This window comes from Sorex fumeus, unplaced genomic scaffold, assembly GCF_029834395.1.
Source record: "Sorex fumeus unplaced genomic scaffold, SorFum_2.1 ptg000063l, whole genome shotgun sequence".
Taxonomy (NCBI): domain Eukaryota; kingdom Metazoa; phylum Chordata; class Mammalia; order Eulipotyphla; family Soricidae; genus Sorex; species Sorex fumeus.
In genome coordinates this window covers 4,986,825-5,058,913 of record NW_026606120.1, presented here as the reverse complement: position 1 = coordinate 5,058,913, position 72,089 = coordinate 4,986,825, and the positions used below count along the sequence as shown (strand labels likewise).

The 72,089-nt window shown below is 46.2% G+C and overlaps 1 protein-coding gene and 2 pseudogenes across 1 annotated transcript; all 3 read left to right on the top strand.

The window, feature by feature from the left end:
* Window positions 1-20,068: 20,068 nt before the first annotated feature.
* On the top strand, window positions 20,069-23,239 carry LOC130035465 (class I histocompatibility antigen, Gogo-B*0102 alpha chain-like; annotated as a pseudogene).
* Window positions 23,240-34,939: 11,700 nt separating this feature from the next.
* On the top strand, window positions 34,940-37,828 carry LOC130035469 (patr class I histocompatibility antigen, A-126 alpha chain-like; annotated as a pseudogene).
* A 17,893-nt stretch (window positions 37,829-55,721) lies between these two features.
* LOC130035467 (patr class I histocompatibility antigen, A-108 alpha chain-like) lies at window positions 55,722-67,792 on the top strand. Its single transcript, XM_056127190.1, has 8 exons — window positions 55,722-55,788; window positions 56,051-56,320; window positions 56,499-56,777; window positions 66,382-66,657; window positions 66,778-66,894; window positions 67,330-67,362; window positions 67,496-67,543; window positions 67,689-67,792. The coding sequence occupies exons 1-8, from the start codon at window positions 55,722-55,724 to the stop codon at window positions 67,691-67,693; spliced, it is 1,095 nt and encodes a 364-aa protein (XP_055983165.1). The 3' UTR covers window positions 67,694-67,792.
* Window positions 67,793-72,089: the final 4,297 nt, after the last annotated feature.

Sequence of the window (72,089 nt, the reverse complement as noted above, 5' to 3'; positions counted from 1 at the left end):
GAAAGTTATCTTGCAATTTCTAGGTTTGTCATCTAGAGGTTCTGGGAACATGATGAAATCTCAGACACAACGCCCCAGAAGTTTTCTTTCCTCCACCTTCACCCGACTCCTGAGCCTGAATCCAGGACTGCTTTGAAGGCAGGTCAGCATCTCAGCCTGAGTCAGACCACAGCCCCGCCCCTTGCAAAATGGAGCAGGCAGAGAAGCAGAGCCCCTGTGTGGCCACGGGTCAGAAAGACAGCTCAATCTTAATTCGTCTCCTTAGCAGGGAGCTCTTCAGACTCTCTTTCCTAACCCTCACTGTTTTCTTCAGTGCTCACTTGTGACGCTGATGCTTTGACCATTTCTTTGTTTCTTCCCTTTATCTCTCCCAGCCCCACTTGGCCCCCGTTTTGATCTGATCAGTCAATGTGAAACCCACTTATTCTGTCCTGGGATGTGCTCTTTCTTTTCCCTAGAGGCCAGGTTGCTTTCTATTTAATACCCATTTTACTGTCACAGACCCTCTGAAATGAGAGACCAGAGTCACTCACTACAGCTGGGGTCACCATGATTAATTTCAGATTAACTTCCTTGGGACCTCTAATATGCCAGGCATTGGGCTAGAGAGTTGGTACAGAGGGAGGGCTTGCATGTAGCTGACACAGTTCTATCTCCCATGCCCAATTTGTTCCCCAGAGCCTTGCCCTGTGTCTAGAGAAGTGATTCCTAAGCACAGAGCCACGTCGAAGGCCTAAGAACAGCCAAATTTCACCCCAAAACAAGCAAACTGATGAAATAAACTCATCGCCTAAGTGTGGGACTGGACCGATTGGCACAGGGAGGAAGAAGTGGGGCAGCCCACAGTCGGTGAGAAAGTGAACTGTCTGGGAAATGACCTCTGGGGGAACAGGGCTGGACTCTGCTGAGCTTACAGGCCCACATGGGGCAGCAGGAGAGAACATGGAACAGACCATTGGGAAGTGCAAGGAAGTCGTCACAGATGTGAGTTACAGAAACTTAGCAAGGAAACACAGACCTTCCCTCCATGTCTTATAACCTAGGTGGAGATGAAATTCAATCCCTCTCTTCCTTCATGACTGTTCATTGGGGGGTTGAAGGGGTACCTATATCTGCTGCGATCGTGGACTAGTCCAGGCTTTGTGCATGGGGGCTGCTCCTAAGGGATCTTAGGGAGACCACGCAGTGTCTGGGTGAACGTGGGTTTCCCACATACACAGCCTGACTCGAGTCCTTTCAGCTAATGCATCGCCTCAGTCCCTGCTCAGTTTTTCACTATCTTTTGTTTAAGTTTGGTTTCCTTTTTGTTTGTTATGTTTTGCTTGTTGTTTTTGTTTGGGGACCACACATGGAAGTGCTCTGGGTTTACTCCTGACTTTGCTCCCAGGGATCATTCCTGCTGGTGCTCAGGAAACATATAGGTTCCCTAAATCAAATCTGGGTCAGCCTTGTGCAAGATACTGTACTATTGCTCCAGCCTTGTAAGTTTGTAAGTTACAAACTTATGAAAGCTATTTTGAAGTATCTTGTTACTATTGCAAACTATCCTGTATATATTGTAAAATCTCTTGTAAGTTTGGATGATTTTTAAAAGATGGTTTAAAATATTCTTTATTGTTGATTTTATTTCCTTCATTTTCTTGCCTGAAGTAGGATAACATTGGTTTGTCCTTTCTCCTCTGCCTCAAGGAGCTTAGGTTTATTGGGTTATAACCATCATAATGCTCCAGAAGCACTCCTGTTTCCTTGATATTTATCTTAACTTCTTTGTGCTCTGCTTTCTCTGTTAACCACTCATTTCCCCTAATCAGAACCTTGTAAAGTCAGATTCTTCAGAGATCTCTGGATTTGTATTTATAAGTGAAATGTTTCTTTGCTCTTTCCTTTATGTTCTTACCAATTTACTTTAGAGCATTGCCATTTTTGTATAGATGCAGGAAGACAGCTAATGCTATACTTTTGTAACTTGAGGGTTAACTGACTCAGAATAATATTTACTCCTGGGCATATGTCAAATTTACTTTACTTAAGTCTTAGTTACTCTTAGTTACTAGCACCCCAAAATGAAGGTACTGATGAAGGGACTTGGATGGACCCAGGGTAAGCAGTAAGCTACCCTGGCATTAAAATGAGACAAACCAAGTGCCATAACATTTGTAATTAGTTAAGAGTATGGTCACGGACAAACCATGTCATGACCAGAAAAGAAGTAACTGGACAGATACTGTTGCTGGGGTTAGGAAAAACTGAGGACTATAGTCTGGGATCTACAGCATGACGTCCTCAGGAGAGACATTAAGCTTAATATATCTCTTACTGTATCCATACAAAAAGACTATATCTATTATTAGGAAGTAAGTTTAAGGTGATTGTTTAAATGGATATGGACAAGCAAAGGTGAAATCCATTTTTACATGAAATTCTGCCCTGACCAGATCTCCTAGCAGGATAAGATCTTTGTCTTACATTAGCTTCCCCAAAGGAAGTACTTCACATGTGTTGATCTATCTCACCTATGTGTAATTGCTACTCCCAACCTAGGAGCTTGGGCTCTTAACTAATACTGGGAGACAGGAATGGGGGCAAAGTAAGACTGGAACAGGACAGAGTGAAACTGGATGGAGAGAGTGAAACTGGATGGGCAGTGTGAGACTGGGAGGAGAGGAGTGTGAGCCTATATGGAGATGGAGATTGGGAAAAACAGCATTTGATCACCAATCAGCCTGGTAGCCCTGCTCCTTCCTTCATGCATTCATCAGTAGCAATGGGCCTGGGTGGGGAAGGAGCTCATAGCCACCAAACACATGCAGCAAGCACACTTACACTTTTGTGAACACAAAATACATAGCCTTTCCTGCCACCCATGTGGGTCTCTAAGCTCAGAGTCCAGACCTGTTCTTCCACATGCCATTTCCAAGTTAGTTCGGTCTCTCCTCTACTGAGGGTGGAGTTCCACATTCTCCTCCTTGTGCCAACCAGTAAGGTACCTACTCACTACCCCCACTCAGGTGATGAGCTTGTTTTATTTTCTATTTTCTTTTTTGGTTTTGGGGCCAACTTTGCTGTGCTCAGAGATTATTTCTGGTTTTCTGTTATGCATGGGAATCACTCCTGGTGGGGCTCAGGTGACCTGTAGTGTTAGGGATAGAATTCTGGTTACTGGTATGTGTAATGACCAAAAAAAGCTGTATGTAATGAGAATTCTGAAACTGTAGTGAAAATTAAGAAAATGGAATGGGGACTGGGAAACTGAAACTGACCTTCTAAGTTAAATAAGAGAAATGAGGGAGGAGCATTCCTCTTAGGACCCCAATCAACTGAATTAAGGATCTACCAGCCCACAAGATTGATAAGAGCACAGTGGGCCCTACAGATTTATGGTAGTGCACAGGAGATGGTACCTGAAGGCCACACCAAAAATGGCAAGATATACTGACACTATTTTCCTTTTGAGCACCTGAAGGCCGTATAATGTGAGGATGATGCATTGATTGGTTTTTCTTTTACTTGTTACCTCTGTATCCCCTGTTTCACTGATAAGACTGTACTTAGATTGCAGCCCAATCTTAGAGGATATAAAAGAGATCCTCTTGGCGAATGGAGCTCCAAGTCTCTCTCTCTTCTGACTTGGGGTCTTCAGTGCTGAGTCTCTAATAAACTCACTATCCTATTGTCAGCCATCTCTCTCTGTTCGTTCGCAGCTCAAGCCAGCACAACAGTATGCAAGGCCAGGCTCTTACCCACTTTTCATTCTGTCTGATTCCTATATCACTAACATCCAGAATAAATAGAGTCTCAGGAGAGAACAGCTCCATCATCTGCCCACTCCCCACATCAGAACCTGGATGTTCTCTCCCCAGTGATGAGGCAGGACCTCCATGAACCTGCCTGTTTAAGCCTCCACCCACCCCCAAGCTTGGGACAGGATTGGGGCCTCAATAAGATACTCAATAAGTCAAAATCTTTCAAGATACCTCACTGTCAGTCCCATGTCTTCCTCCACCTGCTGTCTCATGTCTCTCATACTGATTGTCCGGATAGTACCCAAGGCTCACCTATGGGAGCCTGGATCCCCTCTTACCACATCCACCCTATGATTCTCCTTCACACAACCAGTTTTGAATCCACATTTCACTTATTACATTAACTGCTTTTTACCAAATGGATATAAACATGTGGTTTTAAAAGCCTAAAACTTTTATTTATTTAGTTTTTTGCTTTTTTTGGGTCACACCTGGAGATGCACAGGGGTTACTCCTGGCTCTGCACTCAGGAATTACTCCTAGTGGTGCTCAGGGGACCATATGGGATCCTGGGAATTGAACCCGGGTTGGCTGCATGCAAGGCAAATGCCCTACCTGCTGTGCTATCGCTCCAGCCCCAATCATGATCATGATCACGATCATCCTGTTGTTTGTCGATTGCCTTGAGCAGGCCCCAGTAATGTCTCCTTCGTCCTAGCCCTGAGATTTTAAACAGTGCCGTATTCAAGGATTAGGAGAATGAGACCCATCATTGTTACTGGTATTTGGCATATTGGATACACCACGGGGAGTTTGCCAGACTCTGCCGTGTGGGCAGGTTACATTCGGTAGCCTGCCAGGTTGTCCAAAGTAAGAGTGAGATAATAAGATGACTCCAGCCCCAAAGCCTAAAACTTTTATAGTACTCAAGATCCCCAATATTCATGTACGCCCATTTTTGATTTTTTCATCATCTCACTATCTTTCAATCAGTCCCACTTTATCGTTCTCAAAGGTAGATATGAATGGGGGCTGGATCAGCACAGCAGGCAGGGTGTTTGCCTTGCATGCGGCCAACCCTGGTTCGATTCCTCTGCCCCTCTCAAAGAGCCCGGCAAGCTACCAAGAGTATCCCACCCACACAGCAGAGTCTGGCAAGCTGCCCGTGGTGTATCTGATATGCCAAAAACAGTAACAACAAGTCTTACAATTGAGACATTACTGGTGCCCACTCAAGCAAATCGATGAAGAACAGGAGGACAGTGCTACTTTTATTCCACAATATTACACTTATTAAGAAAAAAATATCACGATCACGATCATCCTGTTGTTCGTCGATTTCCTCGAGTAGGCACCAGTGACGTCTCCTTCTTCCTAGCACTGAGATTTTAAAAGAGCCATTTCAATGCTCTTTCAGGATTAGGAGAATGAGACCCATCATTGTTACTGGTATTTGGCATTTTGAGTCCGACACGGGAAGTTTGCCAGACTCTGCCGTGTGGGCAGGATACTTTTGGTAGCCTGCCAGGTTCTCCAAAGGAAAAATAAGATAATAAGATGTCGTTTCTGGGAGCTGGGTTTTATAGTATCTGTGTCTTGGCCGTTGATGGGACCAACCTGGCGCTGGTGGCAGCTGGTGGGTGTGACGCCTACCTACTGGAAGATGGGGGGTCTGGGTAGAGAAGGCCCAGTCCTAATCTGAGTAGGCTTGGAGACCTCAGCCCTGGGACCTGCATGCTTGGGTTCCTCTGCCAGTTCTTTCATGCATGAGGCCCATCCGGACATGTGGACGGGGTCCCAGCATGGCCGTGGCTGGCTCCGGAGGTCCTCAGCTGCTGGGGCTCTGCTCGGGAAAAAAAAATATGGTTTAACAAATGTAAAAATCACCTTACAGAAAATTGTCAACACCTCAAGTCTCTTTGTGCTCCTCTCCAGTTATACTATTCTTTCTCTTTCAAGGTAATTTTTTGACTTTTGTAGTATTTATATTATTTCAACTTGTGTAAATGTACATTATTTTAACTTTTTATTTTGAAATAACCTTAAGTTTAAAGAAGAGTGTGGAAACAGCAAAGTTTTTATATACCCTTTGGCAAGTTTCTTCTATGCTAATATCTCATAAAATCATGGTATGTATTTTAAAATAATAAATTATTTTAAATATAACTATAAACTACAGGCTGGAGCGATAGCACAGTGGGTAGGGCGTCTGCCTTGCACGCGGCCAACATGGCCGACCCGAGTTCGATTCCTCCACCCCTCTCGGAGAGCCCGGCAAGCTACCGAGAGTATTCGATATGCCAGACACAGTAACAACAAAGTCTCCAATGGAGACGTTACTGGGCCCGCTCAAGCAAATCGACGATCAACGGAAGGGCCTTTACCTTTACCTTATAAACTACAGGCTTTGTTTGGACATCATCAGTTTTTCCACTAGTATTCTACTTCTAGAATATCATGTTGCACTTAGGATAAGCAAGACTGTAATACTTAGTGTCAGAAAATGCTGTACTTGGTTCCCAGGAACCAGACCCTGGGACCCTGAAAAGCCCCTTTCCCACCGAGGTCCCCTTGGAGCACCTGACCAAAGGGAAGCCCGGCAAGCCTTAGGAGCATCATTAGTGAACTTAAGCCCTGCACAAGCACAGAAGTGGACCCTCTCCCACAGGTACAGCAGTGTGATGGGTGTGGCCTCCAGGGCGCAGTTATTTTTCTCTTTCCCAGCACTTTGGACTCACAACTTAGCCTCCATTACCTAATTCTGAAGAGGACATTCTGACTATTCCAAACACATTAGGTCAATAGTCCACTAATCTATTCAAAATAATAGTGAACGCAAGAATCTGAATAAGACTAATGTAAAAGAACACATCCCCTGAAGCTGCACTAGTGGCCCCACATAAGGCACAGAGGAGCACCAAAGAGGTAGTATTCTTAAAGGGGAAATAGGAGACCACCATCGACCAAGCTAATCTAGAATAATCCCTTGCAGTGAGAGGGGGTCACTGATAGTGAACTGGAGGGACCCACCTCTATACTACACATGAAGAAACAGCATATATCTTCACTAAGAGGAGTGGACGAAGAAAAGCCCTGAAGCTTCAACAGGGAATTCCCACAAAAATAATCTATCCGACAAAGAATTCAGAGATGAAATGTTGAGGATGTTCAATGAGCTCAAAGAAATGGTGGAACAGGTATCCAGTAAATTAAAGGAAGACATGAAAGAAACAGCAGAATGGACAGCCAACAAAATATAGGAAGGAATGAGAACAGAAATAAGAAAGCTACAAACAGAAGTGTCACCAATAAAAGATTTGGTAGATGAAATTAAAAGCTCATTGGGGGGCTAGAGCGATAGTACAGTGGGTAGGGCATTTACCTTGCACGTAACCGACCCAGGTTTGATTCCCAGCATCCCATATGATTCCCCGAGCACTGCCAGGAGTAATTCCTGAGTGAAAAGCCAAGAGAAACCCCTGAGCATCGCTAGATGTGACCCCCCCCAAAAAAGCTCAGCGGATGCCCTCAACAGTAGAATGACAACAGCTGAAGATAGAATCAGTGAGTTTGAAGATGAGCTGCAGAAAGCATACAGGAAACAAAATATAATGGGAAAAGACCTCAAAATAGCACTTGAGTGATTAAGAGACCTAGGGGATGAATTCAAGAGGAACAACATAAGAATCATAGGAATATCAGAAGAACAGGGAGGCAACCCCAATGAATTAGAAACAGTAAAGATATCATTGCTGAGAAGTTCCCAGGGCTAACGAATTCAGGCATCCGGATTAAGGAGCTTGAAGGGTACCAGCTAAAAGGGACCCTAATAAAAGGACTCCAAGACATATTATAATCAGAGTGACGAGTACCACAGATAGAGACACAGTACTGTAAGCAATAAGGTCAAAGAAGGAAATCACATAGAAAGGAGGACCCCTTAGATTTACAGTAGACTGTATCAGAGGAAACGATCTGAGCCTGAAGACAATGGTGGGATATAGTGGAAAAAATTCAATGAAATGAACGACTTAGCAAGAATACTTTATCCAACTACACTCTCACTCAAACTTGAAGGAGCAATACACTATTTCATGGATAAACAACAGCTCAGGAACTTCATACACTCAAAACCAACCTTAAAAGAAGTACTAATGGGGCTACTGAAGATAAGACAAACTTCTACAAACACAACAAACCTCTACAGAAAGATGGCACAAAACCAGATGACAAAAATCTCTTTCAATGTCAGTGTTCTAAATGCACTAATTAAGAGAAATAGAGTAGCAAAATGGATTAGAAAACTGAACCAACATTCTGCTGCCTACAAGAAACACATCTGAACAGTCAGAGCAAACACAGACTCAAAGTAAAAGAATGGGAAACAATCCTTAAAACAAACAATTCCCTAAAAAAAGCCTGCGTGGACATACTAGTATCTTTCAACATAGATTTCACGCTGAAAAAGATTAGAAGGGACAGCGAAGGCCATGTTTTAATAATAAAGGGATATGTACATCAGAAGAAATCACACTCCTAAACATATATGCACCGAATAAGGGTGGGGGCCAGCAAAAATCTTTAAAACTGCTAATAGGCTTCAAGGAGGACATTGGTAACAACACAATAGTTTGAGATTTCAACACCACCTTATCTACTCTTGATGATCAACAAGACTAAAACCCAGCAAGGAAGTACTGGTTCTGAAGGAAGAAAATGAAAGAGAGAGGGCTAATGGATGAATACAGGGTTTTTTATTCCCGCAAAAACAGAATAAACATTCTTTTCCAGTGCACATAGAGCATTCTCCAAGATAGACCACATGCTGGGCCACAAAACATATCTCAATAGAATCAGAAAGATAGAAATTGTATCAATTATCTTTTCAGACCATGATGCACTGAAGATAAAAATGGAGAATCAAGTCAATCACCTGGAAATTAAACAACTCAATGATGAACAACGAGTGGGTCAGAGAGGAAATCAAGGAAGAAATCAAAAGATACCTGGAAACAAATGAGAACAAAGACACGAGCTACCAGAACTAGTGGGATGCAGCAAAAGCAGTGTTGAGAGGGAAATTTATAGCTCTGCAAGCATTGCTCATGAAGGAAGAAAGGGCCCACATAAATAAACTGACTTCATAACTCAAGACCATAGAAAAAGACTAACAAAAGGAACCCAAATTAGGCAGGAAGAACGAGATAATAAAACTTAGAGCAGAAATTAATGACATGGAAACCCCCCAAACAATCTTAAACTTCAATGAAACCAAGAGCTAGTTCTTTGAAAAAAATTAACAAGATTGATAAAACCCTAGCAAGATTCACAAGGATAGAGAGAGAGAACCCCAATAAACCGAATAAGAAATGAAAAGGGGGCCACCACAACAGAAACCAAAGAAATCCAAAAGATCATCAGAAATTGCTTTTAAAGACTGTATGCCATGAAACAAGAGAACCTAGAAGAAATGGGTAAATTCCAGGATTCTTATAACTTCCCAAGACTGAGCCAAGAAGATTTGGAATATCGGAATAGACCTATTACTATCAAGGAAATTGAAACAGTAATCAAAAGTCTTCCCAACAACAAAAGCCCAGGTCCAGATGGATTCACTAGCGAAATCTTCCAAACATTTAAAAAGGGCCCATTGCCAGTCCTTTTCAAGATTTTCTAGGAAATTGAAGAAACAGAAACTCTCCCGAACATTTTCTATGAGGCATATATTTCCCTAATACCAAAACAAGCAGAGACACCACAAAAAATAAAATTACAAGCCGATATCCCTTATGAACATGATGCAAAGATCCTCAACAAAATATTAGCAAATAGAATCCAGTAATTCATGAAAAAGATAATACACCAAGACCAAGTGGGATTCATCCTGGGAATGCAAGGATGGTTTAACATTCACAAGTCAATTAATATAATCCATCATATCAATAAAAGGAAAGATAAAAACCATATGATCATATCAGTAGATGCAGAGAAAACATTTCTAACTCCCATTTATCATGAAAACTCCCCCAAAAATGGGATTTGAAAGAACTTTCCTCCATATTGTCAAAACCATTTACCACAAGCCTACAGCAAGCATTATCCCCAATGGGGAAAAATAAGAGCCTTCCCTCTAAGATCAGAGACAAGACAAGGATGTCCACTCTCACCACTACTATTCAATATAGTACTGAAAGTACTTGCCATAGCAATTAGGCAAGAAAAATATATTAAGGTCATACAACTAGGAAAAGAAGAAATCAAGCTCATTATTTGCAGATTATAGATACTATATTTAGAGAACCCTAAAGCCTCTACCAAGAATCTCACAATAGACTTGTATAGTAAATTTGAAGGCTATAAATCAATACTCAAAAGTCCATGGCATTCCTATATGCAAATAATGAGAGAGAAGAAAATGATATAAAAAAGGCAATCCCGTTCACAATCATGCCTCAGAAAATCAAGTACCTCGGAATCAGCTTACTTAAGGAGGTAAAGGATCTATAAAAGAAAATGACAAAACGCTACTTCAAGAAATAAAAGAGGACAAGAGGATGTAGAAACACATCACCTGCTCATGAATTGAGAGAAGTAAAATTGTCAAAATGACAATACTCCCAAAAACATTATATAGATTCAATGTGATCCCTGTAAGGATATCCATGACATTCTTCAAATAAATTGATCAAACACTTCTGAAATTCATATGGAACAACAAACCACCATGAATAGCTAAAGCAATTCTTGAGGGGAAGAAGATAGGGGGCTTCACCTTTCTCAACTTCAACTGTTCTATAACGCGGTAGTAATTAAAATAGTATGGTATTGAAACAAAAGCAAATCCACAGACCAGTGGAATAGGGTTGAACATGCTTATCCACACCCTCAAATATATGAGCATATATTCTTTGATAAGAAAGCAAAAATTGTGAAGGGGAGAAAGGAAAATCTCTTTAACAAATGGTGCTGGCAAAACTGGACAGCTACATGCAAAAAGAAAATGGGCTCAGACCTCAACCTAACACCATGCACAAAGTAAGATCAAAGTGGATTAAAGACCTCAACATCAGACCAGAATCCATAAGATACATTGAAGAAAAGGTCTGCAAAACCCTCCATGACATTGATGCTAAAGGTATCTTCAAGGACGAAATTCCGTTGACCAAACAAATGGAAACAGAGATAAACAAATGGGACTATCTTTTTTTTAAATTTTTGTGAAACACCATGAAGTACAGTTGTACACTTACAAATTTTTGTGCTTGGATTTCAATTATACAATGATCAAATACCCATCCTTCCACCAGTGCCCATTTTCCACTAGCATGGATCCCAGTATCCCTCCCAACCCCCATCTCCCCTATCCCACCCTGCCTCTGTGGCAGGGCATTTCCTTTTGTTCTCTCTCTCCTTTTGGGTGTTGTGGTTTATAAAAGAGGCATTGAGTGGCAATCATGTTTGGTCTATAGTCTACTTTCAGCATGCATCTCCCATCCTGGGAAGATCCTCCCAACACCCTTTATTTGGTGCTCCCTTCTCTAACTCAGCTGTCTTTTCCCCTAGCATGTGTGGCTGGCCTCTAAGCTATGGAGCAAACTTCCTGGTACTAATCTCAGTTGCTCTTGGGTGTTAGTCTCATATTTTTTTACTTTACATTCCCCAGATGAATGCTATCTTTCTATGTCTGTCCCTCTCTTTCTGACTCATTTCGCGTAACATGATACTTTCCATGTAGTACCACTTGTATGTAAATTTCATGACTTCATCTTTTCTAACAGCTACATGGTACTCCATTGTGTAGATGTACCAAAGTTTCTTCAACCAGTCATCTGTTCTTGGGCACTCAGGTTTTTTCCAGATTCTGGCTATTGTAAAGAGTGCTGCAATGAATAAACAAGTGCAGATGTCACTTCGACTATACTTTTTATGCCTCTCTGGGATATATTCCCAGGCGTGGTATTGCTGGGTCAAATGGAAGCTCAATTTCTAATTTTTTGAGAATCGCAAATGGGACTATCTTAAACTAAGAAGCTTCTGCACCTCAAAAGAAACAGTGACCAGAATACAAAGACAGTCTACAGAATAGAAAAGGATATTCACACAATGCCCCTCCGATAATGGGTTAATATCAAGAATATACAAGGCATTGGTTGAACTCTACAAGAAGAAAACATCCAATCCCATCAGAAAATGGGGCGATGAAATGAACAGAAACTTTCTCAAAGAAGAAATCTGAATGGCCAAAAGGTACATGAAAAAAAAATCTTCATCGCTAATCAGGGAGATGCATATCAAAACAACAATGTGATATCATCTCACACCACAGAGACTGGCCCACATCCAAAAGAACAAAAGCAACCAGTGTTGACGTGGATGTGGGGAGAAGGGGACTCTTCTTCACTGCTGGTGGGAATGCCGACTGGTCCAGCCTTTTTGGAAAACAATATCGACATTTCTCAAAAAACTAGAAATTGAACTTCCATTTGACCCAGCAATACCACTTCTCGGAATATGTTCAGGAGATGTAAAAAAGGTAGAGTAGAAATGACATATGCACTTGTCTGTTTATAGGCAGCACATTTACAATAGCCAGAATCTGGAAAAAACCCTATTGCCTGAGAACAATTGACCGGTTAAAGAAACTTTGGTATATCTACACAGTGGAATACTATGCAGCTTTTAGAAGAGATGAAATAATGAAATTTGCATAAAAGTGGATGGACATGGAGAGTATCATGCTAAGTGAAATAAGTCAGAAGGAGAGAGACAGACAGAGAATGACTGCACTCATTTTTGAAATATAAAGTAACAGAATGGGAGACTAACACCTTAGGATAGTAGAGATAAGGGTCAGGAGGGTCACTCCACTGCTTGGAAGTTGATCTTAAATGCTGTGGAAAAGGCAGCTGGAATAGATAAAGGACCACTAAGTAAATGACCACTAAATTGGAGGGATCGCTTGGGATGGTAGATGCATGCTGAAAGTAGGCTATGGACCAAACATGATGGCTGCTTAGTACCTGTATTGCAAACCATAACACCCAAAAGGAGAGAGAGAGTAAGAGGGAATGTGCCTGCCACAGAGGCAGGGGGTGGGAAGAGGTGGGGTGGGGGGAGAGATACTGGGAACATTAGTGGTGGAGAATGGGCACTGATGCAGGGATGGGTACTCAAACATTGTTTGACTGAAATGTAATCATGCAAGTTTGTAAGTCTGTAATTGTATCTCACAGTGATTCATTTAGATAAGAAATAAATAAAGAATAAAACATATAAAAAAGAAAATGCTAAACTTTGGGATTTTCTTTTTATTTTATGTAGGAATACTGCTATTTATTCAGCCATTGATTAAGGTGATTGAATTTGCCATGAACTTCACATTCTTTTTTTTTCTCGAGTTTTTTAAATTGGATATCTGTGCAAAAGACCATTACAAATCTGTTCAAAATTGGGTTTCAATCATACAATGATCCAGCACCCATCCCTTCTCCAGTGTACATTTTCCATAACTAACATCACCCATTTCCCTACCACCATTCCCCACTCCCCACTCCCCACCCCAGGCTCCCTCTATGGGAAGCAGTTTCCTTCTTGCTCTCTCTCTCTCTCTCTCTCTCTCTCTCTCTCTCTCTTTCTCTCTCCTCTCCTTTCCCTTTTGAGCTTTATGGTTTACAATACAGGTGCTAAGAGGTCATGGTATTTGTTCAGGGCATTCGATATTTTTGTTGGAATGGTAAGGCTGGAGTAGCTTTTCAGTTGGGAGGCTGCTTTGGGGTGTGAATGTGACTGCCAAGGCTTCCAGAATCACAGAGAAGAGGGGAGAGGTAGCCCATTTCAACCCCGAGAAAGCGTGGAGTTTTCAGTCACAAAACCCGCATACCAGAATTTTCAGCAGATTATATCTTGGTGAAGTCTATCTTGAAATGGTGGAGTGAGACTCCTACATTATTTCTTTAGAACAAATCCCTCTGTAACGCTCACACTAAGAACTATTCTTCAGTTTGTATGAAACATTCAATTTTGTTTTTTTTGGGTCTCAGCCGGCAGTGCTCAGGGGTTACTCCTATGGGGTCTCAGTGGACCATATCTGGTGCCAAGAATTGAACCCAAGTCAGCTGCATGCCAGGTGAACACCCTACCTGCTGTACTCTGCTTCTTTCCTTGAGAATATTTTTTTCTCATTTCTAATATGTACATAATACTTTATTTTATTTTTATTAGTGAAACACCATGAGGTACAGTTATAGACTTACAAATTTTTGTGCTTGGGTTTTAGTTATACAATGATCATGTCCTTGAGAATATTTTTAATCCTTTCAGATGTGAATAGTTTTTAAACATTACTTTAAATACTTTAAACCTTATGACATATATAAAATAACTTGTTTGATCATACTCAAAATATAAAATTCTATTCTAGTCTATGACTAGTATTTTCTCACTGGTTTATTCTCACTCAAGTAAACTATTATTTGCTTTCACATATCCAGGATGGAAGGCCTGTGCCTTACCACTGAGCCTTATCCCCGACCTCATGGGACTAGCTTAGATTTCCTGTCTAGAAGAGGAGGCTAGATTGAATGCCTGAAATATTGCTTAGTGTAGACATTTTGGGGCCTGGGAATGTTGCTCAGTGTAGGCTGCCTTCTCTGCAAGTACGCGGGCATAAGTTTCATCCCTGACCCCACAACAAAAAATATCCCTGTCTTTGACATCACAACCAAGTGTACAGGAGCTCCACAACTAAATGATGTTACCTAAATGATGTTACAACTGAACAGTGTGTGAGCACTGTGAGCAAGCGTGTGACCCCGGCAAGCACCACAACCAAGTGTGTAAGCACCAGTGAAGGCACCAACAGCAGTGACACCAAAGGCAAGGAAAGGGACAGAAATAAATCAGCAATAAAAGAATATTTTAAACCACCTTCTTAAAAAATCAGACCTTACAAGATAGTGAACCATGCCCAGAGGCCCGTGAGATAACTTACCTCAAAGGCTGGGGCACAGGCTGTGTGTGCAGCAAGGCTAGGTTCATCCAGACACAGCAAGTCCCCCTTGATCCCTGAGAGCAGCCCCAAAGGACAGAACCTGGAGTGACCTTGAACACAGGCGGGTGTAGTTCTCCCACCCTGTCCCAAATGAGCAGATAGCAAGAAAGGGAGAGATCTTGCAGGAGCTCCACAGATAGCAGCGTCCTGAGACATGGGGGCAAGGTCTGTGTGCCTGTGGTGACAGTAACTGTATCCTCACCGCTCTGTGATACATAAGGAATTGTTCTGAGAATGCTTTTAAATCGTTCAGACTTCTTATTGTAAGGGAAAAGACTTTTTGAATGTATGAGATGATGAATGCTAACTTAATTGTAATATGTACTCATTTCACAAGAGTTGTGGCGTACCCCTTGAACTTAATAGTGATATTTGTCAAATTATATCCTAATAAAACTGGCAAGAAAATGTATGTTTCCTGATAGCAGAAATATTGAATAGCAGAAAATCAGTCTGGTATACACAAAACCATAATGGTAGCATTTGTAAAGGAATATGATCTTGTGTGTGTGTGTGTGTGTGTGTGTGTGTGTGTGTGTGAGAGAGAGAGAGAGAGAGAGAGAGTTAATATGTAATTAAAAGTAATTGTCACGGTGTGGTTCATAAAACCACATCCCCGCCTCATCTTTCCTGTTCATTCTTGACATGTTAGTGTTTTGGATACAGAACTAGGGTCACTGGCATGCTCTCAAGCCAGTCACGTGATTCCTGCGTGTTTGCACAACCCTGTCCTTCTCTTTGTTTCTGTTTGTAAGTGGTCTCTAGGAAGAATTCATTCTTACTTTCATAATAAGACTAAAGTTATTTCACCTAGTTTCTCTTCCTCAGAGAGAATGTTGGCTGTCCAGTCGATCGTCGGTTAATCAGGGCGCAGCTCTCAGGACCCCGCTCCACCTCCTGCGTGGTTGGGAGTCTGTGTAGCTTCTGAAAGTTGGCTCTGATGCACTGGAAGCCTGCGTCCAGAGTCTGGGGGGACGTGCATGGTATTAGGCACACAGTGCAAATTTGTGTACGGGTCCACAGTTTAAAGTACCAAGTGGGTTTCCGTGCTCCAGATGGCTTCAATGCCTTGTGCTCTCTCAGAGTCTTCTAATGGGGGTCTTAACCTGTTCTGTGGACAGTTCTTATTTCCAAGGGGCTTATTTCACTTGGACTGGACCAATACCTACGTGCACAGCAGGTAGGGCACGCAGCTGACCGTGGTTCAATTCCTCCGTGCCTCTCGGAGCGTCGGGCAAGCTACTGAGAGCATCCCACCCGCACTGCAGAGCCTGGCAAGCTCTCCATGGCATATTCAATATGCCAAAAAAACAACAAGTCTCACAATGGAAACGTTGCTGGTGCTGCAGGAGGACAGTGCTACAGAGCTACTTTGTTGCACTTTCCACCAATCTATTGAACACCCTCTCCTGCTGTCCCATGTGGGTCTCTAAGCCCAGCAGAGTCCAGCCCTGCTCTCCCACAGGCCATTTCCCAGTCAGGTCTCTCTCTCACCTCCTGAGCACTGCCCCACTTCTCCTCCCTCTGCCAACCAGTCAGGTCCCTCCCCATCACCATGCTCAGATGATGAGTTTATCTAATATTCTATGCACTTTTTGGTTTTTGGGTCACACCTGACTCTACTCAGGAATTACTCCAGGTGAGCATATGGGCTTTCAGGGATAGAACCCTGATCAGTGATGAATAAGACAATCAATCACCTTATTCAGTTTCCAATCTGTCTGGTCCCTATATCACTTTCACCCCTTATAAACAGAGTCTGAGAGAACAGCTCCATCATCTCTCCACTCTCTCATCAGGTCCTGGGTGCTCTTTCCCCCCAGGGAGGGGCAGGACAGCAATGGTCTTGCCCTGTCTAAGGCCCACTCATCTTGGGACAGGATTAGGGACTGAAAAAGATGCTAAACAAACAAACAAACAAACAAAGCGCTTCCAAGTTATCCCAGGGTCAGCCCCATATACTCTCCCACCTGCTGTCTCATGTTTCCCAAACTGGGTGCCCAAATGGAGCCCAGGGCTTTCCCATGGGAGCCTGGTTCCCCGCTGACCTCATACACCTATGATCTTCATTAACACAACCAGATTTGAGTCCATATATCACCTACCAAATTGATATTTTATTCTTACCAAATGATTATTAAACAGGTGATTTCAGAATCCTAATACATCTATAAGGGTTTAGGTCCCCAACATTCATGTATCCCCATTTCCAGAAACAACCAGTTTTACCCTCTAGGTGACTCTCTCATTGGTCTCCAAGTTGACTGCTCATGACTATCTGACACAATTGTTAAAAATATCAGCCCCATATATTTGGATAAAGCTTACTGTTTCCAAATATGTCACAAAAAAACAACAGATTAAAGGCAGGAGAAAATATAAAAATCTAGCAAGCTTCTGATGAGACAGAAAAGACACTTCAAATACATAGGTGCAAAGGATTCATTCTTCCACAACACCATTTATATTCTGAATTAGTTTTTTCCTTTTTCTTTTAATTTCGGGTGAGGACTACTGAGCAGTGCTCTGCAGGTTTCTGAGTGAGCTCCAGGGTCTTCAGTGCCTCACTTGTTGTGCTCTGAGGCCCGGGTGTGCCACACAGAACCCGGCTGCATGTACCTCTTAACCCCTGCAGCACTTTTTTTGAGGGGAGACTTTATGTAAGCACGATGATTTACAAAGTTGTTCGTTATACAATTATTTTATGAAGTCCATGCTCCAAAGCCAATTCCATCACCAGTGTGACCTTCCCTTTGCCAAAGTTCCCCGTTTCCCATCCACCCCCTCAGTCTTCCCTGTTAGCAGGCACAAGGAAATTTAGTTCAACACATGCTTGTTACAACACATGCTAAAACATAAAATTATACCTGAATTAAATAATTCCCTTTGTAGAGGCAGTTCTTGCTGGGATGAATGGGGTGGCACATGTGCTCCAGCTCTCTGAGGTCACACAGGTGGATGGGCTCTCTGAGGTTGCACACACGCTGTGGCTCTGAGGTTGTACATCTCAGCTGTAGTGTGAGCACACTTGGCTGCACTGCCCATTATTTTGGTTGCACACACTCGCATTTCCTCCCCACCCACAAACCTGACCCCCTAGTGGACACAAAATAATTTACTTTATATTGCTTGTAACAACAAGAAAGTATTGGGAAATAGATCAATAGAAGTCAATCTGCTATCATTGTTCTATCTCACAATGGTGTTACTAACGCTGTTGTCTGAGGGTTTACTGGATGTTTTGTGCCGCTGAGCCACTATTTTTGCTCCCTGAGCTTGGTGGGCTTCTACACAACAATTTTTTGGTGTTTTTATTGAATTACTGTAAGATAGACAGTTACAAAGTTGTTCATGATTGGAATTCAGTCATACAGTGTTCTAACTGCCATCCTTCCACCAGTGTACATTTCTCAGCACCAGTGTTCCCAGGTTCCTTCCCACCCACCCCCAATTTCCCACCACCATCCTGCCTCTATGGCAGTCACTTTACTTCTCTCTCTCGCTCTCTCTCTTCCCTCTCTCTCTTCCCTCTCTCTCTCAGGCATTGTGATTTGCAATATTCTACACAATTTTTTTTAGCAAATCTGTTGTTTTCCTACTGTACTGGGGTCAGGTGGCTCAAACTACTATAAAACGTGGTATTGGTCCAGAAACTGTGACCATATGGTGGCTTGGCAGCTTGATGGAGTTCAGTTGTACACTTGGCCATTTCTGTGCCTGAAATTTTGGTTGTGGGTGTGAGCTGTTGGCCTCTGGGCAGAGGAGGGTGGCTGGGGTGTTTGGGGAATCTGCCCAACCCCATTCTGAGTCAGGCCCAGAGTACTCAGCCCTGACTGGTCTAAATGGAAGATTTAGCAGCTTGGCATTATTTACAAGATTACTCAAAGAACTGTACCATTTCTATGCTAATAATAAATAAAAACTTTTGGGGACTAAATAAATAAAGGAGATGGACAAGATAGGTCCTTTATGGGAACTTTAAACCCAGAATGCTGGTGCTAGAGGTGGAATAATGCCCCGGTGGAGGGGGTGGAGGGAGTTTCTATCTATCTTGCTCTATCTCTGCTTCCTCTCCTGAAAGAATCTTCCTTTGAGAAAGGCCATTACAAAGATGTTTTTTCCCCATGAATCAAGGCCCTTGGACGTATTAAAGTTTATTTTGCATAGATTAAGGTCATTAGGTATTTGCCTGAAAAATGTCGTTCTGTTGATTATGGATTCTAAGTAATATGATTCACGGAGAATAGTCAGGGCTCAGTCCACAGGCTGTGAGCCCCTCACCGCATGCTTTTCGCTCCTATTTCTACCTCTATCTTAGTCCTCAATGCGTCCCTGGTTCAGGCCTGCTCAGCTGGGGCTGATCCCTGTCAAAAATCCAATATGGATTTTTTTCAAAGACTTTCTAGGGGCTGGTGCGATAGTATAGCAGGTAAGGTGTTTGCCCTGCACCTTGCCAGAAACAAGTTCTATTGCCTGCTTCCCATATGTTCCCCTGAGCACTGCCAGGAGTAATTCCAGAACACAGAGCCAGTGAGCAACACTGGGTGGACCTCTTGACCTCCCAAAACTAACAGACTTCCTGTTAGATTAATTTGTTGTTGATATTATTCCAGTTGAAGTAATTTTCAGGCTTTAACTCTGCAGGAGAGATTTTATGGAAGGTAAGGCGCTTACTCTGCTCATGGTCAACACGGGTTTGATCCCCACCACCACATAGGGTCCCATGAACCTGCCAGGAGTAATCTCTGAGCACAGAGCCAGGAGTTACTCCTGAGCACTGCCTGATATGGCCAAAAGCCAAAAACAAAACAAAATCAACACCACCAACAATAAAAGGGCTTTAACTCAGATTCCTCTCAGGGAAACACTGACAAGCATAACCTGAACGCACAGAAGCATCTCTGGCGTCCTCACAAACTTGTAAGATTGTAGCAAGATACAGAACAGAAAACCTGGTCACTGGGAGACAGTGTGACAAAGATCAGGTGAGGGAGCAGGTGAAAGGGCAAAGTCCCAGGTCCCAGGTGTGGCTTCCATTGCCTCTGTTCCCAGGGTGGTGTTGGGGGCAGGAGATCAGACCTGGGGACTGCTGATCTTCCCAGCGTTTCACTAGTCCCTCTGCAACCTGGTCAACGCTTCTGCCCGTATACTCTTGACACATCTTCAGTCCTCACTCCCATTGGGCGTTGCTATCTGGAGCAGCCAATCAGCGTCCGCGCGGCTCCCGGTTATAAACTGAAGGGGATAGCCAGAGACTCACGCAGAGTCCTTCAGTATGTGGGAGACGCGAGCCCTCTTTCTGCTGCTCTCAGGAGCTCTGGCCCTGACCCAGACCCGGGCGGGTGAGTGCGGGGTCTGGAGGTGATTTAATTGCGTGGGAAAGGGAGAGTACTGCCAGTCACTGATGTGCAGGATCCCCGAGAAGGAGTTTCTCCGTTTCCCTGTCCGATGCCCCCCCAAAGTTTCTCCTTGTTGGCCCAACCTTCAACTCTGCCCCGCCTCTAAGTCTCATCCTTCTCGGTCCTTCCCCACTTTTACGTCTCCCGAGTCCCCCCGCTTTCCCTCACCCAGGGCTGGGGCGCGCAAGGCAGCGGGTTGGGACAGGTCTCACCCCTTCCACTCCCCCAGGCCTCCACTCCCTGCGGTATTTCCACACCACCGTGTCCCGGCCCGGCTGCGGGGAGCCCCGCTTCATCGACGTGGGCTACGTGGACGACACGCAGTTCGTGCGCTTTGACAGCGACTCGGCGAGTCCGAGGATGGAGCCGCGGGAGCCGTGGATGGAGCAGGAGGGACCCGAGTACTGGGAGCGGCAGACGCGGATCGCCAAGAGCAACGCACAGACTAACCGAGTGGGCCTGAGCACCCTCCGTGGCTACTACAACCAGAGCGAGGCGGGTGAGTGCGGCCTGGCAGGGAGGAGCTGAAACAGGGACGGGCCAGGTCGCCCCGAGGCTGGTCCCAGCGTCCCCTAGGCTGAGGTACCCTTCCCGGACCCTTGACCCAGAGGAGCCGCAGGGACCGAGCCCCGGTTTCATTTTCGGTTCGGGATTAATCTGTGCGGGGCGGGTCAAACTCTCACACCTTCCAGAGGATGTACGGCTGCGACGTGGGGTCCGAGGGGCGTCTCCTGCGCGGGTATCGTTAATCCGCCTACGATGGCGCTGACTACCTCGCCATGATCGAGGACCTGCGCTCCTGGACTGCCTCGGCGGGCACGCAGGCTTGGATCAGCAAGAGCAAGTTCGAGCAGCGGGGTGCGGCTGAGCACTGGAGGAACTACCTGGAGAACACTTGCGTGCAGTGGCTCCTCAGATACCTGGAGAACGGGAAGGATACGCTGCTCCTCGCAGGTACCCGGTCCCTGTTGGTGAGAACCCCTGACTCGCCCGATGCGTGCAGCCGATTCCCCAACAAGGATGTAGTGGGGTTCAGACAGAAGAGCGCCCCTTCTTCAGTCAGGAGAGGGACAGACCCACCTGGTTTCCATGTTCTGTACCCTCCCCTCAGGCCCACCCTGTGGCCTCAGGAACAAGAGGGACAACAAGAGTGTCCCCTGGGGGACGGACAACCTTTACTGAAATAACAAATGTGGGTTCCCTGGGACCTGGCAGCCATCTATGAACTTTCCCAGATCTTAACTCTGACTCCTGCTTCTCTCAGCCATTCACCCTCCATCTGAAACAGGATCAGAGTTAGTGTCTCATGAGACCTGAGCCTTCTACCGAACCCTGTTCTAGAACTTTTCAAGGTATAGGATTTTATCCAATTACTCCAGGCAAGGCTTTGTCTGGATTTTTGCCTCCAATTTCAAACCAATTATCCTGTTCACCCTCATTATGGAAGTGACCCAAAGTGTGAATTTTCGCATTTTTCCTCCTCAGAAGCCCCCAGAAGACACATAACCCACCGCCCCTTCTCTGACCAGGAGGTCACCCTGAGGTGCTGGGCCCTGGGCTTCTACCCTGCTGAGATCACCCTGACCTGGCAGCGTGATGGGGAGGACCTGACCCAGGACACAGAGCTGGTGGAGACCAGGCCTTCAGGGGATGGAAACTTCCAGAAGTGGGCAGCTGTGGTGGTGCCTTCTGGAGAGAAGCAGAGATACACGTGCTGTGTGCAGCACCAGGGGCTACCAGAGCCTGTCACCCTGAGATGGGGTAAGGAGGGGGATGGGGCATAGAGCCTGTTCTCAGGGGAATCAAGGTTGGCCCCTTTGGGGAACTATTTATGAGGCTGGGGATCAGACCCTCTCTTTCTTCCTTCCCAGAGCCCCCTTCTCAGTCCACCATCCTCACTGTGGGCATCATTGTTGGCCTGGTTCTCCTTGGGGCTGTGGTCATTGGAGCTGTGGTGGGAGCTATGATCTGCAGGAGGAAGCGCTCAGGTGAGATGGGGTGGGGGGAAATCTGTCCACCATGGCAATTCTTGAGTCTTGTTCCACTTTGGGGGTCCCCCCATATTAGTTTTCCTGCCTCATTAGAGATAGCACTACCCACCCGTGTGCTATTGCTCACACTCTCGCTGTGTGTGCCGCTCTCAGGTTTGCTTATGAAAGACACTTTCTCCTCCATAAGCTGGGGATGAACCTGCTTCCCAGGGTCCCAGGTCACAGGGACTGTCCCTGCTGAGCACAGACCTCCAGGAGAGGCTGGTCAGTCCAGGAGTATCTCCTTCCTGCCTGTTTCCTGGTCCTGTCCTCAGCCATCAGAATTCTGACGCTTCCCTGGCCTAGAGAGCTTCTCTGTGGCTTCAGGACCCAGTGCTCTCCGCGACCTTCCCTGGTTGTTTCCTTCCCACAGGTGAGAAAGGAGGAAAGTACACTCAGGCTGCAAGTAAGTGTGGGCAGGACTGGGGCTCTGGAATCCTGGGGACAGAAACCAGAGCCTCTGGGGAGCTCTGGACCCCTAATTCTTCCTCTAGTCCCACCCCCTGGGGCTCTAATCTTGGCTTGTTTCTCCCCAGACAGTGAAAGTTCCCAGGGCTCTGACGAGTCTCTCACGAACCCTAGAGGTGAGACTCTGGAGGCTGTAGTGGGCGGGATGGGGCAGAGGGGACAGACTGGGTTTGGGGGTTCTTTGAGCGGGATGCTGGGAGCTTGCTCAGGATGTCACCGCTTCTGTCACTCACCTGAGTGTCTTCATTATTTTCTCTTCCAGTGTGAGACAGCTGCCCTGCTGGGTTTCCTCACATCCCAATGTTGTGATTCATGAACTGCTGATTCTCTTTCTGCCCTGGGACCTGAGTGTGTCTGTTTTCCTGTCACATACTGTGATGGGGGAGACTGGCCTAGCCTTGCCCACCGGGCCCTCCACACTGTTCTCTTTCCTGATGCTCTGGGTTGTGCCAGTAGAAACAAGAGTCAGCCGTCTCAATCTGTGTTAGCTTCTTGTTTTCCTGAATAATGTCTCTCCCTTACTGAAATCAGCATCTGATTTGCATTTTTCTAATTCCTGTTTTGTGGATTGATGGGTTAATAAAGGAAATTCCTGAAATTTGAGAATGAGCAAATAAAATTTTTGAGACCTTCCATGTGTTTTCTGTTTTGAATTGAATCTGTCCCAGATGTCACTGTAGAGGCTGTGAGGAAAACTGATGTATACCCAGTTTGTCTCTTAATCATTGTGGGCTTTGATGCAGTCACTCAGCTGTCTGGGCCATTTCTCCTGTTTCTTGTCCTCGTCCCTCAGTAGCACCTCATCCCACAGGCCCTTACTCACAGGGACTCAGGTCACACCCAGCCTCATCTTGTCCCAGGACCGTGGGCAGCGAGGGCTTTGTGCTGGTCAGTCTAGGCTCAGGCCTGAGTCTCCTCCTCAGCCTCATCTGGGTGTTTCTTTGTTGCTTCTGTGCAGGACGTTGCCTGCTCTCTTGTACACACATACATAGCTCATTCTCTCAGTGTGTGTCCCCATCTCTGAGCCTCAGGAGGCATTTGCCTGTCACTGTCCCCTCAAGGCCCAGCATGGCTCCTTTACATAGGAGTCTCTGTGGTATCAAGAGATGAGTATTCAGACTTGCTGTGTTGGAATTCATCCCCCCACTCACCAACCTGAAGGTCTAGGAATCTTAGCTCTGTCTGTGATCTGAGTTCATGGATTTATAAACTACTCTCAGTTACTTTCAAACTTGGGGTGAGAAAATGGAATCTGTGAACCCAAGATCCTCTTCTCCTAAGAAAGTTCTGTGTGTTATGGGGCACCAGTGTGGGAGAGAGGTAAAGTGAGGGTGAGAAACACTTGTGAAAAAAGTGGAGGTGACATCAATGTCACTTGGAGTAGACATTGTAGCTGCCACAGCCCAGCATGTTGGTTGAGGTGACATGAATAAGATAGTGTCTCTACATGGTCTACACTGATCATCTACCCACTGTGCCCGATATAGGATGATGTTTTGGGGTCTATCAAACAACATAGAATGAAAATCAGGCAAAACTAACCAGACTTGGAGATTAAGTAGGAAGGTATAGATAGACCTACAACTGAAAATACAAAAACCAAGGCAAGTGTTCTGGTTTGAAATTAGTAGTCTCTGGGGAGAACGGGACCCACTTGTAAGTGCGTGGGGACTGAAACGGTGACTATTTTCCTTGCCCAGTCAGTGTGGCTCCATAGGAAGGTGACCTTTGAGGAAATATGGAAGGCTGTGAGGGACTGTCTGTGTGGTCTGTGTGGTGCCAGGCAGGTAATGTCAGTGTAAATGCACTAGGGCAGGCGCAAGTGTGTGTCAGGGAAGAGGAGGCAGTGGTATGGATGGAGCAGTCACTGAGGTGAAGTCCTGGTGCCCTCAGGTCATGAGGCTTCCATGACTCTGGAAGATTTGGCTTTCATCTAACAGGGGCAGCTACAGGCGAGTTTGAATGAAAGTTCAGGCTGGTGCGATTGTCTCTGGGTCATCAGTCTGGCTGCTGTGCAGATGAACAGGTGAGGGGAGAGTGAGCTTCAGGAAATGGGAAACTGGTGCGGATTCCACGGTCGCGATGTTGGGGGCTTTGGGGTGTGAACAGGTGAAATAATGGAAGCGATTGGATTCTGCAGGCATTTAAAGTTGGACTTTATAGCATTTCCTGCACTGTCCTCCTGTTGTTAGCAATTTGCTTGAGTGGGCACCAGTAACGTCTCCATTGTGAGACGTTGTTACCTTTTTTGGCATATTGAATATGCCACAGTAGCTTGCCAGCCTTTGCCACGTGGGTGGGATAGTCTCGGTAGCTTGCCAAGCTCTCCAAGAGGGACAGAGGACTTGTACTCGGGTCAGCTGCATGCAAGACAAACGCCCTACCCACTGTGCTATCACTCCAGCCCTAAAAGATTTCCTAATGTATAGAATCTGGGTTAGGAGACAGGTGTCAAGGAGAAAATCCAAATATCAGGATGTCAAGTGGAAGTATGGGTGCTTTCACTGGGATCAAGAAAGATTCTGGAAGAAGGTCACTAAGGCAACGACATCATAGGATCCAAGTCAGGAGGGTTACAGCTGAGACCTGTCAGAAATGCAGGTGATGTTGCCACCTAGACAGACAATTTGGACTCCAGGCTCAACAGACCCAGGGACAGAGATTCTCTGCTTGCTCCCACCAACCACAGGTGACAAAGGGATTATAATCAGGAGCCCAACCCTACCCTGCCCTGTCTGCTTCCACCAACCACCAGAGACCCAGGGATCGGATTGCGCACAGAAGACCCACCCTAACCCTACCGGGACCAGATAAATTCCCCACTGGCAGACCTCAACTGCCTCCACTACCGGACCCATCATAAGACACTAAATACCCATCTTCCGGAATTGCCGTACCATATTTGATAGAGTTAAAATATGGTAACACCTACAAGGGCGATTAGAGGTCACCCCAAAAGCCCCTATCCCTCTCGAAAAGACTGGCAAGCTACCGAGAGTATTCTGCCCGCACGGCAGAGCCTCGCAAGCTATCTGTTTTGTATTCGATATGCCAAAACCAGTAATTACAATGGGTCTCATTCACCTGACCCTGAAGGCTTCAACAACATGGCAGCACTGAGAAGGATGAGAAAGGAGAGGCCGATAAAATCTCAAGGCCGAACTGGGCTGCCACAATTAAGGAAGACAAAATTGATCGTCTGTACTTTCAATGCACGTACGCTAGCATCAGATGCATCCATTGAGGACCTGATGATACAAGCGCAAAAGATCAAGTACGACGTCATTGGTCTATCGAGACAAGAAGGCACCAATCTCATCACGCCATTTTTGACACTGGAGAAGAATTGTTCCTCGGAACAAGCGATAAAAGAGGTGTCAGAGGCGTCAGTGTCCTTGTCAACACAAACTTGGCCATGAGCACTGATTCATTCGAATGCCTAACAACCTGAATCAGACGTTTACATTTGAATAGATGTGGCTCACTGCCGGCAGTTTCTATCTTCGTTGTCTATGCACCAACATCCAATTGTGATGAAGGAGAAATTGAGAAGTTCTACATGGAGCTGGAGAAGTTCTATAAAGAAGACCACACCTTCTACAAGATCATTGTGGGTGATTTTAATGCCAAGATAGGACCAAAAAGATCAGTCAAAGAACTTCACATCAGGACCCAAGGCCTAGAATGGAATGAACAGGGTGAGAGACCGTCTGAGTTCATCACGTCAACCAAGACCATCCATGGTAACTCAAGATTCCAGAAGGCCGAATCTAAACGTTGAACATGGGAGTTTCCCAGTGGACGGTTCCACAATGAAATAGACCACATCATATTCAGTCGAGGGTTTTGCCTGACCAATGTCGCTGTTGTCACAAAATTCCAAATGGGATCAGACCACCGTCTCCTTCGTGCAAAATTCTACTTCACAGAGTGGGGAGAAAGGGCTGCAAAGTTTAAAAAGAGAACTCTCAGAACGACCACCAACTGGGAGCTCTTTGGCACTATTGTGGCAACATGGCAAGATGTCATTGTTGACAACATTGACGAGAAATATGGTTGACTGGTTCAGCACCTCCATGATCGTGCGAGGAATGCCAAGAGAGAGATAGTCACCAAAAAAAGCCTGTCTTCAAAAACTCTTGAGCTTATTCGCAAGCGAACGTCCGAGCTCACAAAGCAGTGCAGAGATGCTATCAAGGAAGACCTCAAAGAGAGAAGAGCAGAAGTGCTGGTAGATGCGGCAGAAGCCAGGAAAAGTATTCATAACGCCCGCCTGTCCTTTGCCAACTACAAGACCAAGATGACTTCCCTCCGACGTCCTGATGGATCTATCACATCTTCCAGAACGGCAATGGAGAAGATTATCCAAAACTTCTACTCAAATATCTTCGATAGCCATGTCCACCTGCCCACAGACCAAATTCCACAGGATGGATATGTTGTTCCCAATGTTCTCCCTTCCTAAATCCAACAGGCCATTTCGTCAGTAAAAGAAATGAACAGCACCCAGCCCAGACAAGGTCAGACCTGAATACCTGAAGAACCTGCCGTCAGTACTCATCAATACTCTGGTTCAGCTCTTCACACACTATCTGTGTGAATGCAAATTTCCGTCCCAATGGAAAACCAGCAGGACTGTACTACTGTACAAGAAGGGAGACATCCATGACATTGGCAACTGTCACCCGATCTGCCTATTGTCTGTTATCTATAAGTTGTTCACTCAAGTCATCCTGAATAGGATTGGCAGAACACTAGATGAAGGACAACCATGCGAGCAAGCCAGGTTCCGCAAAGGATTCAGCACCATCAACCATATCCACACGATAACCAAGCTCATTGAGGTTTCTCGGGAGTTCAAGATGCCGCTCTGTCTAACGTTCATTGATTTAAAGAAGGCCTTTGATTCTGTTGAGATGGAAGCAGTCATTGAAGCCCTAGCCAATCAGGGCATTCAAGCTCAATACATCAAGATCCTTCGTGAGCTGTATTAAGGATTCACTACCAGAATCTCACCATTCTACAAAGAAGTAATCATCGATGTCAAGAGAGGGGTTCGGCAGGGTGATACCATTTCACCAAAACTCTTCAGTGCCACCCTCGAGAACATCATGCGACGACTGGAATGGGAAGGAATGGGAGTGAAGATAGATGGTCGGCAACTACACCACCTCCGCTTTGCTGATGACATTGTTTTAATAACACCAAACATTAGCCAAGTGGCACAAATGCTGGCCGACTTCGACCATGAGTGTGGAAAGGTTGGTCTACAGCTGAATCTTATGAAGACAATGTTTATGAGAAACAGCCTCGTTCCTGATGCCCCATTCACTCTCAACGGAACGACCATCTCCGAATGCAACAGCTATGTGTACCTAGGTCGAGAAGTCAACATGACAAATGACCTGGCACCCAAGCTGCGCAGGAGGAAGAGAGTGGCTTGGAACACCTTCAAGAGCATCGAAGAAATAGCTAAGACGACGAAGAACCTCCGGCTCTGGGCACATCTCTTTGATTCCACTGTTCTTCCTGCATTAACATATGCCTCAGAGACCTGGGCCCTATGTAAACAGGATGAGAATGCTGTTCGGGTCTCCCAAAGAGGAATTGAAAGAGCTATGATTGGAGTATCACGTTTCACTCAAATGAGAGAAAGAATCTGGAGTTCCGACCTCCATCAACGATCAAGAATCAGGGACGCTGTCTCATTTGCCAAGGTGTCAAAAATCAGATGGGCTGGTCACGTAATGAGATTTTGAGACAACCGCTGGACTAGAGCTGTTACCGACTGGATTCCACGTGATGTCAAAAGACCGCATGGCCGCCCACCTACCAGGTGGTCAGATTTCTTCATCAAGATCATGAACGATCGTTTGAGGCTCTTCATGTTCCTAGAGCGAACAGACGCCATTGGGCTACACTAGCACGCAACAGGAACAAATGGAGACATTACTGGTGCCCTCTCGAGCAAATCAACAATTAACGGGAAGTCAAGTGATCAAGTGATAATTCTGTGGCTTCAGACAATCAGGGTGACATCTGAGATTAACCCATTATTAATTCTGCTAAGTAGCTCTAGAAATCTAAGTTATCAAATATCTCAGAAATCAAATAAAACAGTGGTATGGTGAAAGTTTTGCGAACAATTTTATAACTCTAGAAACTCACATTTTAAACTAAACTAAATTGAACCTGTTTTCTATGTACAACAATTATTTCAACTCACAAAATTTTCTGGTCAAATATTCTAATAATACAATGCAGAAACAAAACAAAGATGTACATTTTGATACACCAGCATAGAAAACACTTGTATTGCTAATGTTTATGAAAACATGAGAAAACTTTCTTTTTTTTCCCCCTTTCTTATTTTTTTCTCTTTTTTTGTTAGTGAAACACCATGAGGTACAGTTACAGGCTTACAAATTTTGTGCTTGGGTTTCAGTTATACAATGATCAAGTACCCATCCCTACACCAGTGCCCGTCATCCATCACCATGAGTCCCAGCATCCCCCCCCACCCCCCATCCCCCCGTCCCATCCTGCCTCTGTGGCAGGGTATTCCCCCTTGTTCTCTCTCTCTCTTCTTTTGGGTACTGTGTTTTGCGAGAAAACTTTCTTTGATTTAATTTTAGTGACTTTTGTACCTCTGTTATTTGTAAAAAGCCTAATAGGCTTAGAAGGCAAAGCTCTGCACTGTTTCACAAAGCTCTTATCTCTTTTCTGATGTGGGATCTAACATTCAAGTGCACCAGACAGACAGAGAAACTGACTACAAAGATTACATACACATATACACACATATACAGTTGATCGATCAATCTGACCCTTCAAGAATGGCAGGGAAAAAACTGATGGGCTTAGAATGGAAGAGGCAATCCCTGGAGCAAAATTAGCCCTGTCAGTCCATTGCGAACCTTGTCCCCATTTCCCAGCATGACAAGCCAGTTTCCTGCTTGTTAAAAATGGGCCAATAAAGTGATTTTGTTACTATAAACCCGGCAAACTAAATTCTGAAGTTTTTCTGAGGCTTAGGTGGTCAGAATTTGCCAGGATAAACTTCAAAATCACTAGATTTTGACGCCTTACACTGATAATCTTTAAAACAGTTTAAACTCAAATCCTTGGGAACCTCTTTCACATTTTCTTGATGTATAATTAAAATGACATAGACTTGGGGGTATGGTGCCGCCAGCAGGACAATCTGAACCTGTGAGGTGGGTGCATCAGCAGCCTGATGGCACTGTCAGACTTTCAGATACCCCCAAATTGCTGCTGTGCCTTTGGCCAGACCCCAAAAACTTGGGGCAAAGTATACCAAGGAAGTAAATGGCCAAAAGTTAGGTATGTGGGAGACACACCCACAAACCACCTCCGGCTCAGCTATATAATTGGAGGCATGGCCTCTCTGGTTCCTGATTGAACTGCTTAACAGCCATGATCCCAGAGACTCAGAAATGAATCTCAGAACCCAGCGGCTTTTGGCAGAAATGCATTCTGTTCCTGCAGTAGGTTACTGGCGCTGGGCCACTTCAGGTGGGAATAGGTTTCATGCCTTGGCCTGTTTCCTTTGTTGGCCCAGTGACTGCCATCCTCTAGAGGCCACTGGACAGTCAGGTTTGAGCCTGCAGTGACGAGACACGCGGGGTCTCACCAGATGGGAGTGGAACCGGCCCTTTCCTCCCCATCCCAATGAGACCCCGAGTTGCTGCCTACAAACGGCATCTCTGGCTCCTGATCAAGCTGCTTAATGGCCATGATCCCAGAGACTTAGAAACAAATCTCGGAACCCAGCAGCTTTTGGCAGAAATGCATCTGGACTACATACAAGGTGTCCGCCGCCTCAGAGCTTATTGAAAAGCCAGGTATGAGCCGTCAGTAATGGGGTAACTACAGTCTCATGGGAAGGGGGATGGTACCAGCTCGTTCTTCACGCCCTACCGAGGTCACGAGTTGCCCCCCACAAGCGGCTCTCCAGCACGGCCATGACTCCAGAGACAAAAGGACTTAATCCAGAGCCCGGCAGCTTGCGGCAGAAAAGTGAATCGACCATGCGTTAAAATATGACACCATGCCTCCCCAGGAGGGAAAGGGTGTTGCTCCCTTCCGCCTTCCCCCTTCCCCCCGGCAGCAAGGTGGCCACCGCCTCAGAGCTTATAGGAAAGCCAGGTAAGAGCCAGGTGTGGTGACGGGGCAACTGCAGTCTCATGGGAAGGGGGGTGGTACCAGCTCGTCCTTCATGCCCTACCGAGGTCACGAGTTGCTCCCCACGAGCAGCTCTCTGGCACGGCCATAACACCAGACGCATAGAAACTAATCTCATAATTATCTGACTCTTTGCAAAAATCCAAAATCACGTGGCCGCTTATGCGGCCGCATGACATTATATAATTCTCATACCAGCTATAGAAAACAAAGTATTTCACAATGCCTTTTCAGCAATTCTGATTGTTGAGGGGGAAATTCTAAACAATAATGGTGCATCTTTTGTCAAAATAATGAATGTAATCAATGTGGAGAAGAGTTAAGTGGAAATCATCTGCCTCACAGGCATTGTGAGGGGTGGAAGGGTGGTATATTGGGGTTCTTGGTGGTGAAAAATGAGTATTGGTGAAGGGAAAGGTGTTGGATAATTGCATGACCGAGACTCAAACCTGAAAGCTTAGTAACTTTTCCCACAGTGATTCAATAAATAAATATAAGAAGAAAAATAAATAAATAAATAAAATTATGAAAAAAAAAGTAAGGTGGAGTTCATACCCAATTCAATCAGCTAATCAGTGGCCAAATAAATAGCAGTACTCCTATGTAAAAAATGACACAGACTAACACAGATATCAAGAACACCAGACTACATACCACAAAACGTTCTTTGGTGGGGAGAAGAGAGGTCACGAAAGACAATTCAAGAGTGTGCCAGAGAAAAGAAGAACCAAGAAACCTAACTCTTCCCCATTCCTGGGAAGACAGTGGACAGTAGGGATGTCCCCCTAAAGTCCTGGTTTCCACGAGCTGTACTGTGTCCATATTCTTGTATTATTAAACTGACTGATGAGCCCCAGATGGACAGACTCACTTGCGGAGGATTTCCAAAACTCTCTTTCTCCACTCATGAACCATTATTCAATTCTGGTCAAGCTCTCAAATGTTCGCGATTCTAACACAAGACACTCGTAAGGTTTTCAAAGATTTTTTTAAAAGAGAGCTGTTACAGACTGAGAGAGAGAGAGAGAAAAGTTGCTAAAGACTGATAGAGATGGTAAGGGAGAGAGAGAGAGAGAGAGAGAGAGAGAGAGAGAGAGAGAGCGTGTTACAGACTGGCCAGCTAGGGTCACACCTCATAGAGAAACAGATTGGTACAATCCCTCCAACAGCAGGGAAGGGTTTAAGTACCCTAAAACCACATCATTCTTTCTCCCTAACTAATCTGTAAGTTGATTGGTTAGTAACACCTGTGGGTGCCCCTTTGCTCTAGTTTTTCCATGCCTGGCCAACCACTAGATTACTGATTGGCTGGCACTCTCTGCTAGCATTGTAAATTTTGTTCATTCTGTTTCCTTTCTCAAGATGTGGTCTGGACTTCATGCCCAGTTCAACTGTCAGTTACATAATAATACAGAATAGCAAGATGGCTATTAACAACTAAAATGGCTACACTTTGTTTCATGCCGAAAATAGCTGCACTTTAGTTCTAACAATACTATTCACCATGAATTTATGTTACTTATGTGTTACTTAAGTCAGTTCTCTCCATTCCCCAATCAACTCTAAAAGCAAACACATTTTCCTTGTGCTCTTTCCCACACTGTTTCTTTGAAGGAATTTCTACCTACAGCCCACACTAAGGGCTGTTCTGTACATTTTTTTGTGAAACGTTCGATTTTGTTTGTTTACTTTAGGGTTATACCCACTCGTTCTCAGGAGTCACTCCTAGTGGGACTCCTGGAGCCATATGTAGTGACGGGGATTGAACCCTGGTCTGCCAAGGCAAGGTAAACAGTGACCGTATTATCCACTGCCCAGCCTTTGAGAATATTTTTAATCCTCTGGTATGTAAATAGTTTTAAAACATTACTTTAAACATTCAGACACTTGTAAACACTTATCAGATCATACTCAAATTCTGATATTCCATTCCAGTTTATGACCATTATCTTTTCACTGAACTAAACTTTTATTTATTTGTTTTGCACTGCCAGGATGGACCCCTGCCTGACTACACAGAAGGTACATGCTCTACGGCTGAGCCTAATCCCCAATCTCATAGAACTAGCTTAACTTTTCAGTTTAGAAGAGGAGGCTAGATTGAATGTCTTGGATATTGCTCAGTGTAGACATTTTGGGGCCTGGGAATGTTGATCAGTGTAGGCTGCCTGCCCTGCAGATATGAGAGCATGAGTTTGACCCCTGGAACCATTCCACATGCCTTGTGTGATCCTGATGACACTTTCCTGTGTGATTCCAGCCCATAAAATAGCCAGGGTTCTGTCTCTGACACAATACCTATTGTGCAGGAACTCCATAACTAAATTATAGTATCTCCCCAAGGACCACAACTAAAAAGTATGTGAGCACATCAAACAAGTGTATGATCCTAGCAAGCACCTCAACCGAGTGTGTGAGCAGCAGTAAAGGCACCAGCAGCAGTGACAACAAAGGGGAGGAAAGGTTCAGAAAAAAATCCTCAATAAATTAAGACCTTTTAAACCACATACTTAAAATCATCAGACCTTACAAGATACTGAACAATGCCCGGGGGCCAGTGAGATACCTTAGCACAAAGGACTGGGTTGCAGGACTGTGTGTGCAGCAAGACCAGGCTCAGCCAGACTGAGAGATCCTCCGTGGGAGCCTTCCCCCAAGTACAGAGCCCGGTGCAGCCCCCAAACACAGAAGGCTGTAAATACCCACCCCACAAATGTGTATACAGGAAGAAAGGGAGAGATTCTATATGAGCTTGACAGATAACAGCATCCTGAGATATGGAGGAAGGTCTATGAGTCCTTAGTAACAGATATTGCACCCCACGTCTGTGGATACTTTGTCACACTTTCCTCTAGTCTATTACATGTCCCCTCCTGCTGCTCCATGTGGGTCTCTAAGCTCAGCAGAGTCCAGTCCTGCTATCCCACATGCCATTTCCCAGTCAGTTCACTCCTACTTCCTGAAAACTCAGTCCTACTTCCTCCTCCCTGTGCCAATCAATAAGCTCCTTCCCTATCCCCATAGTAAAGGGATGCATTTATTTCACTTTGTATTTTTTTGTTTTTGTTTTTGGGGCTTCACCTGGCTGTGCTTAAGGATTAGTCCAGTCACTGCTCAGGTGGTCCCTGCAAAAATCCAATCTTTATTTCTAAAAAAAAAAAAAGACTTTCTGATGGCTAAAGAGATAGTATAGCAGGTAAGGTGCTTGCCTAACATGTTCCTGAAATGGGTTCTATTGCCTGCATCCCACATGGTACCGAGAACTGTCAGGAGTAATTCCTAGTGCAGAGCCAGTGAGCATCACTGGGTGTGACCCCATTCCCCGCAAAAGAAGACTTCCGGTTAACATTAATTTGTTGTTATTATTCCAGTTAGAGTAACTTTCAGTCTTTAACTCTGCAAGAGTTATTGTAGAGAAGGTAAAGTGCTTGCCTTTCATGTGGCCGACTCGGGTCTGATCCCTGGTATAGTCTCATGAACCTGCCAGGAGTGATCCCTGAACACGAAGCCCAGAATAACTCCTGAGCACGGGCCCAGTGTGCTAAAAGCCAAAAACAAAACCAACTATAAAGTGTCTTTAACTCAGATTCCTGGCACGGCAAACACTGATAGGCATAACTCACGTGCACAGAAAATCTCTGGGATCCTCACTAACTTGTAAGACTGTAGCTAGATCCTGAAATGAAACCTTGGAAAAATCACTGAGTTAGTCTCAGCCCTAGACATGAAGAGACAGTGTGACAAAGATCGGTTGCAGGAGCAGTGGTAGAGGGCGAAGTCCCAAGTCCCAGGTGTGGTTCCCAGTGTCTCAGTTCCCAAGGAGGTATTGGGGACGGGAACTGAGGGCTGGGATTCCTGGTCTCCCCAGAGTTTCACTTCTCGCTCTGTGTCAGTGCCTCCTGCACAGACTTTAGCGACGGATCACAAATCCTCACTCCCTGGGCAACACAGTCTAGAGAAGTCAATCAGCTTCTGCGCCTCTCCGGATTACAAAGTGGCAGGGACAGGGCCCTTCTAGGGGTCAGACTCCCTGGTTCCCTCGATATGTGGGAGCCTAGAATCCTCCTTTTGCTGCTCTCAGGGGGCCTGGCCCTCACCCAGACCCGGGCAGGTGAGTGTGGGGTCCGGAGAGGAGTTGGTTGCCGGGAGGAGGCTGCTTCTCCTTTCTTGGTCCCTGCCCCCTTTTCCTTCTTTCGAGCCTCCTATCCCCCATTTCTCCAGACCTGGGGCGCTCGGGGCGGCGGGGCGGTCCGGGTCTCACCCCTTCCCCTTCGTCAGACCCCCACTCCCTGCGGTATTACCATACCGCCGTGTCTCCGCGCGGCGGCGGGGAGCCCCGCTTCATCTCCGTTGGCTACGTGGACGACACGCAGTTCATGTGCTTCGACAGCGACTCGGCGAGTCCGAGGGTCGAGCCGCGGGCACCGTGGGCAGAGCAGGAGGGACCCGAGTACTGGGAGCGGAACACGCGGATCTCTGAAAGCAACGTACAGCGTTTACTAGTGGACCTGAACACCCTGCGCGGCTACTACAACTAGAGCGAGGCGGGTGAGAGCGGCCGCGGCAGGGACGTGCCAACACGGGGATGGGCCGGGTCGCCCTGAGGCGGATCTGAGCGTCCCCCCGGCTGAGGGACCCGTCCCGGACCCTTGACCGGGAGGCGCTGCGGGAACTGGGCCCCGGTTTCGTTTTCGGTTCGGGGTTAATCTGTGCGGGGTGGGTCAGGCTCTCACACCCTCCAGCTGATGTACGGCTGCGACGTGGAGTCCGACGGGCGCTTCCTGCGCGGGTACAGTCAACACTCCTACGATGGCGCTGACTACATCGCCCTGAACGAGGACCTGCGCTCCTGGACAGCGGCGGCGGGCACACAGGCTTGGCAAACCCAGCGCAAGTGGGAGCAGGCGAGTGTGGCTTATCATTACCGGAGCTACCTGGAGGGGGAGTGCGTGCAGTTGCTCGGCAGACACCTGGAGAACGGAAAGGACACGCTACTGCGTGCAGGTACCAGGTCTCTGGATTGTGAGGACCCTTGACCCACCCTGGCGGGGGACTCCTCACAAGGGAGGACATAGTGGGGTTCAGTGTCAGAGCTGTGTCCCTTCTTCAATCAGGAGAGGAACCGACCCGCCTGGTTTCCATGTTCTCTACCAGAGAGACTTGCCCTCAGGCCCACCCTGTGTCCACAGGACCGTGAAGGACCCGAGTGTCCCTGGGGGAGGGGAGACCTTCTCTAAAATAACGAATGTGGGTTCCCTGGGACCCAACAGTCATCTGTGAGCTTTCTCCTATCTTAGCTCTGACTCCTGCTTTTCTCAGTCACTCACCCTCCACCCAGGACATGACCAGAATCAGTGTCTTTTAAGAGACCCTAACCTCCTATCCAAACCCTATTCTAGAACTTTCCATGGAATAGGATTTTATCCAATTTCCCCAGTCAGGATTGTGTCTGGATTTTTGCCTCCAATTACAAACCAATTATCCTGTTCATCCTCATTACGGAAATGACCCAAAGTGTGAATTTTCACATTTTTCCTCCTCAGAAGCCCCCAGGAGACACATAACCCACCACCCCTTCTCTGACCGTGAAGTCACCCTGAGGTGCTGGGCCCTGGACTTCTACCCTGCCGAGATTACCTTGACCTGGCAGCGTGATGGGGAGGACCTGACCCAGGACACAGAACTGGTGGAGACCAGGCCTTCAGTGGATGGAACCTTCCAGAAGTGGACAGCTGTGGTGGTGCCTTCTGGAGAGGAGCAGAGATACATGTGCCATGTGCAGCACCAGGGGCTGCCGGAGCCTGTCACCCTGAGATGGGGTAAGGAGGGGGATAGGCAGAGTCTGTTCTTCAGAATGGGAATCAGGGAAGATCCCCTTCTGCTGAACAATAAAGGGTGTGGCCAATGGCAGGGATCATGCCTTCTCCTTCCTTTCTTCCCAGAACCCCCTTCTGTGTCCACCATCCTCAATGTGGGCAGCATTGTTGGCCTGATTCTCCTCGGGGCAGTGGTCACTGGAGCTGTGGTGGCAACTGTGATCTGTAGGAGGAAGCATTCAGGTAAATTGGGGGCAGAGGGGGAATCTGTCCAATATGGCAAGTCTTGAGTCTTGTCCCACACTGGGGTCTCCTCCCATGTATTATCTCCTGCCTCATTAATGGAAGCACCACCCACTCTTGTGTTATTGCTCACACTCTCCCTTGTGTGCCACTGTCAGGTTTGGTCATGAAAGACACTTTCACCTTGATAAGCTGGGGATAAACCTGGTTCCCGGTTCACAGGGACTGTCCCTGCTAAGCACAGACCGCCAGGAGGAGGCTGGTCAGTCCAGGAGCGTCTCCTTCCTGCGTGTTTCCTGGTCCTGCTCAGTCTTCAGAGTTCTGATGCTTCCCTGGGGTTCGGGCCTAGAGAGCTGCTCTGTGGTCTCACGACTCAGTGCTCTCCCTGACCTTCCCTGGGGTGTTTCCTTCCCGCAGGTGAGAACGGAGGAAAGTACACTCAGGCTGCAAGTAAGTGTGGGCAGGGCTGGGAACCTGGAATCCTGGGGATAGAGACTGGAGCCTATGGGGAGTTCCCACACCCCTAACTCCTCCTCTAGTTCACCCCCTGAAGCTCTGACCATGTCCTGTTTGTTCCTCCCCAGACAGCGACAGTTCCCAGGGCTCTAATGAGTCTCTCACGAACCCTAGAGGTGAGACTCTGAGGTTGGAGTGGGCGGAATTGGGCAGAGGGGACAGGAATGGGTTTGGGGGTTCTTTGAGTGGGATTATGGGAGCTTGCTTAGGATGTCACCACTTCTGTCACTCACCTGAATCTCTTCATTCTTTTCTCTTACAGTGTGAGACAGCTGCCCTGCTGGGTTTCCTCACATCCCACTGTCGTGACTCAAGGCCTGCTGATTCTCTTTCTGCCCTGGGACCTGAGTGTGTCTGTTGTCCTGTCACCTACTTTGAGGGGGGAGACTGGCCCACCCATGCCCACCGGGCCCTTTCCAGACTGACCTGCTTTCTCCTCTCTGATGTTCTGGGATGTACCAGCAGAGATAGGACACAGCCATCTCCATCTGTGTGTTTCTTGTTTTCCTGAATAATGTCTCTCCCTTACTGAAATCAGCATCTGATTTGCATTTTCCTAATTCCTGTTTTGTATGATTGAGGGATTAATAAAGGAAATCCCTGAAATTTGAAAAGGAACAAATGGAAATCCTGAGATCTTCCATGTGTTTTCTGTTTCGATTTGAGTCTGTTCCAGATGTGATAGTAGAGGCTGTGAGGGATGGGAGAGGGGTGCAGACCTGTGCCCAGTCTGTCTCTGTCTCAGCCACAGTGGGCTTTGATGTGGTCATTCATCTGTTTGGGTTTCCTGCTCCTTGTCCTGGTCCCTCATAGCACCTCATCCCACAGGCAGGTGCTCTTGGGGACTCAGGTCACATCCGGCCTCATCCTGTCCCAGGGCCGTGAGCAGTGACAGCTTCTGTGCTGGTCAGCCTAGGCTCAGGCCTGGGTCTGCTCCTCAGCCCCATTTGTGCAGGAGGCTGCCTGTTCTCTTGTACACATACTCATAGTTCATTCTCTCAGTGTGTGTCCCCATCTCTGAGCCTCAGGAGGCATTTGCCTGTCACTGTCCCCTCAAGGCCCAGCATGACCCCATGAACTCAGGAGTTTCTGTCGTATCAAGAGATGAGTGTTCAGACTTATCCAGATCCTGTTCTTGTTCTAGGGCTGTGTCCCATGTTCTCAGATTTCCCTGTCATTAAGGATTTACATTCTGAACCCAGCTGAGAGGAGGAGGTCATACTGTTCCTCATCTTTTATGAATTCCTGTTGAATTTCTGTTTGCAGCTGATCCTGAAGCTCTCTCTAGCTATCTTAGCTCTGTCTGTGATTTGAGTTCTGGATTTTTAAATTACCTTCAAACTTTGGATTTCAAATATGGATTATTTGAACCCAATATGCTCTCCTCTGAAGAGAGAAACTGCTGTGTGCTGCTAGTAAAGGGAGAGTGAGATATTCTTGTGAAATTTTCTTCTGGAGGTGACATTGATGTCCCGGAGGAGACATTTTATTGTAGCTGCCACAGCACAGCATGTAGATTGAAGTTTCATGAGTAAAACAGCTTCTCTACCGGCAGTTTACCCACTGTTCCAGATATAGCGATGATTTTTGGGTCTAGCAAACGACTTGATCACTTGACTTCCTGTTACTCATCGATTTCCTCAAGCGGGCACCAGTAACGTCTCTATTTGTCCCTGTCGAGTGCTAGTGTAGCTCAATGGAGTCTGCTCGTTCTAGGAACACGAAGAGCCTCAAACCGATCATTCAGGATTTTGATGAAGAAGTCTGACCATCTCATAGGTGGGCGGCCACACAGTCTTTTGACGTCCCGTGGAATCCAGTCGGTAATGGCTCTAGTCCAGCGGTCATCTCCAAATCTCATTACGTGTCCAGCCCATCTGATTTTCGATGCCTTGGCAAACGAGACAGCGTCCCTGATTCTTGGCCATTTACCGGGGGGTGGTGGGGTGTTGGAACTCCGGATTCTTTCTCTCATTTAAGTGAAATGTGATACTCTTTCGATTCCTCTTTGGGAGACCTGAATAGCATTCTCATGCTGTTTTTGTAGGGCCTAGGTCTCTGAGGCCTATGTTAATTCAGGAAGAACAGTGGAATCTAAGAGATGTGTCCAAAGCCGGAGGTTCTTCGTGCTCTTAGTTATTTCTTCAACACTCTTGAAAGCGTTCCAAGCTGCTCTCTTCCTCCTGTGCAACTCAGGTGCCAGGTCATTCGTCATATTGACTTCTCGACCTAGGTACACATAACTGTTGCATTCAGAGAGGGAGCTGGAGAAGTTCTATAAAGAATACCACACCTTCTACAAGATTATCGTCAGTGATTTTAGTGCCAAGATAGGACCGAGAAGATGAGCTGAAAAACTCCACATTGGGACCCATGGCCTAGAATGGAATGAACAGGGTGAGAGACTGTCTGAGTTCATCATATCGACCAAGACCATCCATGGTAACTCACAGTTCCAGAAGGCCGAATCTAAATGTTGCACATGGAAGTCTCCCGGTGGATGATTCCACAACTAAATTGACCACATCATATTCAATCAACAGTTTTGCCTGACCGATGTCACTGTTGTCCCGAAATTCCAAATGGGATCTGACCGCTGTCTCCTTCATGCAAAATTCTACTTCACAGAGCAGGGAGAAAAGGCTGAAAAGTTTAAGAAGAGAACTACCAGAATGACCACCAACTGGGAGCTATTTGGAACTATTGCTGCAACATGGGAAGATGCCGTCATTGACAACATTGATGAGGAATACGATCGACTGGTTCAGCACCTCCATGATTGTGCGAGGAATGCCAAGAGAGAGATAGCCACAAAAAAAATGCCTGTCTTCGAAAACTCTTTAGTATATTCGCCAACGTGGCTTGGAGCATGCCTCAGGCAACTGCAAGTGAACATCCGAGCTCGCAAAGCAGTGCAGAGACGCAATAAAGGAAGACCTCAAAGAGAGAAGAGCAGAAGTGCTGGCAGATGTGGCAGAAGCCTGGAAAAGCATTCGCAATGCCCGCCTGTCCTTCACCAACTACAAGACCAAGATGACTGCCCTTCGACGTCCTGATGGATCTATCACAGCCTCCAGAAGGGCAATGGAGAAGATTATCCATGACTTCTACTCGGATCTCTTCGATAGCCATGTCCACCTGCCCACAGACCAAATTCCGCAGGAAGAATATGTCGTTCCCAATGTTCTCCCTTCTGAAATATGACATGCCATTTCATCGGTAAAGATGTGAACAGCACCAGGGCCAGACAAGGTCAGACCTGAACACCTGAAGAATCTGCCGTTGGTACTCATCAATAGACTGACTCGGCTCTTTACACACTACCTGTCTGAATGCAAGGTTTTGTCCCAGTGGAAAACCAGCAGGACTGTACTACTGTACAAGAAGAGAGACATCCATGACATTGGCAACTATCGCCCAATCTGCCTATTGTCTGTCATCTACAAGTTGTTTACTCGAGTCATCCTGAATAGGATTGGCAGAACACTAGATGAAGGACAACCATACGAGCAAGCCAGGTTCTGCAAAGGATTCAGCACAATCAACAATATCCACATGATAACCAAGCTCATTGAAATTTCTCAGGAGTTCAAGATGCCGCTCTGTTTAACGTTCGTTGATTTAAAGAAGACCTTTGATTCTGTTGAGATGGAAGTGGTCATAGAAGCCCTAGCCAAACAGGGCGTTCAAACTCAATACATCAGAATCTTCTGTGAGCTGTATTATGGATTCACTACCAGGATATCACCATTCTACAGGGAAGTGATCATTGATGTCAAGAGAGGGGTTCGCAGGGTGATACCATTTCACCAAAACTCATCAGTGCCAATGTCGTGAACGTCATGTGACAACTAGAATGGGAAAGAATGGGAGTGAAGATAGACAGTCGGCAACTACACCACTTCCGCTTTGCTGATAACATCGTTCTAATAACACCAAACATTAGCCAAGTGGCACAAATGCTGGCCGACTTCAACCAGGAGGGTGGAAAGGTTGAAATCCAGCTGAATCTCAATAAGACAATGTTTAAGAGAAATAGTTTCGTTCCTGATGTTCCATTCACTCCCAACGGAACGAACATCTTAGAATGCAACAGTTATGTGTACCTAGGTCAAGAAATCAACATGACGAATAACCTGGCACCTGAGTTGTGCAGGAGGAAGAGAGTGGCTTGGAACGCCTTCAAGAGCGTCGAAGAAATAACTAAGAGGACGAAAAACCTCTAGCTCCAGTCACATCTCTTAGATTCCACTGTTCTTCTGCATTAACATACACCTCAGAGACCTGGGCCCTACAAAAAACAGGATGAGAACGCTATTCAGATCTCCCAAAGAGGAATCGAAAGAGCCAAGCTTGGAGTAACTTGCTTCACTCAAAAGAGAGAAAGAATACGGAGTTCCGACCTCTATCAATGATCAAGAATCAGGGACACTGTCTCATTTGCCAAGGCATCAAAAATCAGATGGGCTGGACATGTAATGAGATTTGGAGATGACAGCTGAACTAGAGCTATTACTGATCGGCGTGGCAACTGATTGGATTCCGTGGGACGTCAAAAGATCGCATTGCAGCCCACCTACGAGATGGTCAGACTTCTTCGTAAATAGATGCATCAATAAATTCGGAGAAAGTATTTGACAAGATCCAGCACCCATTTATGATGAACACCCTCGCCAAAATGGGGATAGCGCTCTTAACTTTCCTCAATATAGTTAAAGCCATCTACCACAAGCCTACAGCAAGCATCTTCCTCAATGGGGAAAAACTGAGAGCCTTCCCCCTAAGATCAGGGACGAGACAAAGATGCCCACTCTCTCCACTACTGTTCAATATAGTACTGGGAGTACTTGCAATAGCGATTAGGCAAGAAAAAGATATTAATGGCATCCAGGTAGGAAAAGAAGAAATCAAGCTCTCACTATTCGCAGATTATATGATACTATACTTATAGAACCCTAAAACCTCTACTAAGAAACTCCTAGAAACAATAGACTTGTATAGTAAAGTTGCAGGCTATAAAATCAATACCCAAAAGTCCATGGCTTTCCTATATGCAAATAGTGAGAGAGAAGAAAGTGATATGAGAAAAACAATCCCATTCATAATTGTGCCCCAGAAAATCAAGTACCTAGGAATCAGCTTAACTAAGGAAGTAAAGCACCTGTACAAAGAAAACTACAAAATGCTACTTCAGGAAATAAAAGAGGACACAATCACGATCACGATCGTTCTGTTGTTCGTCGATTGCCTCGAGCAGGCCCCAGTAACGTCTCCTTCGTCCTAGCCCTGAGATTTTTTAAAAACGTGCCATATTCAAGGCTCTTTCAGGGTTAGGAGAATGAGATCCATCATTGTTACTGGTATTTGGCATACTGGGTATGCCACGGGGAGTTTGCCAGACTCTGCCATGTGGGCAGCTTACATTCGGTAGCCTATCAGTTTGTCCAAAGTAGAAATGAGATAATAAGATGTCACATGGCCGCATTCGCTTCTGGGAGCTGGGTTTTATAGTCTCTGGGTCTTGGCCGTTGATGGGATTACACGGCGCCAGGGGGCCAGTTGGTGAGTGTGACCCCTGCCTACTGGAATTTGGAGGATCTGGGTGGAGGATACTTCAGCCCTGATCCGAGCAGGCTTGGAGATCTCAGCCCTGGGACCCGCATGCCTTTGTTCCTCTGCCGGTACCTTCATTTGTGTGGAGAGTGGTCTCAGCATGGTGGTGGCTGGTTCTGGATGTCTTCAGCTGCCGGAGCCCTGATCGGGGAGGGGAGGGAAACTCAACCTGCTTCCCTCCAAGGGACCCCGTGAGGACAGCCAGGCGCAGGGGCAGGAGACTCTGCGGAAATGGCAGGAGGACATTAGGAAATGGAAAAATATCCCCTGTTCATTGGTCAGGAGAGTTAACATTGTCAAAATGGCAATATGTCCCAAAGCACTGTACAAATTCAATGCGATCCCTATTATGATACCCATGACATTCTTCAAAGAAGTGGAGCAAACACTCCTGAAATTCATATGGAACAATAAGCCTCCACGAATAGCTAAAGCAATTCTTGGGAAAAAGAAAATGGGAGGAATCAACCTCCCTAACTTCAAACTCTACTACAAAGCAGTAATAATTAAAACAGCGTGGTACTGGAACAAACGCAGAGCTGCAGACCAATGGAACAGGGTTGAATATACTGACATCTCCCCCAAGCATATTATCACCTAATCTTTGATAAGGGGGCAAGAATTGTGAAGTGGAACAAGCCTCTTTAACAAATTGTGCTGGCAAAACTGGACGGCTACATGCAAAAAAATAGGCTCAGATCTCTGCCTAACACCATGTACAAAAGAAAGATCAAAATGTATTAAAGACCTCAACATCAGACCAGAATCCATAAGGTACATTGAAGACAAAGTGGGCAAAACCCTCCATGACATTGAAGCTAATGGTATCTTCAAAGATGTCACGCCACTGGCCAAGCAAGTGAAAACAGAGATAGACAAATGGGACTATCTTAAACAAAGAAGCTTCTGCACCTCAAAAGAAACAGTGACCAAAATACAAAGACAGTCTACAGAGTGGGAAAGGATATTCGCCAAATACACATCCGACAAGGGGTTGATATCAAGGATATATAAAGTACTGGTTGAACTCCACAAGAAGAAAACATCCAACTCCATCAAAAAATGGGGCGATGAAATGAACAGAAACTTTCTCAAAGAAGAAATTCGAATGGCTAAAAGGCACATGAGAAATTGCTCTACATCATTGATTATCAGGGAGATGCAGATCAAAACATCAATGAGATATCATTTCACACCACAGAGACTGGCCCATATCCAAAAGAAAAAAAGCAACTGGTGTTGGAGCAGATGTGGCGAGAAAAGGACCCTTCTTCATTGCTGGTGGGAATGCCGACTGGTTCAGCTCTTTTGGAAAACAGTATGGATGATTCTCAAAAAATTAGAAAATGAGCTCCCATTTGACCCAGAATACCACTCCTGGAAATATATCCCAGAGAGGCAAAAAAGTATAGTCGAAGTGACATCTGCACTTATTTATTCATTGCAACACTCTTCACAATAGTTAGAATCTGGAAAAAACCTGAGTGCCCAAGAACAGATGACTGGTTCGAGAAACTTTGGTGCATCTACACAATGGAGTACTATGTAGCTGTTAGAAAGGATGAAGTCATAAAATTTACATACAAGTGGTACTACATGGAAAGTATCATGCTAAGCGAAATGAGTCAGAAAGAGAGGGACAGACATAGAAAGAGTGCATTCATCTGGGGAACATAAAGTAACAAAATAGAAGACTAACGCCCAAGAATAGACAAGGTAAGTACCAGGAGGTTTACTCCATGGCTTGGAGGCCAGCCGCACACTTTAGGGGTGAAGGCAGCTGAGATAGAGAAGGGAGCACCAAATAAAGGGTGTTGGGAAGATCTGCCCCTGATGAGAGATGCAAGCTGAAAGTAGACTATAGAACGAACATGATTGCCACTCAATTCCTCTTTTGCAAACCACAGCACCCAAAAGGAGAGAGAAAACAAAAGGGAATGCCCTATCACAGAGGCAGGGTGAGATGGGGGGATGGGGGGTGGGAGGAATGCTAGAATTAGTGGTGGAGGAGAATGGGCACTGGTGGAGTGATGGGTACTAGATCATTGTATAATTGACCGCCAAACACGAAAATTTGTAAGTCTACACCTGTACCTCATGGTGTTTCACTAATAAAAATTTTAAAAAAAGTATTTGCACCACTAGGAAGGTGTAATAATGGTGGATTGGTGAATATTGGTGAATATTAAATGTAATCAAATACTGTGAACTACTTTATAAAAATGAAATTAAATTAAAAATAAGCACCATGATAAAAAAAAAGACCATGAACGATCGGTTTGAGGCTCTTTGTGTTCCTAGAAGGAGCAGACGCCATTGGCTACACTAGCATGCAACAGGGACGAATGGAGACTTTATGGTGCCTGCTCAAGAAAATCAAAGAGTAACAGGATGTCAAGTGATCAAGTGATCAAGTAGGAGATCAGTAATATGTTGTTAAAGGTTGAGCCTTGTATATATATATATATATATATATATATATATATATATATATATATCCCTCTAAGATTGATTGCCTACTACTGTGAACCCCATCAAAAGTGGTATGATACTCTTGGAGTATGGGTAGGGTCTCTCCTGTGACTTGTTATTGGGCTGCTTTTGCAGCTGCATGCTCCAGAAATAGGTTCACTTCTGGGTGAGGCATGGCCTGCGTGTATGGAGAGCAGCCTTGAGCATGGTAGTCGTTGGATTCTGGTGGTTTTCGGCTGAAGGATCTGAGCCCTTACAGTGGGGAGGGCTCTCACCTTCCTCACTTTTGGACGCTCCAAGTGAAACAGTCTGGCACAGGATCCAGTGGCATGGTTATGGCGAGTGTCATGTTATGCTCCCTTCCGGGAGAGGTCCTTTTTTTTTTTCCCAGTGCATCAATTTTAAGACATTCTACTGCACTGTCTTCTCTACACAAAATGTGGAGATGCAGCTCCAACAAGAGGATTTTTGGTCACTGGCAGAGAAATGGGCTGGAGCGATAGCACAGTGGGTAAGGCGTTTGCCTTGCATGTGGCCCACCCGGTCATCCCAGGTTCAATTCCTCAAACCCCTCTCGGAGAGCCCGGCAAGCTACTGAGAGTATCTCACCCACACAGCAAAGCCTGGCAAGCTACCCGTGAAGTATTCGATATGCCAAACACAGTAGCAAGTCTCACAATGGCATTACTGGGCCCCTTGAGCAAATTGATGAACAATTGGAGGACAGTGACAGTGCTACAGTGGCAGAGAAATGTCTAAAAATCAACAATCAAATCTGTGCCTTACACTCAGAGACTGTTCAGATGCTGGATTATTATTCTCTCCCTTTTTATTCAGTCACAGTGAAATTACAAAGTTACTTATGATGGTTTCGGGCATGCAATGTTTCAAAACTGACCCCTTCATCTCTCCCAATGCCCCCTGCCCTCCAAACAATTTGCCTCCCACCCACCAGCCTGTCTCTATGAGGGGAAGGGTTTAAGGAGGTTTGTCAGGGCTTCTTGTTTTGTTTTGGTTTTTGACCACAGATACTCCTGGCTTTGCACTCTGAAGTTACTCATGAAAGTGTATCATATATAATATCATATATGATATCAAACTGTGGTCAGATGCATGCAAGGGAAATGTTCCACCTGCTGTACTAACACTCTGGTCCCAACATTTTTTAAAAATTTGTACTGTTGTTTACAGTGTTGTTGCTGATAGGTCTGCATAAAAAACACATTACTACCTTTCATATGCTAGATTAAAAAAATTTATTAGTGAAACACCATGAGGTACAGTTGTAGACTTACAAATTTTTGTGCTTCGCTTTCAATTATACAATGATCGAGTACCCATCTCTCCACCAGTGCCCATTTTCCACCACCACGAACCCCAGTATCCCTCCCACCCCCCCACCCCCCATCACACCCTGCCTCTGTGGCAGGGCACTCCCTTTTGTTCTCACTCTCCTTTTGGGTGCTGTGGTTTGCAAAAGAGGCATTGAGTGGCAATCATGTTCAGTCTATAGTCTACTTTCAGCATGCATCTCCCATCCTGGGAGGATCCTCCCAACACCCTTTATTTGGTGCTCCCTTTTCTATCTGAGCTGCCTCATATGCTAAATATTTTTAAAATTCACCTCTCCAGGAAAAATTTCCTGGTAGCAGTACCATGGACTACAGCTGTTGCTCTCACATGCCGTGAAAATCTGGAAACACAAGAACCAGTGCCCAGGGCTGATGCCTCCAGGCTGCCTTGCTCCCCATCTCTGGGTCCTTTCATTCTCCCATAAGCATTAAGGGGTCTTATTCTACATGGGAAAAAAATCCTTAATATCTTTCCTCCTGTTCCCTCCGTTTTCATCCCCTCCCCTCCCCTCCCCTCTCCTCCCGTTTCCTCCCCTTCCCTCCCCTTCCTTTCCCTTCCCTTCCTTTCCTTCCCTCCCTTCCCCTCCCCTCCCTTCCCTTCCCCTCCCTTCCCTTCCCCTCCCCTCCCCTCCCCTCCCTTCCCCTCCCTTCCCCTCCCTTCCCCTCCCTTCCCCTCCCTTCCCTTCTTTTCCCTTCCCTTCTTTTCCCTTCCCTTCCCTTCCCTTCCCTTCCCTTCCCTTCTCTACTCTTCCCTTCTCTTTCCTACTTTTTCCTTTCCTGCCCTTCCCTTGCTTTCCTTTCCCTACCATTCCCTTTCCCTATTCTCTATTCTTCCCTGAGTGTTAGAGTTTTGTCATACTTCAAAGTATGGGGTATTTCCTGAAAGTTAACAGTTGCTAACCAGTCAATTACAATGCTAATGCCTGCTCTAATATTATCTCCCAGGTGACAAGCACACTCTATTACCCGCATGCTTCCTGCCTGATCCACAGAGAACCTATCGCTCCCCTACAGGTGCCCTCTAGTTGGCCCTTTCCTGTCCCTTTCTCTGCTTCCACCCTCTCCACATTATTTAGCCGACATTTCCTAAAGTCACTATTACCTCCCTATCCCACTTGTTCATGAGACATCCAGATCCCCTCTCCAGTATATTTCTGGTCCAGGGTATTGGGGCCTTTTTTCTCTTCCTCCTGCAGCTCGTTCTAGGGATGAAAACTTTAGAGTTGATTCTGATGGAATCAGCAGCAGCAGGAGTGACAGAGGCTGTGGATCAATATCTCATCTCAGCACTGTGAGGGCTCCAGTATGCTTGTGGGGTTCACTCTGGCTCTGGGTAGCAGTAGTTATGACCTGGAGTAGTTCATGTTTATTTTTTATTTAAAAAATATTGATTTTTTGTTACAATACTATTAACAATAGTATTGTAACATTCTCATATTCTATATATGAGAATGTGTTTATAAACACTACTCAGACACAGCAACTGACACGGGATCGGGAGCCCCGTACTGTGCACAGCTGGGAGCCCTTGGAGAACTCCCTGCTAGTAAGCACAATTCGGACTGAATTGTATTTCTGCACTACGGCCACATGGGGGCGCTGCTGGTCAGTCCACGCCTGTTTTGCAGGGAGGGGCTGTGGTCTGAGATGCTGACCTGGAGGAGAACATCCATGGGATGAAGGTGACTTCAGAGCAGTCCTGGGGTCAGGATCTGGAGCCGGACGGAGAGTTGCGGAAGGAAAACCTCTGGGGTCTTGTGCTGTGCCTGAGGTTCCAAAATGTCCCCAGAACCTCTTTTCTCAGCTCGTGATGCCAAATCTACAAACTATCAGGTAACTTTCCTTCCACACCCTCTTCCTTTTCTTAAGAAAATTATTCATCTTTTATTACTACCTCATTTCTACAGCTAAAAAGTCCATGTCAGGACAGTATCACAAATCTACACACTGTATTTGAATGTTACTGCTTTCTTTTCTCTCCTAGGATCCCATCTCTTCAACCCAAGTGAAGTCCCAGTAATGTTTCCCAAAGTTTCCTCTGGCTGAGTTTTGGATGACATGGCATTGTAAGGAGGCTGATTTGGTATACATTGGAGAAAGGCCCTCAGTTTGGGTGTGGTGTTCAAAGCTAGGGGTATCAGAAGCCCACAGACACACAGTGTCATTCTCAACAGCACGTAGGGAGTGAAGGAGCCACTTGGTTATCAGTGATGATGGTCGCCCTCACTCCCTGATGACACATGTTCCTCAGTTTCTCTCTGTGAAGGTATGTGTTTTATTTTGTACATACAAATATATCTATTGTTGCTATTAAGGTAACATGCACAGGAGCTGGAGTGATAGCACAGCAGGTAGGGTGTTTGCCTTGCACGTGGTCTACCTGGGTTTGATTCCCAGCATCCCATATGGTCCCCCAAGCACTGCCAGGAGTGATTCCTGAGTGCAGAGCCAGGAGTAACCCTTTAGCATCACCGGGTGTGACCCACGAAGCCAAAAAAAAGGTAACATGTACAGTGTTAATGCAGTTTCTCCATCTCATCATCACTAAAGTGCCTAATACGATCCACCATATCCTTATGCTACTTATATTAACATTAATTCTCCTCATTCACTTAACCCATTCACAAAGAGTACCTATGCTCCTTGTTCTCTTTCCCACACTGTTTCTTTAGAATGAATCCCTTGGTAACACTAACACTAAGAACTGTTCTTCAAGCTGTATGAGACATTCAATTTTGTTTGTTTATTTTTGGGTCTCACCCAGCAGTGCTCAGGGCTTACTCCTAGGGTGACTCAGGGGACCATTTATGGTGCTGGGGTTTGAACCTGAGTCAGCTATATGCCAGGTAAACACCCTACCTGCTGCATTCTGGCGCTATCCTTGAGAATATTCTTATTTATTTTGGATATGAATAGAGATAGCACAGTGGGTAGGGGGTCTACCTTGCACGCGGCATACCCAGGTTTATTCCTCCACCCCACTCGGAGAGCCCAGCAAGCTACCGAGAGTATCTGCCCACATGGCAAAGCCTGGCAAGCTACCCGTGACATATTCAATATGCCAAAAACAGTAACAACAAATCCCATAATTTGTTATGAGACATTACTGGTGCTCACTTAAGCAAATCGATGAACAATCGGAGGTCAGTGACAGTGACAGACATGAATAATTTTTAGACATTACTTTAAATACTTTAAATTTGATGGCACTTATAAAATGTTGGTTAGATTATAGTCAAAATATAAAATTTCATTCTGCCTATGGCCAATATTTTCTCACTAAACCAAACTACTATTTGTTGCTACGCAGCCAGGATGGACCTTTGCCTCCATATGTGGAAGGCCTGTGCCCTACTCCTGAGCCTTATCCCCGACCTCACAGAACTAGCTTAGCTTTCCTGACTAGAAGAGGAGGCTAGGTTGAATGTCTGGGATATTGCTCAGTGTATACATTTGGGGGGCCTGGGTATGTTGCTCAGTGTAGGCTGTCTGCCCTGCAGATATGAGAGCATGAGTTTGACCCCTGTCACCATCACACATGCCTTGTGTGATCTTGGTCATGCTGTCTTTTGTGATCCCTGGCCCCACAACAAAAAAATAGTTCTGTCTTTGACACTGCAACCAAGTGCACAGGAGTTCCACAACTAAATGATGTTACATAAATTATGTTACAACTGAACAGTGTGTGAACACTGCGAGCAAGTGTGTAACCCCGGCAAGCACTACAACCAAGTGTGTGAGCACCAGTGAAGGCACCAACAACAGTGACAACAAAGGGAAGGAGAGGGACAGAAATAAATCAACAATAAAAGAATCTTTTAAACCATGTTCTTAAAAATATCAGACCTTACAACATACTGCAGCATGCCCCGGGGCCAGTGAGATACCTTAGGTCAAAGGGCTGGGATGCAGGCTCTGTGTGCAGCAAGCCAGGCTCACCCAGACTGCGAGGTACCCTGAGCACCCCTAGGAGCAACCCCCAAGCGCAGAGCCTGGAGTAACCCTGAGCACAGCAGGGTGTAGTTCCCCCACCCTGTCCCAAATGAGCAGTTACCAAGAAAGGGAGAGACCCTGCAGGGGCTCCACAGATAACAGCTCCTGAGACATGGGGGAAAGGTCTGTGTGTCCTAGTGACAGTAACTGTATCCTCACATTGGTGGCTGCTTTGTTGCATTTTCCACCAGTCTGTTCCATGCCCTCTCCTGCTGCCCCATGTGGGTCTCTAAGTCCAGCAGAGTCCAGCCCTGCTCTCCCACAGGCCATTTTCCATCAGGTCACTCTCTTACCTTCTGAGCACTGCCCCACTTCCTCCCTCTGCAAACCATTCAGGTCCCTCCCCATCACCATGATCAGATGATGAGTTTATCTTAAATTACATTCAGTTTTTTGGGTTTTGGATCATACCTGCCTGTACGCAGGGATTAGTCCTGGTGGGCTTCAGGTGACCATAAGGGCTGTCAAGGATAGAACCCTGGTCAGTGATGAACAAGGCAATCACCTTATTCACTTTCCAATCTGTCTGTTTCCTATATCACTTTCACCTTGTATAAACAGAGTCTGAGAAGAGAACAGCTCCATCATCTCCCAAACCTCTCATCAGGATCTGGATGCTTTTTCCCCCCAGAGAGGGGCAGGACTTCAGATGGTCCTGCCCTGTCCAAGATTCCCTCAGATTGGGACAGGATTAGGCCCTTATAGAGATATTAAATAAATCAAAACAAACACTTCCAAGTTATCCCTCTGTCAGTCCCACGTCCTCTCCCACCTGCTGTCTCATGTCTCCCATACTTGGTGGCTGGATGGAGCCTAGGGCTTACGCATGGTAGCCTGGATCCCTGCTGATCGCATCCACCTATCATCCTCATTAACACAACTGTGTGTGAGTCCATATTTCACCCACCAAATAGATAGTTTATTTTTTACAAAATGGATATTAAACATGTGATTTCAGAATCCTAATTATCTAATAAGGCTTTAAGGTCCCCAATATTCATGTATCCCCATTTCCTGAAACAACCAGTTTTACCCTCATAATTACTGCTCATAATTAACTGAAATAATTGTTAAAAATATCATTCCTACATTTTAAAAACATTTTTTAATTTATTTTTGCTTTTTGGGTCACACCCAGCGATGCTCAGGGTTTACTCCTGGCTCTGCACTTGGGAATTACTCCTGGCGGTGCTCAGGGGACCATATGGGATGCTGGGATTCGAACCCGGATTGGCCGCATGCAAGACAAACACCCTACCCGCTGTGCTATCACTCCAGCCCCTCATTCCTACATATTTGGATAAAACTTATTGTTTCCATATATGTCACACAAAACAACAGATTAAAGGCAGGAGAAAATATGAAAATCTAGCAAGCTTCTTATGAGACAGAGAAGATACTTCGAATACATATAATGTAAAGGATTCACTCCTCCACAACACTATGTTCTGAATTAATTTTATACTTTTTCCTTCTTATTTGGAGATAGAGACTCCCAATCAGTGCTCAGGATGCCTCTGAGCGAGCTCCGGGTTCTCCAGCACCATACCTGTGGTGCTCTGAGACCCGTGTGTGCCGCACAGAGCCCGGCTGCATGTGCCTCTTAACCCCTGAATTTTTTTTTGAGGGGAGAATTTATGCACTAGGATTTACAAAGTTGTTTGTTGTACAATTATTTCAGGAAGTCCATGTTCCAACATCAATTCCACCACCAGTGTGACCTTCCCCTCACCAAAATCTTCAGTTTCCCACCCAGATCCTGAGCCTGCCCTCTTAGCAGGCACAAAGAAATTTAGTTCATATTGCTTGTTACAACACATGCTAAAAGATAAAATAATTCCTGCATTAAATAATTCCCTTGTAGTGCCAATTGCTGGGATGAATGTGGTGGCACTTGAGCTTTAGCTCTCTGAGGTCGCACAGGTGGACTGGCTGTCTGAGGTCACACACACGCTCTGGCTCTGGGGTTGCACATGTCAGCTGTGGTCTCAGCACACTTGGCTGCGCTGCTCCTTATTTTGGTCGCACACACTGGCATTTCCTCCCACTCACAAGCCCCTAGTGGGCACAAAATAATTTACTTTATATTGCTTGTTACAACAAGAAAGTATCGGGAAATAGATCAATAGAAGTCAATTTGTGATCATTATTCTGTCTCACAATGGTGTTACTAAAGCCACTGTCTGACGGTTTACTGGGCTGTTCTCTGCTACTGAGCCTTCTGTGTTACTATTTTTGCTCAGAGCTTGGTGGGTTTCTACACAATTTTTTAAATGTTTTTATTGAATCACTGTGAGATAGACCATTACAAAGCTGTTCATGATTGGATTTCAGTTATATAGTATTCCAACCCCCGTCCTTGCATCAGTGTACATTTCCAGCACCAGCGTCTCCAGGTTCCCTCCCATCACCCCCCATTCCGCACCTGCCTCCTGCCTCTATGGCAGGCACTTTACTTCGGTCTCTCTCTTTCTCCCTCCCTCTCTCTCTCTCTCTCTCTCTCAGCAGTGTGGTTTGCAATATTCTATACAACTTTTTATCAAATCTGCTGTTTTCCTACTGGAATGTGGTCAGGTGTCTCAAATTACTATGAAACATGGTGTTGCTCCAGAAGCTGGAAGCATTTGATGGCTTGGCAACTTGATAAGGTTCAGTTGTGGAGGTTGGCCATTTTCATGACTGAAATTTTGGGTTTGGGTGGGAGCTGTTGGCCTCTGGGCAGGGGAGGGTAGTTGGGGTGTTTGGAGAATCTGCCCAACCCCATTCTGAGGAGGGCCCACAGCACTCAGCCCTGACTGGTCTAAATGAAGATTTAGCAGCCCGGCATTTTTTACTCAAAGAACTGGGCCATTTCTATGCTAAAAAAAAAAACTGTTGGGGAGTAGATAAATAAAGGAGACAGATAAGAGACGTCCTTTATGAGAACGTTCAACCCAGAATGCTGGAGTTAGAGGTGGAATAATGCCCCGGTAGGGTGATGGTGGTGGTGGGGCATTCTATCTATCTTGCTCTATCTCTGCTTCCTCTCCTGAAAGAATGTCGCTTTGAGAAAGCCCATTACAAAGATGTTTTTCCCCATGAACCAAGTCCCTTGGATGTGTAAACATTTATCTTGCATAGATTAAGGTTATTAGGTATTTGCCTGAAAAATGTTGTTCTGATGATTATGGATCCTAAGTAATAAATATGATTCACGGAGAACAGTCAGGGCTCAGTGCACAGACTATGAGTCCCTCACCGCCTGCTTTTAACACCTATTTCTGCCTCTTTCTTGGTTCTCATGGAGTCCATGGATCAGGCCTAATCAGCCGGGGCTGGTCCCTGGCAAAAAATCTAAAATGTTTTTTCTTAAAAACACTTCCTAGAGACTGGTGAGATAGTATAGTCTGTAAGTTGCTTGCTTGCACCTTGCTAGAAAAAGATTCTACTGCCTGCATCTCATATGTTCTCCTGAGCACTGCCAGTAGAAATTCCTGAGTACAGAGCCAGTGAACATCACTGGGTGTGACCCCTTACCCCCCAAAAGACTTCCTGTTAGCATGAATTTGTTGTTGATAGTACAGCAGTAGGGCGTTTGCCTTGCATCCGGTTGGCCCTGCAGAGCCAGGTTTGATTCCTCTGCCTCTCTTGGAGAGCCCAGTAAGCTACCGAGAGTATTTCGTCCGCAGGGCAAAGCCTGGCTAGCTACCGGTGACTTATTCGATATGCCAAACACAGTAACAATAAGTCTCACAATGGAGGTGTTACTGGGCCCGCTGGAGCAACTCGGTGAACAACGGGAGAACAATGCTACAGTGACAATGCTATTATTCCAGTTGAAGTAATTTTCAGGCTTTTACTCTGAAGGAGTTGGCTGCGTGTAAGGCAAACGCAGCCAACTCCTTCAGAGTAAAATAGCACAGTGGCAGGGCGTTTGCCTTGCACGCAGCCAACAAGGCCGACCCGAGTTCAATTCCTCCGCCCCTCTTGGAGAGCCCGGCAAGCTACCGAGAGTATCTCACCCACGCGGCAGAGCCTGGCAAACTCCCCGTGACGTATTCGATATGCCAGACACAGTAACAACAAAGTCTCCAATGGAGACATTACTGGGCCCGCTGGAGCAAATCAATGGTCAACGTGAGGGCCTTTACTTTTACTTTATTCTGAAGGAGAGATTGTACAGAGGATAAGGTGCTTGCCCTGCTCATGGCCAACACGGGTTTGATCCCCGGAACTACATAGGGTCCCATTAATCTGCCAGGAGTGATTCATGAGCACAGAGCCAGGAGTTACTCCTGAGCACTGCCTGGTTGGCCAAAAGCCAAAAATAAAATAAAATCATCACCACCAAAAATAAAGGATCTCTTAGATTCCTCACACGGCAAACACTGATTGGCTTAATCTGAACGCACAGAAGCATCTCTGGGCTCCTCTCGAGATTTTAAGATTGTAGCAAGATCCAGAACAGAAAACCATGGAAAATCGCTGAGTCAGTCTCAGCCCTGGCCATGAGGAACACAGTGTGACAAAGATCAGGTGAAGGAGCAGGTGAGAGGGCAAAGTCCCAGGTCCCAGGTGTGGCTCCCAGTGTCTCTGTCCCCAGGGTGGTGTTGGAGGCTGGAGAACAGTCCTGAGGATTCCTGATCTCCCCAGAGTTTCACTAGTGCCTCTGCAACCTGTTCAACGTCTCTGCCCGGATAATCGTGACGCGTACCCAGTAGTCCTCACTCCTATTGGGCGTCGCTATCTGGAGCAGCCAATCAGCGTCCGCGCGGCTCCCCGCGGTCATTAACTTAAGGCTATGTCCAGGGAGTCACCAGGACTCGGCCTGATTCCTTCAGTATGTGGGAGCCGCGACCCCTCCTTCTGCTGCTGTCGGGGGTTCTGGCCCTGACCCAGACCCGGGCGGGTGAGTGCGGTTCGGGAGGGGAGTTTATTGCGGGGGGAAGGTTAGAAACTGCCAGGCATTGATGAGCACGACCCCCGAGAAGGACTTTCTCCGGTTCCCTGCCCGATGCCCCCCAAATGTTCCTCCTTGTATCCCCAACCTTCAACTCCGACCACAACACCCTAAGTCTGGCCCTTCTTGGTCCCTCCCCCTTTTCCCGACTCCCGAATCTCCTCCCTTTTCCTCACCCTGGCCCCGGGGCTCACCCCTTCCCCGCCCCCAGGTCCCCACTCCCTGCGTTATTTCTACACCGCCGTGTCCCGGTCTGGCCGCGGGGAGCCCCGCTACACCGAAGTCGGCTATGTGGACGACACGCAGTTCGTGCGCTTCGACAGCAACTCGGCGAGTCAGAGGATGGAGCCGCGGGCGCCGTGGGTGGCGCAGGAGGGACCCGAGTACTGGGAGCGGGAGACGCGGATCGCCAGGGACAACGCACAGACTTATCGAGTTGACCTGAACACCCTGCGCGGCTACTACAACCAGAGCGAGGCGGGTGAGCGTGGCCCGGGCAGGGACGAGCCAAAACACAGGGACCGGCCGGGTCGCCCCGACGCTCCCAGAGCGTCTCTGAGGCTAAGGGACCCCGCCCCGGACCCTTGACCCGGAGTAGCCGCGGGGACCAGACCCGGGTTTCGTTTTCGGTTCGGGGTTAATCTGTGCGGGCGGGTCAGACTCTCACACCCTCCAGGTGATGTACGGCTGCGACGTGGGGTCCGACGGGCGCTTCCTGCGCGGGTACAGTCAATACTCCTACGACGGCGCCGACTACATCGCCCTGAACGAGGACCTGCGCTCCTGGACGGCGGCGGCGGGCACGCAGGCTTGGCGAACCCAGCAAAAGTGGGAGCAGGGGGGTCAGGCTGAGTACATGAGGAACTACCTGGAGAACATCTGCTTGCCTTGGCTCCTCAGACACCTGGAGAACGGGAAGGACACGCTACTCCGTGCAGGTACCGGGTCCCAGGTGCTGAGGACCCCTGACCTCCTCTGTGGGGACCCTACTCCCCATAAAGGGGAAGATAGTAGGGTTCAGTATCAGAACAGCGCTCCTTCTTCAGTCAGGAGGACGGTTTGGTTTCCTTCTCTGTACCAGCGGGACTCACGCTCCTCTCAGGTCGACCCTGTGTCTACAGGACCGTGAAGAACCCTGCTGTGTGTGGGAGAGAGGGGGTGTGAGACCTTCTCTGAAATAACGAATGTGGGTTCCCTGGAACCTGGCAGCCATATGTGAACTTTCTCAGATCTCAGCTCTGACTCCTGCTTCTCTCAGTCACTCACTCTCCACCCAGGACAGGACCAGAGTCAGTGTCTCCTTATTTTTTCTTTTTATATATATTTTTAGTGAATTACCATGAGATACAGTTACAGACTTAAAAACTTTCGTGCTTACGTTTCAGTCATACAATGATCGAGTACCCATCCCTCCACCAGTGCCCATTCTCTACCACAGATGATCCCAGTATCCCTCCCACCACCCCCACCCCATTCCACCTATCATCCCGCCTCTGTAGCAGGGCATTCCCTTTTGTCTCTCTCATTTTGGGTGTGGTGGTTTGCAATAGAGGAATTGAGTGGCCTTCATGTTCGGTCTATAGTCTAGTTTCAGCACGCCTCTCCTTCCTGAGTGGGCTCTCCAAGAACCCTTAACTTGGTGGTCCCTTCTCTACCTGAGTTGCCTTTTCACCCAGCATGTGAGGCTGGCTTCCATGCCATGAGGCAATCCTCCTGGTACTCATCTCTATTATTCTTGGGTGTGAGGGTCGCATTCTGTTACTTTATATTCCACAAATGAGTGCAATCTTTCTATGTCTGCCCCTCTCTTTCTGAGTCACTTCATTTAACATAATACTTTCCATGTTGATCCACTGATATGCAAATTCCATGACTTCATCTTTTCTAACAGCTGCATAGTATTCCATTGTGTAGATGTACCAAAGTTTCTTTAATCAGTCATCTGTTCTCAGGCACTTGGGTTTTTTCCAGATTCTGGCTATTGTCAACAGTGCTGCAATGAACATACAAGTGCTGATGTCATTTATACTCTACCTTTTTACATCTCCTGGATATATTCCCAGAAGTGGTATTGCTGAGTCAAATAGGAGCTCAATTTCTAATTTTTTGAGAATCATCCATACTGTTTTCCAAAAGGGCTGAACCAGTCGGCATTCCCACCAGCAGTGAAGGAGAGTCCCTTTCTCCCCACATCCGTGCCAACATCAGTTACTTTTGTTCTTTTGGATGTGTGCCAGTCTTTGTGGTATGAGATGATATCTCATTGTGGTTTTGATCTGCATCTCCCTGATGATTAGTGATGAAGAGCATTTTCTCATGTGCCTTTTGACCATTTGGATATCTTCTTTGATAAAGTTTCTGTTCCTTTCATCGCCCCATTTTTGATGGGGTTGGCTGTTTTCTTCTTGTGGAGTTCAACCAGTGCCATATCAACCCCTTATCAGATGGGTATTGGGTGAATATTCTTTCCCATTCTGTAGATTGTCGTTGTATTCTGGTTCTGTATCTTTTTTTTTATTTAAAATACCCATCCCTCCTCTAGTGCCCATTTTTCACCACCACGGATCCCAGTATCCCTCCCACCCCTAAACCCCTCCCCCCAATCCCACCCTGCCTCTGTGGCAGGGCATTCCCCTCTGTTCTCTCTCTCCTTTTGGGTGTTGTGGTTTGCAAAAGAGTTAAGCCTGATTTTCAGGAATAAACATTGGATGATTTACTTTCCATTGATCACTTTGTATATAAGGAGATGTTGCAAGGCCGCTTACGCAGTTTGGAAAAAATGTCCTGGTTTCTGCATGCCCAAACTATGCTTTTAGAGGCTCATGGTCACCGGGGTTCCATCTGGAGAAGGCAGGATGCAGCACCTATCCCATCTGGGACCTTCCGGTGACATCAGCTCTGTTTGGGACCTGGAGCATTCTCCGGAAGCTGTGGGGCTCTCCAGCGGTTTTCTTCTTTGTTCTCATTGTATCTTTTGAAGTGCAGAAGCTTCATAGTTTAAGATAGTTCCATTTCTTTACCTCTGTTTCCACTTGGTTGGTCAGTGGTGTGTCATCTTTGAAGATACCTTTAGCTTCAGTGTCTTGGAGGGTTTTGCCGACCTTGTATTCAATGTACCTTACCTTATAGATTCTGGTCTGATGTTGAGGTCTAATCCATTTTGATCTGACTTTTGTACATGGTGATAGGTAGAAGTCTGAGCCCATTTCTTTTGCATGTAACTGTCCAGATTTGCCAGCACCATTTGTTTAAGAGGCTTTCCTTGCTCCACTTCACATTTCTTTCTCCCTTATCAAACATTAGATGATCATATATTTGAGGGTGTGTGTAAGGGTATTCAACCCTTTTCTATTGGTCTGCAGCTCTGCCTTTGTTCCAGTACCATGCTGTTTTAATTATTACCACTTTGTAGTAGAGTTTGAGATTGAGGAAGGTGTTGTCTCCCATCTTCTTTTTACCAAGAGTTGCTTTAGCTATTTGTGAGGGTTTGTTGCGAATGTAGATCAGCCCCCCGAGGAGGACCCCATCGCCCTGGAACAGCTGGAGGCTTCCTGCAGGACCAACTATGGTTACTCAGCTGTGTCCTGTTTCTACCGCCTGGCAGGGACCCTGTGGCCTCTCTCGTGCTCCTCCTGCTCAGCCTCTGTCTGCTGTGATGTGCAGGGCTTCCCTCACTGCTCACCAGGGGCACACAGTAGACCCACAATCCAGACCCTCTCAAGTCTGCAGCAGTGTGTGGTCAGCCTGGCACTGGAGGGGCCCCCAAGACCCAGAGGGCAGCCGGGTCTAACACCAGACATAATCACATCTGGCACTGCAGTGTAGGCAGGAGCCCAGGCTCTTGAGGAGGGCCTTCCTGGGAACTTGGAGAAGGGTCTTCACACACAAGTCCTGGCTCTGCTGCCCCTTTCAACATACACATATATGCCAGCACTCATACTTATGTATTCATACATACACAAAACAGTGTATGTACACATGTGCCCACTCACCTACTCCGTACACACATATATTCACATGCACATGTTTCCACACATTCATGCAATCAGCCTACCTCAGTCTGACTCCACGGGTGTACTCATGAGCACATCACATATGCACACATGTTCACAGGACAGCTGCACACGTGCACCCATTAGTGCACATACATATCATCCCACTCACAGATCTGCACATGCACACAGCTTACACATGCATGCATACACACACATGCAGTCTCACAGTGGTTCCCCGCATGAGCAGAGCCAACAGTGATGGAGATGAGAGTCTTGCCTCACACACTCTGTCAGCCTACCCTTCCTGAGGGTCAGGATCAGCATGACCCCTCAGGGAGAGTCGCCTTGGGTATTTCTGTTGTCTTTTTTTGTTTGGGGCAGGTTACATTCGGTAGCCTGCCAGGTTGTCCAAAGTAAGAACGAGATAATAAGAATGTAACCTGCCCACACGGCAGAGTCTGGCAAACTCCCCGTGGCGTACCCAATATGCCAAATACCAGTAACAATGATGAGTCTCATTCTCCTAACCCTGAAAGAGCCTTGAATATGGCACTTTATAATCTCAGGGCTAGGACGAAGGAGACTGGTGCCTCCTCGAGGCAATCGACGAACAACAGGATGATTGTGATCATGATCGTGTTGTTCCATATGAATTGCAGGAATGTGTGAATGTTTGCTCCACTTCTTTGAAGAATTTCATGGGTATCGTTATAGGGATCGCATTGAATTTGTATATTGCTTTGGGGAGTATTGCCATTTTGACAATGTTAATTCTCCTAATCTGTGAGCTTGGAATATGTTTCATTTTTCTTCATGTCCTCTTTTTTTTTTCATGAGGTAGAGTTTTGTAGTTTTCTTTGTACAGGTCCTTTACCTCCTTAGTTAAGCAGATCCTGAGGTACTTGATTTTCTGAGGCATGCTTGTGAATGGGATTGATTTTTTCATGTCACTTTCTCTCTCTCTCATTATTTGCATATAGTAAAGCCATGTAATTTTGGGTATTGATTTTATAGGCTGTGACTTTACTATACAAGTCTATAGTTCCTAGGAGTTTCTTGGTAGAGGCTTTAAGGTTATATAAATATAGTATCATATCATCTGTGAATAGTGAGAGCTTTATTTCTTGCTTTCCTATCTGGATGCCTGGATGCCCTTAATATCTTTTTCTTGCCTAACCGCTATTACAAGTACTTCCAGTACTATATTGAACAGAAGTAGTGAGAATGGGCATTCTTCTCTTGTCCCTGATCTTAGAGGGAAGGCTTTCAGTTTTTCCCCATTGAGAATAATGCTTTTCATAGACTTGTGGTAGATGACTTTGACTATATTGAGAAAACTTCCTTCAAAACCCATTTTGGTGAGAGTTTTCATCATAAACAGGTGCTGAATCTTGTCAAATGCTTTCTCTGCATCTATTGATAGGATCATATAGTTTTTATCTTTTCTTTTGTTGATATGACGGATTATGTTGATCACGATCATGATCACGACCATCCTGTTGTTCGTCGATTGCCTTGAGCAGGTCCCAGTAACGTCTCCTTTGTCCTAGCCCTGAGATTTTTTTAAAAAGTGCCATATTCAAGGCTCTTTCAGGGTTAGGATAATGAGACCCATCATTGTTACCGGTATTTGGCATATTGGGTACACCATGGGGTGTTTGCCAGACTCTGCCATGTGGGCAGGTTACATTCGGTGGCCTGCCAGTTTGTCCAAAGTAGGAATGAGATAATAAGATGTCCTGCAGCCACATTCGCTTCCAGGAGCTGGGTTTTATAGTCTCTGAGTCTTGGCCATTGATGGGATTACATGGCGCCAGGGAGCCAGTTGGTGGGTGTGACCCCTGCCTACTGGAATTTGGAGGATCTGGGTGTAGGATGCTCAGCCCCGATCCGAGCAGGCTTGGAGATCTCAGCCTCGGGACCTGCATGCCTTTGTTCCTCTGATGGTACCTTCATGCATGTGGAGAGTGGTCTCAGCATGGTGGTGGCTGGTTCTGGAGGTCTTCAGCTACCGGAGCCCTGATCGGGGTGGGGAGGGAAACTCAACCCGCTCCCCTCCAAGGGGCCCCAGCGAGGACAGCCAGGCGCAGGGGCAGGAGACTCTGATTTACAAATGTTGATTGATTTCCAAATGTTAAACCATCCTCCATCCTTGCATCCCCGGGATGAATCCCACTTGGTAGTGGTGTATGGTCTTTTTGATGAGTTGTTGGATTCTATTTGCTAATATTTTGTTGAGGATCTTCGCATCCGTGTTCATCAGGGATATAAGCTTGTAGTTTTTTTTTGTTGTTGTTGTTTTGTTTTTAGTGGTGTCTTTGTTTGCTTTTGGTATTAGGGAGATATGTGCCTCATAGAAACTGTTTGGGAGGGTTTCTGTTTCTTCAATTTCCTGGAAAAGCTTTAAAAGAGCTGGCAATATGTCCTCTTTAAATTTTTGGAAGAATTCGCTAGTGAATCCATCTGGACCTGGGCTTTTGCTTTTCGGAAGATTTTGATTGCAGTTTCAATTTTCTTGATAATGATAGGTCTATTCAGGTATTCCAAATCTTCTTGGTTCAGGCTTGGGAGATTATAGGAGTCCAGGAATTTATCCATTTTTTTTTAATTCTCATGTTTCGTGGCATACAGACTTTCAAAGTAGTCTCTGATGATCTTTTGAATTTCTTTGGTTTCTGTAGTGATGTCCCCCTTTTCATTTCTGGTTCAGTTTATTAGGCTTCTCTCTCTTTCCTTGTGAGTTTTGCTAATGGTTTATCGATCTTGTTTATTTTCTCAAAGAACCAGCTCTTGGTTTCATTGATCTTGCAGATTGTGTTTTGGGTTTCCATGTCGTTAATTTCTGCTCTAAGTTTTATGATTTCTTTCCGCTGGAGCGATAGCACAGCGGTAGGGCGTTCGCCTTACAAGCGGCCAACATGGCCGACCCGAGTGCGATTCCTCCGCCCCTCTCGGAGAGCCTGGCAAGCTACCGAGAGTATTCGATATGCCAAACACAGTAACAACAAAGTCTCCAATGGAGACGTTTCTGGGCCCGCTCGAGCAAATCGACGATCAACGGGAGGGCCTTTACCTTTACCTTTACCTTTATCCTTTTGCCTAGTTTGGGCACCTTTTGTTGATCCTTTTGTAAGATCTTGAGCTGTGAAGTCAAGTTAATAATGTGGGTCCTTTCTTCCTTCCTGAGAAACTTGCAGTGCTATAAAATTTCCCCTTAATACGTCTTTAGCTGCATCCCATAGGTTCTTCTAGCTCATGTCTTCATTTTCATTTGTTTCCAGGTAACTTTTGATTTCTTCCTTGAGTTCCTTCATGACCCACTCATTGTTCAACATTGAGTTGTTTGATTTCTAGGTGTTTGATTTGGTTTCTCACTTCTGTGTAAGATTAACGTCTATATTCAGTGCATCGTGGTCTGAAAATATAGTTGATACAATTTCCATATTCTTGATTCTATTGAGGCATGTTTCGTGACCCAGCACTTGGTCTATTTTGGAAAATGTTCCCTGTGCACTGGTAAAAAATGTGTATTCATTCTTTTTGGAATGTATAGCCCTGTATAGATCTATTAGTCCTCTCTCTTCTATATCTTCCTTCAAAGTCAGTGTTTCCTTGATGAGTTTTAGTCTTGTTGATCTATCCAGAGCTGATAGGTAGTGTTTAAGTCTCCAACTACTATTGTGTTGCTACCAATGTTCTCTTTAAAATCTGTTAGCAGTTGTTTTAAGTACTTAGCTGATCACTCATTAAGTGCGTATACGTTAAGGAGTGTGATTTCCTCCTGCTGTACATATCCCTTGATTAGTAAAAAATGGCCTTCGCTGTTCCTTCTAATTTTTTTTCACCTAAAATGTATGTTGTCGGATACTCGTATGGCCACCCTGGATTTTTTGAGGGAGTTGTTTACTTGCAGGTTTTGTTTCCATCCTTTGATGTTGAGTCTGTGTTTGCTCTGTCTCTTCAGATGTGTTTCTTGTAGGCAGCAGAATGTTGGACTCAGTTTCTGAATCCGTTTTGCCACTCTGTGTCTCTTACTTGGTGCACTTAGACCAATGACATTGAGAGAGATTATTGTCATGGGATTTTGTGCCATTTTTCTGTCGGGGTTTATTGTGCTTGTAGGGATTTTTCTTGTCATACAGTAGCCTCTTTAGTCATTCTTTTAGGTTTGGTTTTGAGTCTATGAAGTTCCTGAGCTCTTGTTTATCCATAAAATAGTATATTGTTCCTTCGAGTTTGAGTGAGCGTTTAGCTGGATTAAAGTATTCTTGGTGAGACATTCATTTCATTGAGTTTTTTCACCATATCCCTCCATTGTCTTCGGGCTTGGAGGGTTTCTTCTGATAGGTCTGCTATAAATCTAAGGGTGCTTCTTTGTATGTGATTTCCTTCTTTGATCTTGCTGCTTGCAGTATTGTGTCTCTATCCGTGGCATCCATAATTCTTACTATGATATGTCTTGGAGTATTTTTATTAGTGTCCCTTTTAGCTGGCATCCTTTGGGCTCCTTCGATCTGGATGCCTGCATTCTCTAGCTCTGGGAACTTTTCAGCAATGATATCTTTTTTTTTATTATTAGTGAAACACCATGAGGTACAGTTGTAGACTTCCAAATTTTTGTGCTTGGGTTTCAGTTATACAATGATCGAGTACCCATCTCTCCACCAGTGCCTATTCTCCACCACCACTGATCCCAATATCCCTCCCATCCCCGAACTCCCCTACCCTCCCTGCCTCTGTGGCAGGGCATTCCCTTTTGTTCTTTCTCTCCTTTTGGGTGCTGTGGCCTGGAAAAGAGGCATTGAATGGCAATCATGTTCAGTCTATAGTCTATTTTCAGCATGCATCTCCCATCCTGGGAGGATCCTCCCAACACCCTTTATTTGGTGCACCCTTCTCTACCTGAGGACAGCGATGATATCTTTAACTGTTTTTTTTTTTAAAGGGGTTGCCTCCCTGTCCTTCTGGTACTCGATTGATTCTAATGTTGTTCCTCTTGGAATCATCCCCTAGGTCTCTGATTTGCCTGAGAGCTATTTTGAGATCTTTTCCCATTGTTTGTTGTTGCCTGTAAGTTTCCTGCAGCTCATTTTCAAGCTCACTGATTCTGTCTTCAGCTGTATTCATTCTACCATTGACAGCACCCACTGAGTTTTTTATTTCATCTACCGAATCTTTATTTGTGACATTTCTATTTGTAGCTTTTTTTCCCAATTTTTATTAGTGAGACACCATGAGGTACAGTTGTAGACTTACAAATTTTTGTGCTTGGGTTTCAATTATACAATGATCAAATACCCATCCCTCCACCAGTGCCCATTTTCCACCACCACCACAGATCCCAGTATCCCTCCCACTCCCCATCCCCCCTCCCATCCCATCCTGCCTCTGTGGCACTTTTGTTCTCTCTCTCTCTCTCTCTCTCTCTCTCTCTCTCTCTCTCTCTCTCTCTCCTATTGGGTGTTGTGGTTTGCAAAAGAGATAATGAGTGGCAATCATCTTTGGTCTATAGTCTACTTTCAGCATGCTTCTTCCCATCCTGGGAGGGTCCTCCCAACACCCTTTATTTGGTGCTCCCTTCTCTGTCTGAGCTCCCTTTTCCCCTACCATTTGTTTTCTTGGCTCTCTGTTCCACTGTTTCTTCCAGGTCCTCCTTTAACTTAATGGACATCTGTTCCACCTTTTCTTTGAGTTAATTGATCATCCTCAGCATTTCATCTCTGAATTCTTTATCAGAGAGATCGTATTTGTAGGTAATCCTTATTGGGACTTCTGGACTCCTTTCTTCCTTCATTCCTCATGGTGGGGATTTATGTTTCTTCATGTTGTTGTGGAAGAATGGAGGTGGGATTCTCCAGTTCACTGTCAGTGTACACCTCTCACTTCAAGAAAGGATTCTACGTGAGTTTGGTCAATGGTGATGACCCTTCACCCACTAGAATACTACCTTCCTCTTTGGTGTTCCTCTGTGATTTGTGTAAAGCCTATACTGAAGCTTCAGAGGGTGCATTCTTTTATATTAGGCTTGTTCAATTTCTTGTGTTCACCTTTATTTTGGTGAGTTTGGAATAGGCTGCTGGACTGTAGACCTAGTGTAATTGGGATAGCCAGGAAGTTCTCCTCAGAATTAGGTAATGGAAATTGAGATGAGTTGAGGGTGCTGGGAAGGGGAAAAATAACTGAGGTCTGAAGCCCTGGAGGCCACACCCCCCATCTTTACCTCAGGGAGTTAGTCTTCACCTCAGTGCCGAACCGAGTAAAAGTTCCAGTTCTGATTCTGTTCTAAGGCTTGCCGGGGACTCCCATGGCTGGGGTTCTGGGGGCACCTGGCCGACGGAAGGAGGAGGCGATCTCCTCAGTGTCTTCTTAGGGACCTTAACCTCCTATCAAAACCCTGTTCTACAACTTTCCAAGGAATTAGAATTTTATTAAGATTCTCCAGCCAAGCTTGTGTCTGGAGTTCTACCTCCTATTACAAACCAATTATCCTGTTCATTCTCATTATGAAAATGACCCAACATGTGAATTTCTCATTTTTCCTCCTCAGAAGCCCCCAGAAGATATATAACCCACCACCCCTTCTCTGACCATGAAGTCACCCTGAGATGCTGGGCTCTGGGCTTCTACCCTGCTGAGATCACCCTGACTTGGCAGCGTGATGGAGTGGATCTAACCCAGGACACAGAGTTGGTGGAGACCAGGCCTTCAGGGGATGGAAATTTCCAGAAGTGGGCAGCTGTGGTGGTGTCTTCTGGAGAGGAGCAGAGATACACATGCCATGTGCAGCACCAGGGGCTGCCAGAACCTGTCACCCTGAGATGGGGTAAGAAGGAGGACGGGCCACAGAACCTGTTCTCAGGGAAATCAAGGTTGGCCCCTCTTGGGATCTGTTGAGGGTCAAACTGAGGCTGGGGTTCAGACCCTCTCTTTCCATCTTTCCAAGAGCCCCCTTCTCAGTCCACCATCTTCATTGTGGGTATCATTGTTGGCCTGGTTCTCCTCGGGGCTGTGGTCTCTGGAGCTTTGGTGGCAGCTGTGATCTGCAGGAAAAAGTGCTCTGGTAAGATGGGTTTGAGAGAGAGTGTGTGTGTGTCGGGGGGGATCTGTCAAACATGCAATTCTTGAGTCTTGTCCCACTTTAGGAATCTCCCTGTATTAGTTCTGCCTCATAAACAGGTACAGCACCTGCTCCTGTGCTGTTGCTCACATGCCCCCTGTGTGTGTACCTCTCAGATTTGCTCATGAAAGACACTTTCACCTCCATAAGCTGGGGATGAACCTGGTTACTGGGTTCACAGATCACAAGGACTGTTCCTGCTGAGCACAGATCGCCAGGAGCAGGCTGGTCACTCTAGGAGTGTCTCCTTCCTGCGCATTTCATGATCCTGCCTTCAGAGTTCTGATGCTTCCCTGGGGTCCGGGCATAGAGAGCTGCTCTGTGGCCTCAGGACCCAGTACTCTCCCTGACCTTCCCTGGGATGTTTCCTTCCCGCAGGTGAGAAAGGAGGAAAGTACATTCAGACTGCAAGTAAGTGTGGGCAGGGCTGGACCCTGGAATCCTGGAGACAGAGACGGGAACCCATGGGGAGCTCCCGCACCCCTAGTTCCTCTTCTAGTTCACCCTCTGTGACTCTGATCTTGACCTGTTTGTTCCTCCCCAGACAGCGAAAGTTCTCAGGGCTCTGATGCGTCTCTCTCAATCCCTAGAGGTGAGCTCTGGAGGCTGTAGTGGGTGGGATTGGGCAGAGGGGACAAGACTGGGTTTGGGGTTCTTTGAGAGGGATGCTGGGAGCTTGCTCAAGATGTCATCACTCCTGTGACTCACTTGAGTCTCTTCATTCTTTTCTCTTACAGTGTGAGACAGCCTCCCCACTGCGTTTCCTCACATTGCAATGTTGTGACTCAAGAACTGCTGATTCTCTTCCTAACCTGGGACCTTAGTGTGTCTGTGTCCTGTCACATACTGTGAGGGGGCAGTCTGACCCACCCCTGCCCCTCAGGGGTTCCCCCTTACTGATCTGCATTCTCTTTCCTGATGCTCTGGGCTGTGCCATCAGAGACAGGACTCAGCAGTCTCCATCTGTATTAGTCTCTTGTTTTCCTGAATAATGAAATCAGCTCCTTTACTGAAATCAGCATCACATTTGCATTTTTCTTATTCCTGTTTTGTGGGATTGAGGGGTTAATAAAGGAAATCCCTGAAATTTGAAAAGGAACAAATGGAAATCCTGAGACCTTCCATGTATTTTCTGTTTTAATTTGAGTCTGTCCCAGATGTGTCAGGAGAGGCTGTGAGGGGATGGGGGGGACAGATCTGTGCCCAGTCTGTGGGCCTTGATGTGCTCACTCATCTATCCGGGTCATTTCTCCTGCTCATAGTCCTGGTCCTTCAGTAGCACCTCGTCCCACAGGCCCTTGCTCACAGGGACTCAGGTCACACCCGGTCTCATCCTGTCCCAGGACCATGAGCAGCGAGGGCTTCTGTGCTGGTCAGTCTAGGCTCAGGCCCAGGTCTGCTCCTCAGCCCCATCTGGGTGTTTTTTTTTGTTGCTTCTGTGCAGGAGGCTGCCTGTTTCTTGTCCACACATTCATAGCTCATTCTCTCAGTGTGTGTCCCCATCTCTGAGCCTCAGGAGGCATTTGCCTGTCACACTCCTCTCAAGGCCCAGCCTGGCCCCTGCACACCGGAGTCTCTGTGGTATTGAGAGATGAGTGTTCAGACTTGCCATGTTGGAATTCAGCCCTCCCACCCACCAACTCTGAAGCTCTAGGAATCTCAGCGCTGTCAGTGATCTGAGTTGATGGATTTAAACTTAGGGGTTAGAAAATGGGCTCTGTGAACCCAAGATCCTCTTCTCCTAAGAGATAAAGTGCTGTGTGCTGTGGGGTGCCAGTGTGGGAGGGAAGTCAAGTGAGAATGAGAAGCGCTTGTGAGAAAAGTGGAGGTGACATCGATGTCACTTGGAGTCGACATTTTCGCTACCATAGCACAGCATGTAGGTTGAGGTTTCATGAATAAGACAGTGTCTCTACCATGGTCTACACTGATCATCTACCCACTGTACCAAAAATAGGGGTCTATCAGGGAATGAAAATCAGGCAAAATTTATCAGCCTTTGAGATTGCATAGGAAAGACAGACTTATACTGAAAATATAATAACCAAGGCAAGTGTTCTGGTTTGAAATTGGTAATCTCTGGGAGGAACATGAGCCACTTATAAGTGTTTGGGGACTGGGACAGTGGCTGTTTTCCTAACCTGGTTAGTGTGGCTTTGGAAGGTGACTTTTGGGGAAATATGGAACGATGTGAGGGACTGTTTGTCTAGGTGTCTGCTGCCAGGCAGGAAATCTCAGTGCAAATGACAGGGCAGGCGTGAGTCTGTGTCAGGGAAGAGGAGGCAGTGGTGTGGCTGGAGCACTGAGGTGAAGTCCTGGTGCCCACAGGTGATCAGGATGCCATTACTCTGGAAGATTTGACTTTTATCTAAGAGGGGCAGCGCAGGCAGGTTTGAATGAAATTTTAGCCTGGTGAGATTGTCTTTGGATCATCAGTCTGGCTGCTGTGCAGATGGACAGGTGAGGGGACAGGTAACAGCAGGGAACTGGGAAACTGTAGAGATGTTGGGGTCTTTGGGGTATGAACAGGTGAAAGAATGGAAGTGACTGGGTTCTGCAGGCATTTGAAGGTGGATTTTACAGTATTTCCTAATGTATGGAATCTGGGTTAGGGGACAGAAGTCAGGGAGAAACCCCAAATGTCAGGATGTGCAAGTGGAGTATGGGCACTTTCACTGGGCTCAAGAAAGATTCTGGAAGAAGCTCACTGAGGCAATTACACCATAGAATCCAAGTCAGAAAGATGTCATCTGAGACCTGTCAGAAATGCAGGTGATGATGGCACCTGGACAAACAAGTCTGGATTCAGGTGGAATGTCTGGCCTGGGGTAACTGACTGCAATAGTGATATTCAAACCCTGGAAAATTTATGTGGACACTCCAACACTATTGACTGAAGAAAAACTTCTGGGACCACATCCTGAACCTCTGGAGCAGGGCAATCTGATCAGACCTCACAGATGTGACACCATGTGGATGGCAGAGAGAAAGGGAGCAACAAATGCCAGTGAGCTGAGGGGTCACCTAATGTTTTATTTAAATCTCGGAGAGTCTGGCTAGAGGGGAGTCTGGGTTTGTAACATGGTTGGAGGTGAGTTGCCAGTTTCAGACCCATGTTAGCAGAAGAACAGAGACCAGAACACTAGTGACTGTTTACTGCCCCTGCCCCCAGATGGGCCTGGTAAATAAATGGCACCACGTTCCAGGCCCCACATGCTGAGAGTGACTTAGGAGAAGCCTGAGTATGCAACAAGCTCAAAGCAGTCCTGGGGTTCAGCTAGATGAAGAATCAATAAGTTACTCACTATAGAGTGCCCCGGGTGGTTTGGTGCTTAAAATATATGTTTAATTATTTTCCCGGCAAGCTACCAAGAGTATCTCGCCCGCATGGCAGAGCCTGGCAAGCTCCCTGTGACGTATTCGATATACCAAACACAGTAACAACAAAGTCTCCAATGGAGACGTTACTGGACCCGCTCGAGCAAATCGATGATCAACGGGAGGGTCTTTACCTTTACCTTTACCTTATTTTCTTCTGGGAAGAAAAAGGAAAGAGATCACTGTGCTGAAAAATCCTCTTTGTTCCTATGTGTGGGGTCCGGCCATTGGAACTGGAGGTTGGTATAAACTCAGTAGCAGGAAAATGTCTAAATCTATTTTCTAGGTGGATTTCTTATTATTGCAAACAATGGATGCCAAATATTCTTAATACCTGATTTAGTAAAGGCCTAGAGAGATCTGAAATGTAGCTGTACATAATGTAACATATGGTACTAATACATGTAACATACAAAACAGATAAACTCAGAGCAGACATAGCATGCATGTAGATATCAGTATAAATGTGTGAACATGGCCATCAGGGTGACACAGATCAGGCTGGAGGCCTCAAAGGAGCAGAACCCACCATCCTCTCTCAGTCTCCCTCTCACAGGACATACTATCCTTGCTGCAGGTCACAGAGGTCACTGCCCACACCTTGACTCCCTGACACTGTTCACTGGGCCCCGAGTGAGGACGACTGTCAAAGCTTCTTATGGACACTGAGGGTACTGCTGCCACTCATTACCATAACAAATGTACCTGCACTGGCCCAACTTCTAAGCCACCACGTCCTGAGTCAGAGTCCATCGTGCGGTCTCCTGTCACGGGGCTTATGTTGTGTCCAGTGCAAGAATGAGCAGTGGGGTTTCCTTCTTTAGAGAAGGAGGGTCTCTGCCTCCCACCCCATATAAACTCCCCTCATGTGGGGAGGGCACAGGGTCTGCGGATGGGGGATGGAGGGTGAGGAATTGAGAGAAAAAACAAGTTTCCATTTTCTGAGCTTTATTGGAGCATTTCCCCTCTTCAACTGTGTCTAGAGGCTCCCCGTGCCTGTCCTCCATCAAAGACTAGGGCTATGGGAGGTTAATTTCTCACTTCACAGCCCCAGGCAGGTGGCTCTGCACCATGGAGGCGTCACTCACACACATGCTCTTAGCAGCCTCTTCTGTGTCTGCCTGACTCAGATGGTGACACTTGGGCCTCTGCACTGAGTCTGGATAGAAACAGACTTTAGGGCTTCTCCTAGAGGGAGTTTGTTTTGCATGTAGAAAAATACAAATAACTTGTGGTCATAGGTGGAGTGTGGTGGCTTTCAATACTGCCCACATCCTTTGCCCCGAGAGGTGGAGACAATTCCCTCTCCCAAGAGGGGCTGAACTTGCTGGCTCACTCCTCGTGGACAGAACCAAACCCAGGTGATGTGCATCTCCCAGAAGAAGGCTGACGAGGCCCTGTGGGCTCTGCCTGATCTACACTCCTGGTCACTCATGAAGATGAGTCACCCGCATAGTGTGGACACAGGTGAAGGCACCCAATGTGGCAGGGAACTGAGGCTTGTCTTCAGCACCGCTCTGAAGCAGACCCTTCCTTCCAGAGACCCAGAATCAGAGCAACAAGCCCAACCACACAGGGCCCCCCCCCCCCCCCCGCCCAAATGACACAGTTAGTCTGTGCTAGTACATTTCCTGGGATGGAAATTTTCGGAATAATTAGTTTCAGAGTGGTAAATAGAGGATCAACCTCGTGGGTTCCTCCTTTAAAACTAGAGGGGCAAGGGGTATGGTGCCACCAACAGGTCAATCTGTACCTGTGAG

Bases quoted from the DNA above. Each gene is read 5' to 3' on its own strand.
- LOC130035467 (XM_056127190.1), top strand. From the start codon at position 55,722: ATGTGGGAGCCGCGACCCCTCCTTCTGCTGCTGTCGGGGGTTCTGGCC. The intron at 56,321-56,498 runs GTGAGCGTGGCC...CGGGCGGGTCAG, and splicing joins CTACAACCAGAGCGAGGCGG to ACTCTCACACCCTCCAGGTG. The intron at 66,658-66,777 runs GTAAGAAGGAGG...CATCTTTCCAAG, and splicing joins ACCTGTCACCCTGAGATGGG to AGCCCCCTTCTCAGTCCACC.